General features: G+C 44.2%; 1 protein-coding gene across 1 annotated transcript; it reads right to left on the reverse strand.

Moving 5' to 3' along the window:
• Positions 1–21,424: 21,424 nt before the first annotated feature.
• LOC138665350 (gastrula zinc finger protein XlCGF53.1-like) lies at positions 21,425–60,468 on the reverse strand. Its single transcript, XM_069752748.1, has 5 exons — positions 60,415–60,468; positions 39,339–39,519; positions 29,053–29,199; positions 28,841–28,964; positions 21,425–23,030 (listed from the first exon to the last, which is right to left on the reverse strand). The coding sequence occupies exons 2-5, from the start codon at positions 39,423–39,425 to the stop codon at positions 21,568–21,570; spliced, it is 1,821 nt and encodes a 606-aa protein (XP_069608849.1). The 5' UTR covers positions 39,426–39,519; positions 60,415–60,468; the 3' UTR covers positions 21,425–21,567.
• Positions 60,469–66,397: the final 5,929 nt, after the last annotated feature.

The following is a 66,397-nucleotide window of genomic DNA, read 5'->3' on the forward strand; positions in this document are numbered from 1 at the left end:
TTGTGTGGAAATGGCGTTCCAATATATATGGCAAACCTAAGATGTATGTGAGAAAAGAAATTTAGCGCAGTTCTAAATGATAAGAGGAGAAAAAAAGAGAAAAAGGCAGGTGCTTACCAATAGTAACCTGTGTTGTCACGCTAAAATGCGGTATCCGCCGCTAGATATAAGCGTACAGGTAGAAGGGTGTGCCTGCAACATACATAGGTATAAGGAGTGCGGTAAAAAGAAAATAGATGGAGGAGAGAGTGGAGCTTACCTAGAGTGGACCTGTGTGGCTGCATAGAGAACGCGGTATCCGCCGCTGTAAGGGTGGTGTGTAAGCGTCCATTGTGTGTAAATTAAATAGGCTGGGGGCGGGACCAGCGGTAGCGCCGATACCGGAATATGGCAGGCATATGGTGTCACTGGGCATGCTCAGTAGCTATAGGAACGGTAGTAAATAAACACAGCGCGCCATGTGATTGAGGATGGTCACATGATCGCTGTAAGGCTGTGCCTGGCGTACAGGCTATGTCGTGAGTATGTAGTGACACTGGGCATGAGAGATAACACTGGGACGGTGGTAAACAAGATGCGTCATGTAACAAAGGATGGTCACCTGTTTACTATAAGTAAATATGCAGCACATTAAAGTATAAAGGTAGTAGCTTCACAGTGTATAGAAGGAAATGATAAGACATAACAGACAGTAACATAATAATTCTGGATATGGGTAAATTGGGACAATAGTGCCTAGATTTATTTGATGTAATAACAGAACTAAGTAGTACATATAAGGAAAACATGGGACTAAAGAGCAGTTGGGTAGGGAAGTGGAGGAATAGGAGAGTCCAAGGAGAGGGAGGGATCAGGACATGATTTGCAAGTAGTGATCAATACAGGCGACTCTGCAGAAAAAGACAAATATATTAGTACCATAGAAGAGACAATGGGGGGTCATGTACTATATAATTACACGTATACATTCATGTATAAATAACGAGCTTGGTATTAGATTCACTCATAGATGGGATAAAAATCAGATATCATTCTTGGATTTAGAATTGAGTGGGGTTGGTGGGGAAATAATTAATAGTAGAACATTTATCAAACCAATTAGCAGCAACACAGTGCTGCACGCTAAAAGTAGCCATCCTACGTCTATACCAATCAGGGAATTTACAAGACTCAAAAGAAATTGCTTCAAGGAAGAGGATAGGATTAAAGAATTTGATGCCCTTGAAAATAAATTAATGAAATGTAAATACCCCAAGTGGTGCCTTGATAGGGCCTGCAAAATAGTGGATAAAAAAAGAGAGGGCTGATTTGTTAATACAGAAAATTAAAAACAAAGTTAATATAGACAAAAGAAAAGAAAAACCATTTGTGTGCCTTCAATTTAGCCCCCAATTTTCAGACATTAAGTCTATTATTCATAAGCGCCTGCCTGTATTATTGGAAGATGAGGAAACTGCTAAAATTTTAAGCAAGGGAATTAGTATTGTTTCACGTAGAGCCCCCTCAATTGGTAATATAATTTCACCAGGATTGTTTCTATCCAGACCTAGATCCCAAACCTGGCTGGAATGCAAAGGGATTTTATAAGTGCGGCACTACGTCTTGCACCACTTGCGCTCACAGCCTGACTTGCAAAACTTTTACCAATTACATTAATACAAAGGAATTTAGCATAAAATAATTTATCAACTGTCACTCTGAGAATGTAGTGTATAAAATTGGGTGTAAGGAATGTAAGGTTGCATATGTTGTGTGTACAACTAGAAAATTAAAAACAAGGATATCGGAACACCTGAGAGATATTACAAATTTTTAATGCCATTAATAGAAATATATCTATGGTTTCAAAACATTTTGCAACGCACCATGAAGGTAATATTTCTGCTATGTTCATTCAAGGGATTGAGCTATTAAAGAAGTCTGTCCGTGGAGGAGATATTAAGAGACGCCTCCTCACAAGGGAGGCGTACTGGATATATAATTTACAAACTAGATTGCCTTTGGGACTTAACAAAAGGAGCAAAATTATGTACCATTATTGTTAAAATGTTAATTTTAATCTACTTTTGCTCTTTTTTATTGTTATTATACGGTTTTTGCATGTTTGTATTGCTTGCAGGACCTGCGATCAGATCATGTGATCTGAAGTTTTCACTGTGATTTGCTAAAGCATTGTATATATACTTCCTCTGCATTTGCATGTAGATAGCCATGATGAAGATCTTTTAGATCGAAACGCGTTGCTATTAGCAGGTTTTTGTCGCAGTTCACATTCCCTTTTGTGCAGGGATGATTTTTAAGGATATGGATCAATAAAGGACTTTTAATCGGAAAGGAGCTGGAACAATCTTCACATTTCTTACGTCTTCAGCTGTTTCTACGTCTGGGTCAGGACGGGGTCACGTGCTGTTGGTGAGCTGACTGGGCCTTTGGCCCCCCGTATTTTTCTATTGATACACCCTTCTACCTGTACGCTTATATCTACATAGCGGCGGATACCGCATTTTAGCGTGACAACACAGGTTACTATTGGTAAGCACCTGCCTTTTTCTCCTCTTATCATTTAGAACTGCGCTAAATTTATTTTCTCACATACATCTTAGGTCTGCCATATATATTGGAACGCCATTTCCACACAAATATTATCTATCACAAGTGAACTCTACCAACAGGGTGAGCCTTTAGTGGTATATGTTATACTGATACATACGCAATATATTCTTCTTTATATACCAGATGTATATACCTTTTTTAGGTCTGGTCCCCTTAACTTCTTGGCTCTGATTTGACCAAGCTTCCGACATTAGGTGGATCGCTAAATTTTGTTTACCCATAAATACTTCATGGTACACCTGAACAGTGTACCTCCCCTTTCCTTACCCTTACGGTATTTTTTATTTATTATTTATTTTTTATTATTTATTTTACATTTTTTATCAATATACCTACCACCGATACTTATCCCTATCTTTCAGGTAGATCACTCTCCATAGATATTATCCATGATTTAGCCTCCATATACATGGACCTATACTGTTGCCTTCTTTTTATACCATAAGAGCAGTCTGGTATGTAATATATTCCTTCTCTCCCTTCCACTTTTCCCTACCCTCACTTCCACCACCATGCACCTCGTTGATTTGAGATTCACTTTACCATAATTTTTCTTTGAAATTGGAACCTTTTATTTATAAGTTTTTCTGTACTCTTATATTGTTCTGTTCTGTGTAATGTTTACTATGCAGTGTACTGAAGAAGGTCCTTTCTTTTGGACCGAAACGTTTATATTTTGGACTGCAATAAATATACTTCTTCAAGTTACTACCGTCTACAAGTTGAGTGCCAAATTATTTATTATATATGCCTCTACACGATGTCTCCAGGAAAATGGCCACGGATGTGGCACAGGCGCAGATGGAACTCTCGGCCCGGCCTAGATGATGTCACCACTGGTCAATGATGCTGCGCTCGCAGCATTTCATTCACCAGTGGTTTTCAGCCTGGACGGTTGCATCTTTGAACTGTCCAGGTTGAAATCTATCCCCCAGACATGGAATACAGCGTGGGACAGAGCGACAGACAGATATGGTATATATTGTTGTTTTTTTATTTTACTTTTTTATTTTACTTTTATTACAGGAGATCGAGGGCTTTGGTGGAATTAGGCGAGGTCGCAAGTATGGTTTAATTGAGATTATAAAAAGAGTCTGTCATTTTTTCAATTAAAGGAGTTTTTTTCTGGCTGTGTCTTTATTTACAATACAACTATAGGACTATTAATGGATAGGTGTCTTTGACAATACAAAGGTGACATCAATTTCACAAATATAAACCCCACTTCCCACCACTACAGGGCAAGTGGGAAGAGCTGAGCAAAGCGCCAGAATCTAATAGGCTGGAGGGCCAATATCCATGACCCCTTACCAGCCCCCAGCTGTGAGCTTTAGCAAGGCTGGTTATCAAAAATGGGGGGGACACCACGCCGTTTTTTTAAATTATTTAAATTAAAAATAGGGTGTGGGTTCCCCCGTATTTCTATAACTAGCCAGGGAAAACTTACAGCTGGGGGCTGCAATCCTCAGCTGTCAGCTTTGATAACCAACCTTGCTGAAGCTGACAGCTGAGGGTTGCAGCCCCCCAGGCGTAAGTTTTGCCTGGCTGGTTATAGAAAATAAGGGGGAACCGACGCTGGGTTTTTCATTCATCTGCTCCTGCTGTTATTAGAGGCAGCTGGTGTAGTTTGATGGCAGTAATAGTCCAAAAAAAAACACCTGCTGTCATTGTTCTGACTTGATCATAACTCTCATTATTCTCCTCTGCTTACGCCGATCGCTGGCAGAGCAGGGGAGAATGATGAGAGCCATCTTCAGCACCCGGCGCTGGGGAACAGCGCTTACTGTAGCACTTCTTCCCCGGCGTTGATGCGTGTCATGGATGACATCCATGTGTGTTCTCCGTGTGCACAAGTGCGGGACGTTTTGCCGCTCGTGCTGACGCTAAAAAACGGACATGTCTACGTGTGGGGCACACTGACATGTGCACAGACCTAGTGTCTCCGGACTGTGTGAAAACTGTCACCACAGGTACCAGAGACACGGATGTGTGAAAGAGGCCTAAAGCTGAGAAGGGAGAGAAGAGCGATTCTCTTCTTCTGCAGGGATGGGTAGTGATTGGTGGAGGGAACTGTTGCTGAGCTGCCTCCACCAATCGCGTATCTGTCTCTGTACACTATTTAGGCTATGTGCACACGTTCCGGATTTTTCACCCTTCTTGCGTGCTTTTTGGCAGTTTTTATCAGCAAAAAACGCTTAAATGCATACATTAAGCATCCCATCATTTTTAATGCATTCCGCAATTTTTGTGCACATGTTGCTTTTTTTCCGCGATAAAAACACAGCATGTTCATTAATTTTGTGGATTTTTTGCAGATTTCTCGCTAATTATTGCTTTGGGAAGCTCCGGAAAACAACGTGAAAATCCGTGCAAAAAACGTGAAAAAAATGCTAGAAAAGCGCAAAAAAAAGCATGTGGATTTCCTGCGAAAGTAGACTTTCCTGAATGTGGGCACATAGCTTTAGTATTGCAACTACGGTACTCACAAGTCCAAGAAAGGTGAGCAAGCAACCACCATCATCTTTCAGAATATACTGTATCAATGGGTATATTCTGAAGGATGATGGGGGTTCTAGCGATATTTAGTATAAATATACACTGTAATGTTGTGTCCAAAGTGTTTATTGCAAATGAACCGGGTGTTCTTGGCCGTCCAGCCCGACTTGGCTCAGTACTGCCCCCAATCCAAACATAGAAGCGTCTGTGTGAACAAGGAAACGTTTAGTTGGATCGGATGCGGCCAATACAGGGGTATTGGTGAGGGCGTCCTTTAGTTGGCGGAAGGCTTCCTCACACTCTGGGGTCCAGGTTACCTGGTGGGGTTGGTTCTTAAGGGTCAGATCAGTGAGGGGCTTGGCTACGCTGCTGTAATTGGGAACGAATTTCCCGTAATACCCCGCTGTCCCTAGAAACGCCATGACCTGGGGTTTAGTGCGTGGGGTGGGCCATTTGGCTATGGCCTCAATCTTGGCTGGTTCTGGTCGCTGTTTCCCACTTCCCACCCAATGCCCTAAATACTGAACCACTGCTTTGCCCACGTGACACTTGTTTGGGTTCAGGGTGATTCCGGCCTTGTGGATCCTGTCCAATACTGTCTCTAGGTGATTTAGATGCTCTTCCCATGTCGCACTGTAGATGGCGATGTCGTCCAGGTAGGCACAAGCATAGTCCTGGAGACCATCCAGAAGCCTGTCAGCCAGCCTCTGGAAGGTCGCCGGGGCATTCTTCATCCCGAATGGCATAACTCAGAACTGGAATAAGCCGAACGGGGTGACAAATGCCGATTTGGGAATAGCGTTGGGACTAAGGGGAATCTGCAAGTAGCCTTTGCATAGATCGATGGTGGTCAAATACTTTGCCCCCGCCAGCTGGTCTAACAACTCATCCACACATGGCATGGGATATGCATTCGTCACTGTTTTCTCATTGAGCTTACGATAGTCTACACAAAACTGTGTAGCCCCATCCTTCTTGGGCACTAACACTACGGGGGATGCCCAGGGACTATCTGACTCTTCAATGACCCCTAAACGCAACATCTCTGCGGAAGGGGTTTTGTCGCAGGGGGGTCTGATCCTGGGACTCAACCTTGTGTTGCGCCAGGCGAGTGTACCCTGGTCTCCCCAAAAACATCCTCTGTCGCTGCCTCAACAACTCCTCTGCCTGCTGTCTCTCCCGGGGGCCTAGGTCTTCACCCAAGTGTACCTTGTCCCATGTTTTAGACTGAGTCCTTTCCCCTAAGACATCTGGCAAGGGAAGTCCGGCTAAATCCTCTGCTTCAGGAGCACAGATGGCCACTACCTCTTCAGGGCGCTCCCGGTAGCGCTTCAGCATATTCATGTGGAACATGCGGATAACCCTGGGGTCGTCACAATCGGCGACATTATAGGTTGTGTCAGCTATTTTCCCCACTACCTGATAGGGCCCCTGCCATGCAGCTTGGAACTTGTTCTGCCTAGTGGGCTCTAACACCAGGACCTTCTGCCCTATTTCCAAGGTGCTCTCTCTGGCCCTCCGATCATACCATACATGCTGGCACCGCTGGATCACCTGCATGTTCTCATGTACAGCCTGGGTCAGCTTCTGTAGGCGGTCCCGGAATTCCAGCACATAGGGTACAATAGGTACCCCTTCTATGAGGCCCTCCCCTTCCCAGTGTTCTAGCACTAAGTCTAGGGGTTCCCTTACACATCTCCCGTATACCAGTTCGAATGGGGAGAACCCCGTGGATTCTTGGGGCACCTCTCGATAGGCAAACAGGAGGTGAGGCAAGAATTTCTCCCAGTTCCTGTAGGTCCTGGTAAAAGTCCCAATGAGTTGTTTTAACGTCCCCTTAAAGCGTTCACACAACCCATTGGTTTGCGGGTGGTACGGGGCGCTTCTAATGGACTTTACGCCGCACAGCTTCCACAGTTGGTTGGTCACCTCTGCTGTAAACTGGGTACCCTGGTCCGAGATAATCTCCCGGGGAAATCCAACCCGTGAGAAAACCTGGAGCAGGGCGGCCGCCACCGTCTCTGCCAGTATGTTAGGTAACGCAACCGCCTCTGGATACCGTGTGGCATAATCTACCACTGTCAATATATACCTTTTCCCTGACAGACTGGGTTTGGCTAACGGCCCTATCAGATTGACCGCAACTCAGATAAATGGTTCCTCCACAATGGGGAGGGGGAGTAATTTGGCCTTGCATCGATCTTCCCTCTTGCCAATGCGCTGGCAACTGTCACAGGTCTGGCAGTACTGACGAACATCATAGGTTACCCCTGGCCAAGAGAAGTTTTGTGTCAGACCATGCCTGGTGCGACTGATGCCGAAGTGCCCGGCCAAGGGTATGTCATGAGAGATTTGCAGTAACTCCTGCCTATACTTCTTGGGAACTTCCAGCTGTCATTTTATAGTGGGGCTCGTCCCTGTGTGGTGCTGCTCTGTGATCCGGTAGAGGAGTCCCTGCTTCCATACAAACTGTTCCCCTTCCAGTACCCCTCTCCCCTCCTGTGCCTTCCCACAATATCCCTCCAATGAAGGATCCTCAAGTAACTCTCTCTTACGTGTAGGGCTGGGATGTCTTACCTGGGCCTCCTCTGAGTGTGATTCCGCCTCCGCAGCTCGAGCTTGTCTCCGGGTGGTCACAGGATATGTCTCAGCCACAAGGGCAACCGAGAAGGCAGACAACATGGGCCCTAAGTCATTTCCCAGAAAGGTGTCTGCTGGCAAATCCTCCATCAAGCCGACCTCAACAAGGCCAGCCCCGACTCCCCAGTTCAGGTGAATCCTGGCAGTGGGCAGTCGATGTATAGCTCCCCCTGCTACATGGACTGCCACTGTCCGTTCCGTCTCCTCTTGGTCCCGGACGAGATGAGGCTTCACAAGGGTCAAAGTTGCCCCGGAATCTCTTAGTCCCTGCATACGTTTCCCATTAACCCACACGACCTGTCGATGCTGTTGTCGATTATCTGCCCAGGCTGCCTGCACGGGGTCTACTTCATGCAGCACTTCCTCCATCTCTTCCATCCCTTGGTTAGTCATAGACCCCAATGCCGGGTCAGCTTCGCTTTGGTAGCAGTGTACAGCAGCTCGGCTGAAGGTAGCTGTTCCCGCCTTTGGCCACTGGGTATGCTGAGTCCGGTTGGGACATTGTCTTTGCAGGTGGCACAGCTGACGGCAGGTGTGGCAACGCGCTCCAGGGGGACTGTGGTAGGCCAGGTTTCTAGCTGGTCCCCCTACAAACTTCGGTGGTTTGGGGCCCTCCAGGTCCATGGGCGGACCCCTAGTGACCATCTTTGATCCGGACAACTGAGGCCTCCTGGCATCAAGATGTTCATCGGCCAGACGAGCGGCTTCCTCAAGTCGTTGGAAGCCTGTCCCGAAGCCATTCCTGTGTCTTGGGGGTTAGTCCATTAAAAAATCATTCTAACAAGAAGAGCTGGAGGACGTCCTCCTTAGTGGTTGCTTGGCTCTCTTGTACCCACTGTAGAAGTGACCGCCGTAATTTACAGGCCCATTGAGCGTGGGTATCGGTTACGCGTTTTATAAGTCCGTGGAACTTTTGGCGGTATGCCTCTGGTGTCAGCGCATACCGGGCCAAGATCACTTCTTTGATCCGCTCATAGTCCATACATTCCTCATCAGGTACCGTGCAATAGGCGTCCGCTGCCCGGCCTGTCAGCTTGCTGGCCAGAATCTGAACCCGTTCCTCCGGCTTCACTTGATGAAGGGCATACTGCTCAAAGTCCTGCAGAAAGACATCAATGTCTTCCTCTGCCTCCCCCAACTGTCGGAAGGCATTATGCTGGATCTTTTTGTGGCTTACTGTTGAAGGTATCTGGTCGAAGGCCAGAGCTCCCCCTGCTCGCTGACTCTCCTCTCTCCGCTCTGCCATCTCCATCTTGGCCAGCTACACTTTAGTCCGCTCTGCCATCTCCATCTTGGCTAGCTCTATCCTGGTCCGCTTGGCCATCTTTTCCTTCAGATCAGTACGCACATCAGCCATCACCTCACGTATGATCTCTACTGCAGGGTTTTGGGCCATAGAACACCAGTCTGTTCTTTACCTCCCTCTGGAATTCAGTCTCCTCCACGTTCACATTGGGGGGCGCTGCATTGTCGTGTTCCATGATGGCTGCTATCAAATCCGCTTTTGTTTTGTTGCTGGCGATCAACCATCGGACTTCCACCAGATCTTTTAATGTAGTCCTCTTTAATTTCTGGTAGTTGTTTTCCATTCATTCCTTTCCTCCTGTAGAAGGGGTATCATATCCCGCTGTCTGCAACCAGTGTAACGGGGTCTATCCAGCTGGGGTACCTCTTTCAGTACCACCCCGTGTTTCAGGAGGTCCACTCTGCTTTGGCTGGAGTCTGAATGAAGGACGCTGGCTGGAATTGCTTGGTTACATGGGCGCATATAAAAGATCACTGCTTCTCCACGTATTTCCAGTCTGACAACACTTTACTCACAGGACACAGAATATATCACACAGATACAGAGGGCAGGCCAGACATACATTACAATAGCCGCAGGTGGCCGGAGCCTGCCGATATTTACTGTGGGAATTTCAAAGGTGGGGGCGGACAAAAGGGGAATATCGTGTCCCCTCTGCCCAGGGGCGCAGCCTGTGGGCTGATGCATTAGGGACATGCATCTCACATGGAACTTATTATACATACATATAACTGCACAACATTTTCTGGGTGCTGAGTGGTTCCGTAACACACCATTACACAGACAAGTGACCTCAAGCTCACCCAGTAAACACTAGAGCGTTCCGGCAGATCACAACATGCAGAAGACGACAGCTGGTAAGTATATTAGGGACAGGGAAAATGCAATAGTTAAACCACTCGGTGGTGAAATAATATATAATAAAGCCTCTTCTTTTTTTTCTTTTTTAAATCAATTGAAATAAAGCCTGTTTTAAAAATAGACTGCATTACTATAGGATTGCATTTTTCTGAAAAAGCCAAGTGAAGGAGGAGATACAGAAATAGAAAAATGTAAAAAAAAATGGAACAAGAACAGTTCAGTGAGGGGCAGAAATAAAATCTAGTAGCCGACTATAGAATACAGGTTGTAATGTGAGAAGAGCAGCTTTTTGGTCACTAAGTTTGTGACAAAAATGTATAATTTGTGGAGAAAGATTGAACTTGATGGACCTAGGACTTTCTTCAACCTATGAATGTACCCCACAATTGTAATTTTTCTCATTAATGGTGTCAGTCACAACGAGCCCCAATATGGCTACGGTGACAGGAAAATAAAGTATCGCTTTAGGAAGTGGCGAGGAAAAGGAGAAACCACAGGAACAGAAAATGGCTGCATCCACAAGGGGTTAATACATTTTCCCCACAATTCACCTCACGGAACACAAACATTTTGCCCTATATTACCACATGGTATGTACCGATATATAAGCAATGGCGTCAGACCTGATGGCTCTGACAAACTTCGTTATAAATGAGCCATTGTGGTCAGTCATACGGTTCAGTGCTGTGGGCAGAAACTGTTAGGGACCTGGTGGTTAGGAGCACCCGGCACGACCTGACAGTTAAACTCACACAGGACAAGCTCTGGGATGTGGGAGCTCTGCTGACCGCAGGCCCTAATCCTATCACAACAACTAGAAATAGCCGTGGAGCGTTCCTGACACTCCCTAGACGCCTCTTCACAGCCTAAGAGCTAGCTAGCCCTAGAGAAAGAAAATAAAGCCTACCTTGCCTCAGAGAAATTCCCCAAAGGAAAAGTCAGCCCCCCACATATATTGACTGTGAGTAAAGATGAAAGTCACAAACGCAGAAATGAAACAGGTTTCAGCAAAGGGAGGCCAGACTTACTAAACAGACAGAGGATAGGAAAGGTATCTTTGCGGTCAGCACAAAAAACCACAAAAGACCACGCAGTGTGCAAAAAGACCTCCGCACCGACTAACGGTGCGGAGATGCCACTCTGCATCCCAGAGCTTCCAGCTAGCAAGACAAAATCATGATAACCAGCTGGACAAGGAAACAATGAAAAAATAATAACTATCAGGAACTTAGCTTCTGCTGGAGAAGACAGGTCACCAGAAAGATCCAAGAGCGAACTGAACCAATGCAGGAACATTGACAGCTGGCATGGAGTAACGATCTGAGTGGAGTTAAATAGAGCAACCAACCAAAGGATAAACCACGTCGCCTGTGTAAGGAACCTCAGAAGCAGCAGCTTCACTCACAGCCACCAGAGAGAGTCCATGGACAGAACTCGCCGAAGTACCATTCACGACCACAGGAGGGAGTTCGACAACAGAATTCACAACAAGAAACCCTCTAGTCATGACATACAGAGAAGACTCATCAGTGACGTCGCCATCACTGGTCTGTGACTGTCCTTTCTTTTGTCAACTGGGCACGAGCGCTCTGTCAGGATAAACCTACAGCTGTAGTTTAATGCCAACCGCTGGGCACGCCCCCTTTCCATATCTGTTGGACTGCGAACGGTTTCACTCCGCCCACCTTTCAGTTGTCAGAACGCATGCGCACTACGAGGCCTTTTATTAGCCAATGAAGTTGGCACTTTATAGAGGAGGAAGCGGTATGTGGTATAGCGGTCTGTCTGCCTGCCATCTCCAGAACAATGGCGGCTGGATCCTTTTTGATCCAATTTAAGGTGGGATAAGATCTGGAGATGGAATTAGAACCCCCATCCCGGTACAGTATGTGCCTTGTTCTGTATTATTATATGCCGAGTGCCTCATAAATTCTCTATACTGACTAAAAGAAAACCTCTCCCCTCCCCCAAAGCAGCCAATCTGGGCATAGCTTTTATTTTTCTAAAGGCTCTTTTAAAATGAGAGCTGCACTGTAATTGGTGGCTATGTGCGAGAAAGACAAGTTTTTCCTTTTAGAAAGTGTTAAATCTGCGCCATTGTTGTCTTGATGTAGCTGGCGGCCGTGAGCTCCATCCCCTGTGATGTGTATGCCTCGTCCTGCACCGTGGATTATGGTAGTCATGCTCGTATTCTAGGGTGACGAAGCATCTGTGTGATCATGGAGAAGATCCTACGGGTCACCATGGAGATTATCTGCTTGTTGATTGGGCAGGTGAGGAATTCTTGAGAGCCAGATGGAAGAGAAGGGGTACAGCGCTGCTAAACTGCGTTTTCCCTTGCTTGTTTTAGTGATTGCTGGGAGTTTCATGTCTCGTGAGTGATCAAAACTTCCGACATGTCAGCCATATTGACAAATACGTGTTAAAGCTGCCACCTAATCTTCACCCCATGTCGTCTCATCCCCTAGATCTATTCTTTTTACAGCGATTCTCAATAAATGCTATGAAATGGGGTAATTTTGACTCATTATCTAAAAAATCGTGATAAAAAAAGACAAAGAAAATCCATTGTGTGATTACTACGTCCATGGAAATTGTGAACAAGCAGAGTTGCAGATAAGTCATAGGGAATGGAATCTAAAATTTCAGTAAGAAATGCAGCTATGTTGTGTCCTACTTTAGCAGAGCTAGCAAGTAAGGTACAGTGGGCAGGGCCATATTTGCTACTAGGCACTTGAGGGCACGTTCCTATGGCGCCAGGATGTGGGTGAGCGGCACCTGAGCAAGGTTTTTTTTTTTTTTTTTTTTAGTGTCCGGGGTATGCCCACTCACCCAACCTCAGTCTTCCGGGCTGCTGCAGGGATCTCGGATCCCTGAGCGCACAAGTCGATGCTGGGGCCCCGGAGCTTTCTGGGAGCCGAGCACGGACGTCTTACCTTGACAGCTGCGCAGCTCCGACTCCCTCCGCCCTCCCTGGACTTCTGGTCAGGTGTCGGCACGTACACGATGATGTCATTGTGTACACGCCGACATGTACGAGGACCCTGTGACCAGAAGAGGAGCTGTGCCTGCTGGGGATCACTTATGAGGTAAGTATGAAAAATGTTTTTTTCTTTCTAAAATGAATTAAATGGATGAGGAGGGGGTCTGCACATGATGGAAGGGGGGTCTGCACATGATGAAAGGGGGGTCTGCACTTGATGAAAGGGGAGGTCTGCACATGATGAAAGGGGGGTCTGCACATGATGAAAGGGGGGTCTAGACATAATGAAAGGGGGGTTTGCACTTGATGAAAGGGGGGGCTGTACTTGATGAATGGGGGGTTCTGCACATGATGAAAGGGGGATCTGCATATGATGAAAGGGGGAATCTGCACATGATGAAATTGGGAATCTGCAAATGAAAGGGAGGATATGCACATGATGAAAGGGGGTCTGCACATGATGAAAAGGGGGATCTGCACATGATGAAAGAGGTGATCTGCAAATGATGGAAAGGGCTTCAAATGATGATGGAGGGGGGCTGTAATTTGCAAATGTGGGGGCTGCAAATGATGGAGGGGGCTGCAAATGATGATGTGAGGGAGGGGACTGCACCTGATGAAATGAGGGGGGAGGGGGACTGCAAATGATGTGAGGGGGGAAGGGAGACTGCAAATGATGAAGTTAGGAGGGAAGGGGGACTGCAAATGATGAAGTGAAGGGGAGGACAGCAAATGATGAAGTGAGGGGGACTGCAAATGATGACGTGAGGGACAGCAATTGAATTGAAGGTGGGGGACAGGGAAAGCAAATAAGGACTTAAAGGGAACCTGTCACCCCGTTTTTTCAAGAAGAGCTAAAAATAGCGTTAAATAGGGGCAGAGCTGGGCTTTACATTAGTGTATTTTGGAGCCTTTATTCCCCACCTATGCTGCCGAAATACCTTTGCAAAGTCGCCGTTTTGGGCTGTCACTCACGCTGGTCAGGTCATATGGGCGGGGTGACAGTGCTGTTTCTCCCCCAGATCTCTGTTGGTGGCGTAGTGGTGTGCGCATGTCCAAGTGGTGAATCCACTGCGCAGCTTCAAGAAAAATAGCGCGATCTGCGCTATTCAGCCGTTTATCGGTGGGCGCGGCCATCTTTGTGAGGCCGCGCGTGCGCAGATGGTTCTTCTCGGCTTCCCGGGGCGTCAGGAAAATGGCCGCGGGATGCCGCACGTGCGCAGATGGAGATCGCGGCGGCCATTTTCCTGCAGCCGAGATGCAAACTCGGCTTCAGGAAAATGGCCGTCGAGATCGCCATCTGCGCACGCGCGGCATCCCGTGGCCATTTTCCTGAAGCTCCGGGAAGCGGAGAAGAACCATCTGCGCACGCGCGGCCTCACAAAGATGGCCGCGCCCACCGATAAATGGCTGAATAGCGCAGATCGCGCTATTTTCCTTGAAGCTGCGCAGTGGATTCACCACTTGGACATGCGCGCACCACTATGCCACCAATGGAGATCTGGGGGAGAAACAGCGCTGTCACCACGCCCATATGACCTGACCAGCGTGAGTGACAGCCCAAAACGGCAACTTTACAAAGGTATTTTGGCAGCATAGGTGGGGAATAAAGGCTCCAAAATACACTAATGTAAAGCCCAGCTCTGCCCCTATTTAACGCTATTTTTAGCTCTTCTTGAAAAAACGGGGTGACAGGTTCCCTTTAAGGGAGAGCAAATAATGATGAATTTTAAGGGTGGTGGGAGTAAATTTTGTATTGAATGAGGGGGAGGGCAGTTGAGAATGAATAGAGGGTGGGAGAGAGAAGACATGATAATGAATTGTGGCCGTTAGGGGCATGTAAATATAATGAATCGGGGGAGCCGGAGGCACATAGTGGGGGGCGTTGAGGATGCAGTGACTAGTAATGAACTGGGGGAAAGAGTACAGTGGCTAATTAATGTTTATCAACCGGGGAAAATGGCTATTTATTGTTGGTGGGGGCGCAGTGGTGGATTAATAATAATTATATATTACTGGTGGGTGTACGTCTGTATGTGTAGTGTAGAAGAAAGGGAAAAGTGGGGAATATGCTCTGGAAGCCGTGCTCTAGGTAACTGTGTTATTTTATGCAGAGACGAGTCCTGGCTGGAAGAAATGATGGCTGTTTGCGCTGCATGAAAAAGAAAAGCAAAGATGAAGGACTTCAGCTAGAGACATCACTGGTGAGTCAGTGTGTTACTTGTACACTGACACTATAAACTCTATTAGCTGATCACTGTACACTATATACAGAGCTCCTGTATATAATGTCACTGGTGATCTCTGTATTACCTATACACTGACACTATATACAGAGCTTCTGTGTATAATGTCACCAGTGATCACTGTATTACCTGTACACTGACACTATATGCAGATCTACGGTGTATAATGTCACCAGTGATCACTGTATTGCTTGTACTCTGACATTATATACAGAGCTCCTGTGTATAATGGCATTAGTGTTGTGTTTTTTTTAATTAATGATCAGTATTGTAGTATTTGGTCACTATGTGGTGGTAGTATGTGATCTGGTTATGGTGTGGTGGTATTTATCCCTGTATGTTGTATTATCTGGTCACTATGTGATGGTAATATGTGATCTGAAAAACACCAAAAAAGGAAAAATTCAAGAAAACACACCAAAAACAAGCAGAGATGCTTACCTGTCTAAATGGGTCTCAGTACAAATGCACAAGCAGGGCGCAGCGGACCCAAATAAAATAGCAAATGCACAGGTGCAATACCTAATGAAACAGCCAGCCTTCAATAAGGGTTTGGCCGTGTGGTACACCAATGCACTAAGATACATACTCTGTATGTGGCGTGTTCACACAAGGAATGCTAGGCATCTGGCTCCAGCCTATTAATAACGCCCTATGGCGGGCTGCCCAGTGCTAAAATGCATCCCGTGTGAACAGAGGCCACAGTGTACAGAACCATTTGGGCCCAACTGCACCCTGCAAAAAATATATATGCATTTGCTATTTTATTTGGGTCCGCTGCACCTTGCTTGTGCATTTGCATTGAGGCACATTTAGACAGGTAAGCATCTCTGCCTTAATATGTGATCTGGTCACGGTATGGAGGTATTTGTTCCTTGTATGTGATATTATTCCGTCATTATGTGGCGGTAATATGTCATCGTTGCTCTATATTATTGTTAAGTTTGATTATTTTCACGTTTTTGGAGATAAGCAAGGTTAAAAAGAAAGTTTACAATTGCACTAGTTCTTATATATTAATATTATTGTTATTCCCCAGGTTTGCTCCCATTAAAAGGAAAATGCCTATGCTGACACCTTGTGTTGGCTGCCGGATCTGCCACGAATGACAAAAATTGCTGATGTGTAAGTAGCCTAAGTCACTGCCGACAGTGTCTGCATTAGTCATACTCACCAATGGTGGAAGAAGCAATAAAAGTGCCTAGGGCAGCATACATTTTAAATACAGCCCTGACAGTTGGTACATAAAGTATTCAGACCCCTTTAAATTGTTCACCCTGTTTCATTGCAGCCATTTGGGAAAATTCAAAAGTTCATTTTTTTCTCATTAATGTACACTCTGTACCCCATCTTGACTGAAAAAAACTGAAATGTAGTTTTTGCAAACTTATTAAAAAAGAAAAACTGAAATATCACATGATCATAAGTATTCCGACCCTTTGCTCACTATTGGGTAGAAGCACCCATTTGAGCTAGTACAGCCATGAGTCTTCTTGCGAATGATGCAACAAGTTTTTCACACCTGGATTTGGGGATCCTCTGCCATTCTTCCTTGAAGATCCTCTCCAGTCCCGTCATGTTGGATGGTGAACAATGGTGGACAGCCATTTTCAGGTCTCTGCAGAGATGCTCAATTGGGTTTAGGTCAGGGCTCTGGCTGGGCCAGTCAAGAATAGTCACAGAGTTGTTCTGAAGCCACTCCTTTGATATTTTAGCTGTGTGCTTAGGATCATTGTCTTGTTGCAAGGTGAACCTTCGGCCAAGTCTGAGGTCCAGAGCACTCTGGAAGAGGTTTTCATCCAGGATATCTCTGTACTTGGCCGCATTCATGTTTCCTTCAATGGCAACCAGACGTCCTGTCCCTGCAGCTGAAAAACATCCCCATTGCATGATGCTGCCACCATGTTTCACTGTTGGGATTGTATTGGGCAGGTGATGAACAGTGCCTGCTTTCCTACACACATACCGCTTAGAATTATCACCAAAAAGTCTATCTTCGTCTCATCAGACCAGAGAATCTTATTTCTCAGTCTGGGAGTTCTTCATGTGTTTTTTAGCAAACTCTATGCTGGCTTTGATTTGTCTTGCACTAAGGAGAGGCTTCTGTCGGGCCACTCTGCCATAAAGGCCTGACTGGTGGAGGGCTGCAGTGATAGTTGACTTTGTGGAACTCTCTCCCATCTCCCTACTGCATCTCTGGAGCTCAGCCACAGTGATCTTGAGGTTCTTTTTTACCTGTATCACCAAGGCTCTTCTCCCACGATTGCTCAGTTTGGCTGGACGGCCAGGTCTAGGAAGACTTCAGGTGGTCCCAAACTGCTTCCATTTAAGGATTGTGGAGGCCACTGTGCTCTTAGGAACCTCGAGTACTGCAAAAATTATATTGCAACCTTGGCCAGATCTGTGCCTTGCCACAATTGTGTCTCTGAGCTCTTGGCCAGTTCCTTTGACCTCATGATTTTCATTTGGTTTGACATGCACTGTGAGCTGTGAGGTCTTATATAGACAGACGCCTTTCAAAATCCTAAACACAGCTGGACTCCAATGAAGGAGTTTAACCATTTCAAGGAGGATCACAAGGAAATGGACAGCATGTGACTTAAATATGAGTGTCTGAGAAAAGGGTCTGAATACTTATGACCATGTGATATTTCCGTTTTTCTTTTTTAATAAATTTGCAAAAGTTACATTTGGTTTTTTTTTCAGTCAAGATGGGGTGCAGAATGTACATTAATGAGAAAAAATGAACTTTTTTGGAATTTACCAAATGGCTGCAATGAAACAGTGAAAAATTTAAAGGGATCTGAATACTTTCCGTACCCACTGTATATGTGTGTGTCACTGACATCTATATATCTATGCATTCTATGTGTATATGTCAATCTGTGATTTTACTGTAAGTTGCTCATATACAGGGGTTGGACAAAATAATGGAAACACCGGGAAACATCAACAAAAGTTAGTTTAATATGGTATAGGTCCACCATTTGCGGCGATTACTGCCTCAATTCTCCGAGATATGGATTCATACAAGGTGTGAATTGTTTCCAATGTAATTTTAGCCCATTCTGCAGTTAAAACACCCTCCAGTTCTTTGAGTGACGATGGCGGCGGAAATCAACGTCTAACTTGAATCTCTAAAATCGACCATAAATGCTCAATAATGTTGAGGTCTGGGGATTGTGGGGGCCAGATGAGATGCAATTGTTACCATCCACCTCTCGTGTCTCCCCTTTTCCCCATAGTTTGTAAGCTTGTGAGCAGGGCCCTCATTCCTCCTGATATCTGTTTTGAACTGTATTTCTGTTATGCTGTAATGTCTCTTGTCTGTACAAGTCCCCTCTATAATTTGTAAAGCGCTGCGGAATATGTTGGCGCTATATAAATAAAAATTATTATTATTATATCTTCATTAGAATGTTCCTCGTGCCATGCTTTAACGATTCTAGCTGTATGAACTGGTGCATTATCATCCTGATAGATGGCGTTCCCCTCTGGGAACAGTGCTTGAACCATTGGATGCACTTGGTCACCCAAAATGCCTAAATACTCTTGGCAGTTAATTCTTCCATGAAGGGATATCATTGACCCGGCGGATCTCCATGAAATAGCACCCCAGATCATCACAGAACCTCCGCCATGGTTTACGCTTGGGAGAAGGCAGTCTGGATGGAATGCTTCTTTTGGCTGTCTCCAAGCGTACACTCGGCCGGAGGTCGGAAATAGGGTAAATGATGATTCGTCTGAGAATATCACATGTTTCCACTGCTCGACGGACCAATTCTGGAGGTTTCTACACCACTCTAAATGCTTGGAAACATTTGTAATTGAGAGCAACGATTTTCTCATTGCAGCTCTTCCATGGAATCCAGATTTGTGCAGCTCCCGACGAACAGTTTTAATGGATACTGGGTTCTGTAGGTGTTCATTGAGCTCAGCAGTGATTTTCGGAGCCGTGGTCTTTCAATCCTCTCACAATTCGCTTTAGGTAGGGTCCGATGGTCTCTCTCAGTCAACTTTGACTTTTGGCCGGACCAATGCTTTGCTGCGGACGTTTTTCCTTCTCTTTCAAACGCAGTCATTACTTTGGAGACAGTACCTCTTGACACGCCAAGCATTCGGGCACTTTCTGTTACACTAGCACCTGCCATACGAGCACCAACAATTTGGCCTCTTTGAAAATCCGAGAGGTCTGCCATTGGTATCAGATTCTCATCAATGTTCTTACAATTCAGCAAAACAAACTGTTAATTTACATACACATATCACATAACACAAATAATCAACTACAAAATATTACCATATGTCACAGTTTGCATGTTTATCACATGTTCGAAGATTATGATGCCAAAACGTTAGGTGTTTCCATTATTTTGTCCAACCCCTGTATATACATATATATATATATGTACGTACGTGTGTGTGTTTTGAAGAATATTTCCTTTGAAAACTATGTGTAAATGACTTAGAGAATTGCTCTATGTAAAGCTCATGTTAAAATCGCATTGCAATTGCTCTGCATTTGGATGTAAATTGGATGCTAGGTGTGAACAATCAGATTGTACTCGCATGACACTTGTATTACACTCGTGCGACTCTCGGCAGGGAGACTCGGACCGATTTTTCATATGTTTAGGGCGACTCCAGCCTTAAGGTACCGTCACACTAAGTGACGCTGCAGCGATACCGACAACGATGTCGATCGCTGCAGCGTCGCTGTTTGGTCGCTGGAGAGCTGTCACACAGACAGCTCTCCAGCGACCAACGATCCCGAAGTCCCCGGGTAACCAGGGTAAACATCGGGTTACTAAGCGCAGGGCCACGCTTAGTAACCCGATGTTTGCCCTGGTTACCGTTGTAAATGTAAAAAAACAAACACTACATACTTACATTCCCGGTGTCTGGTCATGTCCCTCGCCTTCAGCTTCCCGCACTGACTGAGCGCCGATCGTAAAGTACAGCGGTGACGTCACCGCTGTGCTGTGCTTTACGGCTGGCTGGCGCTCACCAGTCAGTGCAGGAAGCTAACGGCGAGGGACCTGACCAGACACCGGGAATGTAAGTATGTACTGTTTGGTTTTTTTACATTTACAACGGTAACCAGGGTAAACATCGGGTTACTAAGCGCGGCCCTGCGCTTAGTAACCCGATGTTTACCCTGGTTACCAGTGAAGACATCGCTGAATCGGCGTCACACACGCCGATCCAGCGATGTCAGCGGGAGATCCAGCGACAAAATAAAGTTCTGGACTTTCCCCAGCGACCAACGATCTCCCAGCAGGGGCCTGATCGTTGGTCGCTGTCACACATAACGATTTTGTTAACGATATCGTTGCTACGTCACAAAAAGCAATGATATCGTTAACGATATCGTCATGTGTGACGGTACCTTTACTGTGAAACTCTGGCAAATCTCAGGTGGTTCTGATACCCATTTTCTTACCACATAACAATGTTAAAGCGAACCTGTCAGCAGGATTATTGCCAAGTACCTTACAGACACTGATACCCGGGGTGAAGAAATCCATCTCGTCTCGTGGTTCTTGTGTAATCAATGTTAGAAGTTTGCAAGTAATGATATGCTCCTGCTTTGGGGCAGGACTTTAGACAGAGCCCTATCTTTCTGCTCTATGTTGGAGAAACCAAGGAGAGACCTGCCGCTGGCCGCCCCCAAGCGCAAACAGTCTGTCTCTATAGTGAGGAACATGTCTGAGGTTGGGGGCGGCCTGTGGGCAGGTCTCTTCTTGGTTTCTCTGGCTTAGAGCAGGATAGAGCAGGAAGATAAGACTCTGCCAACAATCCTGCCCCGAAGCAGGAGCATATCATTAGCTACAAACTTCTAACACTGATTAGGCAAGAACCACAAGACGGATTTCTTCACTCCAGGTATAATTTTAGTCAGTTTAACACTGCCAACCTGACAGTGTCTGTAGGTTACTTAGCAAAATCCTGCTGACAGATTCACTTTAAAAACGGAGGCTTAAATGAATTGGCTAAGTTCACTAATGCCCACCTTCTCAATATAATGACATTTATTAAATACAGTCCTATTAAAGTTGCCATCTGCTTTATGTTTGGAATTTGGCCCCTTGCTTTGTTAATGTTTATGAATGAGGTTTTCATTTTATTGCCATTTATTTGTTAACATTCTTAAACAAAAAAAACATATAAAGATGCCATAAAAAAACAATGTACGAAAAGTTAATAAGACAAGTCAACTTTCAGCCAGATTAAAAAAAATAATCATCTACGCTATTTTTCGTTTTATACCTTCGTTAGAAATTGATTAAAAATCTTTTTTTTTTTTGTTCAAATAATTTAATATAAACTAGCTAATGTACCAAATGTTAACATTAATACGCCACTCAAAACTCGCCTCACTTGATCTTGACACAAGAAAGCTGGAACTTTTTATGTCAGTCTTAAAAAAGGCTTGTTTCCTTTTTGTGAATTTTAACATGTCTATTAAAATGACTCTTGCTTCCAAAGCTTTTCCCACATCTGGTGCAGGAATAAGGCCTTTCGCCTGTGTGAATGCGGTTGTGAGTTGTTAAGTTCGATTTTTTTGTAAAACATTTGCCACAATGGAAGCAAACGTATGGTCGTTCTCCTGTGTGTATCCGCTGATGAGTGATAAGAGTCGAGTTATGCGCAAAACGCTTCCCGCAGACAGAGCACGCATACGGTCTCTCTCCTGTGTGGATTCTCTGGTGGGTCACAAGATGAGTGTAATACACAAACCTTTTTCCACAGTACGAACATTCAAATGGTACGTCTGAATTACTAATCCGATGATGGGTAAACAGACTTGAAGGTTCTGAAAAACATTTTCCATACTTGTATAGTGGGTATTGTTCTACTGGAATTTTTTCCGACTTAACGCGCTTAGAATTGAAAAATAACTGGTTGCTGTAATCACCATAGTTATGAGTCTGTCCATTGTGTATACTTATGTATTCAATAAATTCTGCATCATTCATATCCTGAGGAGAGGTATAATCAGATTGTGCATTGCTAGAGGGGATTGTAAGACTTTCTTCTTCCCAGAAGACTGGTTCCTCCTTAATATGAATGGCTGAATATTGCTGTGTATGATTTCTGGGTGAGTAAAAGTTGGAATTTGTGAGGTTTCTGCCATCATATGAGACTGGTTCCTCCTTAATACGAGGTCCAGGATATTGTTGTCTAGGATCTGTGAGTGTATAAACAGTAGTACGGTTTCCTCCTTCACATGTGTCTGCTTCTTCCTCAATAAGAATAGAAGGGTAACGATGACCATTATCCGCAGGTACATAACTGTCTGTATCTGTGATTTTTAATTCGCATGAGACTGGTTCCTCCTCAATATGAAAAGAAGCATAAAGTTGTGTACGAGCAGTAGGTGTAATGAACTCAAGGTCTGCGATACTACCTCGAGAGACTATTGCTTCCCTAAAATGAGGAGATAGATACTGCTGTCTATGATCAGTCTGTGCATAAATCTCAGCATCTGCGTTATCTCCTTCATCACAAGAGACTGGCTCCTCTTTAATATGAATCAATGGAAATGGTTGAGTACATTCTGTGGGGTTAAAGGTGTTGTGGTCTGTGACGTTTTCTTTGCCACATGAGTTTGTTTCTTCCGCAACATCAATGGATGGACATTGTGGATAAGACGACTGACTGTTAGATGTACATTTTGTATTTCTATTTAGGTCATATATAATATTTTCTTCACTCCTTGATTCTTCATGTTTAGTTTTCTCCAAGGTGCTTTTCTTGCTTTTTTCAATAAGGGGTAAGTGTCCGGCTTCTGATTCCTTGCAAGTTTTATGACCGATTTTACTATTCGGTGAACTAGCAGCTATGTAAGGTATTCCTGCTGTTTGTTTGTGGACAGATCCATCTGATGGACAAAGAACAATTTCATTAGACATGAGTTTTATCAGTAGACATGGTCATTTCAGGCCATAAAATAATGCAATTGTTAAGGATAACAACATGTGGACACTACACAGCATGCATACCGCTAAGAGACTAATAAAAAAATGTTCAGCAACAAAATGGTAGCTCATAGGTTGGCTCACAATTCTATGCAGGAAAATGATGGCTGTGTTATTCAGTCATCATCTGCCTCTAACAGCTCTGAGTGGAGCGAAGTCGACCTGTTATATGTCGCTATCTGTGACAGTGGCATTTACAGCACATATCCTAAGGGCACCCTGCTCTAAAAGCCCCTGTGACGTGATGCAGGGTGATGGGTTTGTCATGATAGCCTGGTATCTCCTTAAGAAACCTGTACCGGTCATGATGGCACTCCTATAAAAGTTTGTGGCTGGAGTTCACAGAAGGCAGTCAATTTAGCTATACAAAGCAATACTATAGCTAAGCGATCAGACGATCACAGGTGCAAGTCCCCTAAAGGGACTAACAAATACAGTTAACAGTTTGTATGTTTTTAATAATATGAAAAAATAAAAACAAAATTTGAATCACCCTTCTTTTCCCCCATATAAAAAAAAACAAATAAAAAATACACATGTGGTATTGCTATGTCCATTAAAGTCCAACCTATCAAAATACAAAATTAATTAACCCGATAGGTAAATGGCGTAATGAGATCAAGAAGATCAAAATGCCAGAATTGTAGGTTGCAGAAAGGTGCCAATCAGTGGGGTTATACACAGCTCCTCATTCAGAGAGCTGTTAGATCTGCAGCAGATAAAATAGCGATGTTATGAAAATTGCAGCAATCAGCCCAGTAAGTGACAAATGTCTGGATTCAGGGACTCTGCCCTTACATTATCCTGCTCTTAGGCCACGTTACATAGTTACATAGGTTGAAAAAAGACCAAGTTCTACCTTTCTCCACCAATTGTACATCTTGTCACTAAATTAACTATAACCCCTAATGTTATGTATATTGAGGAAATCATCCAGCCCTTTTTTAAAAGTTGGTATAGTGTCTTCCATTACTACCTCTTGCGGTAGGGCATTCCACAGTCCAACAGCATTACAGTAAAGAACCCTTTCCTATTTAGATATCAAAACCACCTTTCTTCCAACTGTAATGAGTCCCCCCTGGTTCTTGGAAGGAATAAATCATGTGCCAGTGTTTTGTACTGGCCACACGTATATTTATACATGAAAAGGAGATCTCCTCTGAGGCATCTTTTTTCTAAGCTAAACAAGCCCAACTTTTCCAACTTCCCCTTATATGAGAGGCCTTCCATCCCTTGCAATAATCTATAATCAATAATCTGCAATAGCTTTTGAACTGATTCTAACTTCTGAATATCCTTTTTTTAAAAATGTGGAGCCCAAAGCTGGATCCCATATTCTAGATGTGGCCTTACTAGTGATTTAGTGGTAATAATCCGTTAGGATCACAGGATTTTATCTCTCTTTTATACACCCTAAAATCTTGTTTGCTTTTGCGGCTGCTGCTTGACATTGAGTACTGCTGCTCAGCTTACTTGTTGCGAGAATAGCCAAGTCCTTCACCTGGTCTGTAGTCCCGAGTATACTCCCATTTAATGTATATGCAGTAATAGGATTACTCCATCCTGGGTGCTTTACTTTACATTTATCTACATTAATCCTCATTTACCAAGCGTTTGTCCATTCAGTCATCTTAGTCAGATCGTTCTGTACTATTGTCAAGGCCAGATTTTAGCATCCTACATAGTTTAGTGTCCTCAGCAAAGACTGACACTTTACTCTCAATCTCATCCACAAGGTCATTAATAAAGAGGTTAAAAAGAAGCATTCAGTATTTGGTGATTTTTTTTTTACCTCAGTATTTGTAAACCAAAACCAGTAGTTGGTGAGAAATACAGAAGCGGTGACGTGTTTCTATTATACTTTTGATCTATTTGTTCCTCTCCTGGTTTTGGCTTACACATACTGAGGTAAAAAACTCACCAAATACAGGTCCTTCTCAAAAAATTAGCATATAGTGTTAAATTTCATTATTTACCATAATGTAATGATTACAATTAAACTTTCATATATTATAGATTCATTATCCACCAACTGAAATTTGTCAGGTCTTTTATTGTTTTAATACTGATGATTTTGGCATACAACTCCTGATAACCCAAAAAACCTGTCTCAATAAATTAGCATATTTCACCCATCCAATCAAATAAAAGTGTTTTTTAATAACAAACAAAAAAACCAACAAATAATAATGTTCAGTTATGCACTCAATACTTGGTCGGGAATCCTTTGGCAGAAATGACTGCTTCAATGCGGCGTGGCATGGAGGCAATCAGCCTGTGACACTGCTGAGATGTTATGGAGGCCCAGGATGCTTCAATAGCGGCCTTAAGCTCATCCAGAGTGTTGGGTCTTGCGTCTCTCAACTTTCTCTTCACAATATCCCACAGATTCTCTATGGGGTTCAGGTCAGGAGAGTTGGCAGGCCAATTGAGCACAGTAATACCATGGTCAGTAAACCATTTACCAGTGGTTTTGGCACTGTGAGCAGGTGCCAGGTCGTGCTGAAAAATGAAATCTTCATCTCCATAAAGCATTTCAGCCGATGGAAGCATGAAGTGCTCCAAAATCTCCTGATAGCTAGCTGCATTGACCCTGCCCTTGATGAAACACAGTGGACCAACACCAGCAGCTGACATGGCACCCCACACCATCACTGACTGTGGGTACTTGACACTGGACTTCAGGCATTTTGGCATTTCCTTCTCCCCAGTCTTCCTCCAGACTCTGGCACCTTGATTTCCGAATGCCATGCAAAATTTGCTTTCATCAGAAAAAAGTACTTGGGACCACTTAGCAACAGTCCAGTGCTGCTTCTCTGTAGCCCAGGTCAGGCGCCTCTGCCGCTGTTTATGGTTCAAAAGTGGCTTTACCTGGGGAATGCGGCACCTGTAGCCCATTTCCTGCACACGCCTGTGCACGGTGGCTCTGGATGTTTCCACACCAGACTCAGTCCACTGCTTCCTCAGGTTCCCCAAGGTCTGGAATCGGTCCTTCTCCACAATCTTCCTCAGGGTCCGGTCTCCTCTTCTCGTTGTACAGCGTTTTCTGCCACATTGTTTCCTTCCAACAGACTTACCATTGAGGTGCCTTGATACAGCACTCTGGGAACAGCCTATTTGTTGAGAAATTTCTTTCTGGGTCTTACCCTCTTGCTTGAGGGTGTCAATGATGGCCTTCTTGACAGCTGTCAGGTCGCTAGTCTTACCCATGATGGGGGCTTTGAGTAATGAACCCGGCAGGGAGTTTATAAAAGCCTCAGGTATCTTTTGCATGTGTTTAGAGTTAATTAGTTGATTCAGAAGATTAGGGTAATAGGTCGTTTAGAGAACCTTTTCTTGATATGCTAATTTATTGAGACAGGTTTTTTGGGTTATCAGGAGTTGTATGCCAAAATCATCAGTATTAAAACAATAAAAGACCTGACAAATTTCAGTTGGTGGATAATGAATCTATAATATATGAAAGTTTAATTGTAATCATTACATTATGGTAAATAATGAAATTTAACACTATATGCTAATTTTTTGAGAAGGACCTGTACTGAACTTGTGACCGTGGCCTGAGATAGGGTAGCAGAAACCTGGTGACAGATTCCCTTCAACAATGTTTTCAAAAAGTTAAAACTTTTTCAGCTTGGGAGTGTAAGGCTAGGTTCACATTGCGTTCATTGACTACGTTAAACGGACTACGTTACACCGCGGCATAACGCGGTGTAACGTAGTCCGTTAACGCCGCCATTGAATGCAATGGCGAACGCATCGCTAGCCCACAATGGGCGTGCGCTAGCGATGTGCCGTCATTTGAGTAACGGACCCGAGACACTGGCTGCAGCGTTTCCGGGTCCGTCACTGCTAGCGCAGATAGAGCTAGCAGATGCTCCATCTGCGCTAGCGTGATGTAGTGCCGGCACTTGCGCTAGCAGCAGCCCGTTAGCGCATGTGCTGAACGGGCTGCTGCTAACGCAATGTGAACCTGGCCTAACCCTCATCCCAAATTTAACTATGTAAGACACAAATATTTTATTAGCAGCTTTCTCTAATAATGAATCTAGTGATATAATGAGAGATGATCTACCAAATAACTGATAACCACAATCACTGAAGATCATCAAAGGGGTTCTCCGAGAATGAGACAAAATGGCATCCGTGATGCATTTCAAATGACAGTCCCATCCTAGTCAATGTCAGGATGGCCTGCAGATCAAAGACATACGGCTCCTGAGACCTGTGCCTCAACTAACGAGAGTTGTATTACATATACTTCATTTTTTTGGAATCAAGGCTGTGCTATGTGAAGTGATATATGTTCTCCTCGCCAAACATAATGCAACAGAGTTAAAGGGAACCTGTCACCCCCCCCAGGTGTTTGTAACTAAGGCTAGTTTCACACTAGCGTTTACCTGATCTGCGGAGGGCTGCGGACTTCCTCCGTGAAGCCCCGCCCTCGGCCACACCTCCGCTGCTAGCTCTGCCTACTTTTGCATGCGGCCGGTGTACCGATCTTTAACATTAGGTACGCAGGTCGTGCGGCTGTATGCGGATGCTTCCGCATGCGTCGTTTTGACGATGCGGCGACCAGCGTAGGACGCAGCTTGTAGCAAATTTCTTTTCTCCGCATCGTCAAAACGACGCATGCGGAAGCATCCGCATGCAGCCGCACGACCTGCGTACCTAATGTTAAAGAAAGGTACACCGGCCGCATGCAGAAGTAGGCGGAGCTAGCGGCGGAGGTGCGGCCGAGGGCGGGGCTTCACGGAGGAAGTCCGCACCCTCCGCAGATCAGGTAAACGCTAGTGCGAAACTAGCCTAAAAGAGCCACCTTGTACAGCACTAATACTGCATTCTGACAAGGTGGCTCTTTTAGTTCTGGTCCCTGGCACTGCTGAATCGTTTTTTAAATTTGTCCCTCATACCATGAAATCGCCATGGAGGCAGGTCTTTCCCCCCTAATCCAGACGCCTCACAGCCGTCAATCATGGCCTCTGCGCGCCACCTCCTCTTCCTTCATTAGCGTCCCCGGCGCCTGCGCTGTAAGTTCGAAGGGCAGCGCAACTGTGCATGCCCGAAAAAAAAATAACAGCGCAGGCGCCGGATACGCTAATGAAAGAAGAGAAGGCGGCGCCGGACACGCAGAGGCCATGATTGACGGCTGTGAGGCGTCTGGATTAGGGGGGAAAGACCTGCCTCCCTGGCGATTTCATGGTATGAGGGACAAATTTCAAAAACGATTCTTTCAGCAGTGCCAGGGACCCAAACTAGAAAAGAGCCACCTTGTCAGAATGCAGCATTAGTGCAGCACATGGTGGCTCTTTTAGTTACAAACACACCTGGGGGGGGGGGGGGGGGGTGACAGGTTCCCTTTAACTTCAGCTTCACCATCCTCTGTCAATCTGACAGCTCTATAGTAGTCCACAGAAATTGACTGCACAGAATGGGAAAACAAACATTAAGAAGGATGAAGCTGAAGATAACCCCCGTTTGCGTTTTACTTGACAAGGAGAAGATACTTTTCTTCATATATCACAGCCCTTCTGCGAGCCGGAAACTTAGGTATGTGAGATACAGCTCTTCTCAGTTGAGACACAGGACTGGCAGCTGTATGATGTTAGTCTGCAGCTCGTCCTGACACATGAACAGGTAGTGCTGCCATTTGAAATATGTATTGGATGGCATTTTATCTGACAGATAGAGAACCCCTTTAAACGTAACTTACCTGGTGATGTGAGCAGCCAGTGATTCTTCATCATAACTTCCTTGTACAGATCCTTGTGTCCTTCTATATACTCCCACTCCTCCATGGAGAAATGGACAGTGACATCCTGACATCTTATAGGAACCTGACGCACATAATACTCATGTCATTATCCAAACACATTATTCTCTAGTATTATGGTACAATGTCCCAGTGTTCCCAGCAGCGCTCACCTCTCCAGTTAGCAGTTCAATGATCTTGTTAGTGAGGTCCAGGATCTTCTGATCATTGTTCTTCTCATGGATCAGTGAATGAGATGACTTTGTGATTGGGCTCTGGGTCCTGCTCCTCCTTTCACACTCACCAGATGGAACATAATCCTACATAACATAGTAAATGTCATTTTTATGACCCAAGTGTGATGGTGTGATATGCTGTGTGGGTATCATTTTTGTGTATATTTCTATTTTACTTATTCTCATGGTGTTCTCTTGTAGAAGGAGTTATTTGCTAATTGATGAATGGCTGTTGCTGCCATCTGATATCAGCCCCCACAGCACTGTATTGTTTGTTAATATGCTAATGACATGTTGACCTAGCTTGTTGAAACAACGAGCCCCTGAGACCTTCCCCCTCCTGACCTGTGAATGAGGAGGGAGACTTAAAATATCAGGGAGGTGAGACACAGATCAGTCCTGTGTGGAACTATGATGTGTGTACACGGCATCTCAGAGAGAAAGAAGAGTATATGGACTATATGATCCTCTGTCTGTTGGATTGTTGGACTTTTATCCTGTTACTGAACTGCATTCGTGTTCTGGACTATTTTATCCTTTGTGTGGTGGATCGTATATGGACCTTTCGTATTTTTGCCTAAATAATGGTCTTGGAATTGTTTACTATACTCTAGCTCTGTTGATTGTGTGATACCGGAGAAGGACTCCGTGACACCAAGAAACAAAATCCCTGCAGTGCGAATACAGTTTATCACTAAAATTTCAATAAATCTTTCACCTCTTCAGTAGTGTCCTTGTTATTAACCCATTAAAGGGAGTTATTATCAGAAAATACAAATGATTAAATCAGGTTTTTGCGTTAAATAATTTTTTTTTTATTTTTAGAAATGTTCTGTTTCTTTTACATATTACAATCTATAATTAAAAAAAATTTAATTTTGCAATTTCCCAGGGAAGATAGGCGAAAAGTGCGTTGGGGTGAGGGACGCAGCTAGTGCCTGAATCACTACACATGTATTCAGGAAACTTAAACCCATGGAATTACATTTAACCATATAAATATTAATTATATGAATAGGATGGTCATATAGCAATATCAGTAATTGAAAACTATGTCTGTGTACACTATGCATTGCATGCTTACTAGATTATGATATTTGCACTTTTCAATTATCAGACTTTGTGTCTGTGCACTAGGCACTTTAAACTTTCTACTTGAGCTTATATGTATGTATACATGCACATTCTTATGCTGTGATTATAGAATTTCGTGTGCTTCAATTTGATATGTGCGTTAATATGCATTAATACATAAAGAGGTGCTTTTCACAAAATTAGAATATCAAGTGAAACTCATATATTATATATACATTACAAACAGTGATCTATTTCAAGTGTTTATTTCTGTTAACCCCTTAATCACATATGACGTACTATCCCGTCGAGGTGGGGTGGGCCTTAATTCCCACTGACGGGATAGTACGTCATAGCGATCGGCCGCGCTCACGTGGGGAGCGCGGCCGATCGCGGCCGGGTGTCAGCTGACTATCGCAGCTGACATCCGGCACTCTGTGCCAGGAGTGGTCACGGACCGCTCCCGGCACATTAACCCCCGGCACACCGCGATCAAACATGATCGCGGTGTGCCGGCGGTACAGGGAAGCATCCCGCAGGGAGGGGGCTCCCTGCGTGCTTCCCTGAGACGATCGGTACAAGGTGATGCACTCACCTTGTACCGAGCGTCTTCTCCCTGCAGTCCCTGGATCCAAAATGGCCGCGGGGCTGCATCCGGGTCCTGCAGGGAGTACTTCCGGGTCGACTGCAGGCGCTGGTAAGCCAGGCTAAGCCTGCAACGATGTGAGTGAGATCGTCGATCTTACAGAGTGCTATGCAAACTGTCAGATCGGCGATCTGTGATGTCCCCCCCGTGACAAAGTAAAAAAAAAAAAATTTCCATGTGTAAAAAAAAAATTCCTAAATAAATAAATAAAAAAAAAATATTCCCATAAATACATTTCTTTATCTAAAAAAAACCAAAACAATAAAAGTACACATATTTAGTATCGCCGCGTCCATAATGACCCAACCTATAAAACTGTCCCACTAGTTAACCCCTTCAGTGAACACCGTAAGAAAAAAAAAAAAAAAAAACGAGCCAAAAAACAACGCTTTACTATCATACCGTCAAACAAAAAGCGGAATAACACACGATCAAAAAGACGGATATAAATATCCATGGTACCGCTGAAAACGTAATCTTGTCCCGCAAAAAACGAGCCGCCACACAGCATCATAAGCAAAAAAATAAAAAAGTTATAGTCCTCAGAATAAAGCGATGCCAAAATAATTATTTTTTCTATAAAATAGCTTTTATCGTATAAAAGCGCCAAAACATAAAAAAATGATATAAATGAGATATCGCTGTAATTGTACTGACACGACAAATAAAACTGCTTTATCAATTTTACCAAACACGGAACGGTATAAACGCGTCCCCCAAAAGAAATTCATGAATAGCTAGTTTTTGGTCATTCTGCCTCACAAAAATCGGAATAAAAAGTGATCAAAAACTGTCACGTGTCCGAAAATGTTACCAATAAAAACGTCAACTCGTCCCACAAAAAACAAGACTTCAGATGACTCTGTGGACCAAAATATGGAAAAATTATAGGTCTCAAAATGTGGAGACACAAAAACTTTTTTGCTATAAAAAAGCGTCTTTTAGTGTGTGACAGCTGCCAATCATAAAAATCCGATATAAATATGCTATAAAAGTAAATCAAACCCACCTTCATCACCCCCTTCGTTAGGGAAAAATAATAAAATTAAAAAAATGTATTTATTTCCATTTTCCCATTAGGGTTAGAGCTAGGGTTGGGGCTAGGGTTAGGGTTGGGGCTAGGGTTAGGGCTAGGGTTGGGGCTAGAGTTAGGGTTGGAGCTAAAGTTAGGGTTAGGGTTGGGGCTAAAGTTAGGGTTGGGGCTAAAGTTAGGGTTAGGATTATTAGGGGTGTTGTTGGATTAGAGTTTCAGGTAGAATTGGGGGGTTTCCACTGTTCAGGCACATCAGGGGCTCTCCAAAGGCGACATGGCGTCCGATCTCAATTCCAGCCAATTCTGCGTTGAAAAAGTAAAACAGTGCTCCTTCCCTTCCGAGCTCTCCGGTGTGCCCAAACAGGGGTTTACCCCAACATATGGGGTATCAGCGTACTCGGGACAAATTGGACAACTTTTGGGGTCCAAGTTCTCTTGTTATCCTTGGGAAAATAAAAATTTGGGGGGCTAAAAATCAATTTTGTGGGAAAAATAAGATTTTTTTATTTTCACGGCTCTGCGTTGTAAACTGCAGTGAAACACTTGGGGGTTCAAAGTTCTCACAACACATCTAGATAAGTTCTTTGGGAGGTCTAGTTTCCAATATGGGGGTCACTTGTTGGGTGTTTCTACTGTTTGGGTACATCAGGGGCTCTGCAAATGCAATGTGACGCCTGCAGACCAATCCATCTAAGTCTGCTTTCCAAATGGCGCTCCTTCCCTTCCGAGCTCTGCCATGCGCCTAAACAGTGGTTCCCCCCCACATATGGGGTATCAGCGTACTCAGGACAAATTGGACAACAACATTTGTGGTCCAATTTATCCTGTTACCCTTGTGAAAATACAAAACTGGGGGCTAAAAAATCATTTTTGTGAAAAAAATGAATTTTTATTTTCACGGCTCTGCGTTATAAACTGTAGTGAAACACTCTCAAAACACATCTAGATAAGTTCCTTAGGGGGTCTACTTTCCAAAATGGTGTCACTTGTGGGGTTTTTTAATGTTTAGGCACATCAGGGGCTCTCCAAACGCAACATTGCGTCCCATCTTAATTCCAGTCAATTTTGCATTGAAAAGTCAAATGGCGCTCCATCCCTTCCGAGCTCTGCCATACGCCCAAACAGTGGTTTACCCCCACATATGGGATATCAGCGTACTCAGGACAAATTGCACAACAACATTTGTGGTCTAATTTCTTCTCTTACCCTTGGGAAAATAAAAAATTGGGGGCGAAAAATCATTTTTGTGAAAAAATATCATTTTTTATTTTTACGGCTCTGCACTATAAACTTCTGTGAAGCACTTGTTGGGTCAAAGTGCTCACCACACATCTAGATAAGTTCCTTAAGGGGTCTACTTTCCAAAATGGTGTCACTTGTGGGTGGTTTCAATGTTTAGGCACATCAGGGGCTCTCCAAATGCAACATGGCGTCCCATCTCAATTCCAGTCAATTTTGCATTGAAAAATCAAATGGCGCTCCTTCGCTTCCGAGCTCTGTCATGCGCCCAAACAGTGGTTTACCCCCACATATGGGGTATCGGTGTACACAGGACAAATTGTACAAAAACTTTTGGGGTCCATTTTCTCCTGTAACCCTTGATAAAATAAAACAAATTGGAGCTGAAGTAATTTTTTTGTGAAAAAAAGTTAAATGTTCATTTTTATTTAAACATTCCAAAAATTCCTGTGAAACACCAGAAGGGTTAATAAACTTCTTGAATGTAGTTGTGAGCACCTTGCGGGGTGCAGTTTTTAGAATGGTGTCACACTTGGGTATTTTCTATCATATAGACCCCTCAAAATGACTTCAAATGAAATGTGGTCCCTAAAAAAATGGTGTTGTAAAAATGAGAAATTGCTGGTCAACTTTTAACCCCAACTCCCTAACAAAAAAAATTTTGGTTCCAAAATTGTGCTGATGTAAAGTAGACATGTGGGAAATGTTACTTATTAAGTATTTTGTGTGACATATCTCTGTGATTTAATTGCATAAAAATTCAAAGTTGGAAAATTGCGAAATTTTCGCCAAATTTCCATTTTTTTCACAAATAAACGCAGGTAATATCAAAGAAATGTTACCACTATCATGACGTACAATATGTCACGAGAAAACAATGTCAGAATCACCGGGATCCGTTGAAGCGTTCCAGAGTTATAACCTCATAAAGGGACAGTGGTCAGAATTGTAAAAATTGGCCTGGTCATTAACGTGCAAACCACCCTTGGGGGTAAACGGGTTTTACACAGTTGCCATGACAACCCATCAGCACCCCACAAATGTATTGTGGTGCTACTGATGGGGGAGACAGCCGCTCTATTTAATCCAATATACCGTATTTTTCGGACTATAAGACGCACCGGACCATAAGGCGCACCCCAAATTTGGGGTGAAAATTGCAGAAAAAAAGATTTTTTATAAGATGGGGGTCTATCTTATTGTCCGAATTTACAGTATCTTACCTGAGGGCTGGCGGTGGCAGAGCAGAGTCACAGGAGGCATGGTGTCGGCAGAGGTGGGGTGATGCGGTGTGGCGTGCACCTGAGCAGGGTCCCTTCCTGCTTAGGTGGGCGACGCCACGGCCTGGTGTCCCTGGGAGGGTTGCAGCAGTGGTTACTGGCAGAGGTGCTGGGATGAGGAGGCGCAGTGAGAGGTATGGCACCTTTCCCCGGTGAGGTGATGCAGCAGCCCGGTAAGCAGCAGAGCCGGGTGAATCCTGTTGTTATCGGTGGGGCGGCCATCTTCCTGAGGCCGCGCGTGCGCAGATTAAGCGCTCTGCTTTCCGGGGCTTCAGAAAAATGGCCGTGGGAGGCCGCGCGTGCGCAGATGGAGATCGCGGCGGCCATTTTCCTGAAGCCGCGATCTCCATCTGCGCACGCGCGTGCTCCCGCAGGCCATTTTCCTGAAGCCCCAGGAAGCAGAGCGCTCCATCTGCGCATGCGCGGCCTCAGGAAAATGGCCGCCACCACCGATAACAACAGGATTCACCCGGCTCTGCTGCTTACCGGGCTGCTGCATCACCTCACCGGTGAGAGGGACCCCGCTCACTGCGCCTCCTCATCCCCGCACCTCTGCCGCCACACCTCTGCCGCCGCACCTCTGCCACCGCACCTCTGCCGCCACGGTAAGCCTGCATTGCGACTATTAGACGCACCCCCCTGTTTTTGGGGGGAAAAAGTGCGTCTTGTAGTCCGAAAAATACGGTACTTATCTCATGTGAAGAAAAAATGCTGCACGGTAATAATACTTTCAGAAATAGAGTTTATGGTTTATTTTTATCAGTTAACAAAATATAAAGTGAATTATCACTGTTCCAAACATATTGGAGAACCACAAATCTTCTGTGGATGAAGGCTTTTGTACAAATCCTTATGTCTCTTTATTTTATGCTAGACTGTAGCAAAGCAAGGTATGCTAGGGTTAAATCCTAGCTCTATAGGCTGATTACTTGTACCTGGCTAGCTCTGCCTTTAACCAGGTAAGTGTTCACTTTTGTCAGTGAGCTGAGGAAGCTGACCAGAGTGGATTATATTGGAGATGCAGAGAGACAAGCCAGAATCTCTCTGAGAAAAGACTACACAGGCCGTGTGCACCAAACCAGAAGTGTCATCGGTTGCTATGGGCAATAGCTGTTATGTTTGACTGAACTGGGACTAGCTCAGCGGTGTGTAAGTAGCCAGGGTCTATTTTGTTTAGTTAGCGCCAGGACAAGGCTAGGGATTTTGTTTATGGTTTTGTTTAGGTGCTGTGCAACCAGTGGAAATAAACATCACATTGTTTTGACCCAAGAATTCAGTGCCCGTGTGAACGCTACCTATTGCCTACCTGAGAGCGTGAATCCCTACAGACAGACAAGATGATGTGAAGATCAGAGGTTTGTGTGAGCCATATCATCACTTTCAGGTTTACTTGTACCTCTTTAAATTGAAAATAGTTCTTAATGACATTGGCTATAGGGTCATTCCACATCAAGTGGACCAGTTTTAAAAATCGTCCCCACTCGACCTTCTCCGATTTTGCTGAAAATTTATAAGGATGTACATGTATGTTTGAAAAGAGGTTCTGTAAATTTTTAGGGCCAGATCTCAAATACATTGGGCACTGTTGACCTTTCACTGGAGGTTCCACCAAGCCTGCGGCTTCAGCTAAGTGGATTTTGCAAACTTTGGCACATAGCCATTAGAGTTCTATACTGGCTATGATACTGAAATTTGGCATCTTAGCTCAACTTTTGGTGCTAAATCCGATAAAATTATTACCGGCTATGACAAAACAATATTTCGGCCGCAATTTTGTGTCAAAGTAGCTTGAAAAACGCGTCGCATAAAATTTATGCCGAACTTTGCCCATATATAACTCAAGACCAAAAACCAATAGTAACTGGTGCTTTGCCCTGTACACCAAACATATACATGACTTTGCATTGCTGCAATATCACGGTCAAAGCATATGTATTTGTGGAAATATTCACACCCACATATGATGAAAAACGTAAAAAACCCGAATTTTACCTATTTTAAGGTCAAATTCCTCAAAAAGTGTACCCCTAAAATATATTAATTCTGATATCATTAGAAAGAGCACATTTTTCTCTACAAGGATCATTGTTTTTTTTTTTGGAGTCTCTCAGTTTAAGAAATGAAAACTGCCACTGAACATGGTGTTATTTATTAATACGCAATGAATGGTAGCTGCACTATTCAAACCCTTGCATTGGTCCATGGTGGTTATACCACAACCAATTCCCTAAGAATTGGTATTATAATCCTATTAAGAATTGTAATAATGCCGTCTTTTGAGAATTAGCAGCCCCATCGCCTAGGAGCCATGGCCGATAGCCGTGCAAGGCGAGCCTTGGGCGGTCTCTTTATCGCAGGTTCCGAAGCCTGAGGGTGGGTGTCTTTGCCTAGGATCCCAAGCCTAATATTGGGTATCTTTTGTTGGTTCCCAAGCCATAATGTTCAGTCTAACTGGTCTGGAATTGTTGCTGAATTTGCAACATAATCGGTTCACTGAAGCTGTATTGTTGGCCCATTGCTGTTGCAGCTGGTGCTGGAATTATTGCAATGATTGACTGCTCGGGAATCCAGCATGTATCATTTCTCACAGGCCAGTGAAAAAAGCTAGCTGGTCCATGAGGATGCATAAAATTTATTAATGCATCATGCTCTTCGACTGAAATTTCAGAAATATTTCCAATCCACTAGTTCCTATCGTAAATGCAGGCAATGTATTGCCCTGGCTGGAGGTTTGCAATTGGCACAAAAGGCATTTCTGATCTGACAGATCTATCTACATGGGCAATGAAAGATGATGGGTCATTTGACACCCTTGAAATGCGAATCTTTTTGTTATCAATTGGCACAAACTGGTGATTTTCTCTTGTTCCAGCAATTGTATGTCCATCTTTGAACCTTTCCTCTTGAACTACCCGTATTTCGTCAATTTTTTCTTTTGGAACAAAAAAAAAAACTTGATTCCTTGTATTTGCTCATTGCAAAAGTTGAATAAATCCACTGGGGTCAGTATTTGGTTTTCAGTTGGGCGTTGAAGACTGGCACGAGCTGCCAACCTCTTTGCTGTCCCTCCAATCCCATCACAGGGCGACTTTCCATGACTGGTACAAAAAAAATTCCATTCAGCGCTGATATTGAAATCAGCATTGTGGTGGCACAAGTTGAGAGAATTTTTGAAATTTTTGTACTGGGCTGCAGATCCATCGCTGAAGTAGTGGATATGACGAATCCCATAGAGGAGTGTCTTGAGATACAGTTTGCAAAATCCACTTAGCTGAAGCCGCAGGCTTGGTGGAACCTCCAGTGAAAGGTCAACAGTGCCCAATGTATTTGAGATCTGGCCCTAAAAATTTACAGAACCTCTTTTCAAACATACATGTACATCCTTATAAATTTTCAGCAAAATCGGAGAAGGTCGAGTGGGGACCACTGGTCCACTTGACATGGAATTACCCTATATGTTTGGGGTCGTTGTCCTGTTTCAGAATAAATATGGAGCAAATCAGGCACCCTGTCATGGCATGACGGATACATTTCTTCCTGTATTTATTTTATTTATGTATTCAGCCTGTCTAGCAGCCGTAAATCATGCAGCTGCGGCAACGAAAACTAAATCTCCGAACACTAACAAATACTCGGAGATCACCTGAGCGTGCTTGGGAAAACCTGAGCAACGAGTAAACTCGCTCATCACTAATCCTGACCTAATCCCTAACTCCATTTGGTGGATTTCAGCCTCAAACTTTCAAGGGCCCTCCACCATGATTCAATGTTACCTGCAGACAATCATTGTTCTTTTGCTCACCAGCCAACTTGAGAATAAACGGTCTTCTGTTTAAGCTAAATATATCAAATTTTGACCCATCAGTCCGGAGCACCTGCTGCCATGTTTCTGCACCCCAGATCTTATATTTTCATGCATTAAACGTATGTTTTTGTCCATGAAAATCACTTCTGGATAGACTCTTTGAACAAAAGATAGGTGCAACGCTAGTTGTTCTCAGTTATGAGCTGATGGCACTGCTGGACATATTCCGATTTTTGAAGGGAAGTAAGAATGATGTGTCTTTCATCTACTGCATTAAGTTTCCTTGGCCGACTACTGTGCGTCCTCAATGCAGCAGATTTATTGGAGTCCTCAATGCTGAGAAATACAGGCAGATATTTATCCAACATGCAATACCATCAGTGATGCTTTTGATTGGCTCAAAATGTATCTGCAGCAGGACAACCCCAAACATACAGTCAATGTCATAAAGAACAATCTTCAGAGTAAAGAAGAACGAGGAATCCTGGAATTGATGTTATAAGCCCCACAGAGCACTTCTCTGCTGCACTTGCTGGCTTTATTTTGCATCCTAGTTCCTCTGTTTTCCTGCATAGTTAAGTAGCATGCTTTTGTTTTCATGTTGCAGGTATAGTTTTGGATACAATTCTTCTATGAAGATCACTTCTGGCCAGACTTCATCTCTCAATAGATGGGTATACCTGGATCCCAAGGCCGGCTGACTGTTCTGAGCTGATGGCACTGCTGGACATCTACTAGACCGAATGATTTGCACATGCCTACATCCATAGAAGAACCTTTGGTTAGTTCTCCAAAATGATTTGAACAACCTTCCTCCTGTGATACTTCAAAAACCATGCACAAGTGTATCTAGAAGAATTGGTGCTTTCATGCAGTTCAGAAGGCAAAGGGAGATCAGACCAAATAGGTTTTTATAAAGATTTCTCTTTCATTTGCTCACTTTGCTAACTGATAAAAAATAAACTATTATTATTTCTGTTTTTGAGAGCATTGTTACCGTGCAGCATTTTTCCCACAGCAGCTTAAAACTTAAGCACAGTAGTTGTGTGTGTGTATTCAGTATTATATACAAAGACTTGTTAAAAAAGATAACCTGCAGAGATAAAAAAAAAAAGTAAATCAAAACTATTTCCCAGAATCCCTCACCTCTCCGGTCAGCAGGTAGATGATCTCCAGGGTAAGGTTTAATATTCTGTCATTATCCATCTTCAGTCCGGTTCCTGGTGTTGACATTAATGATTTTACAGTAGTTGATTACATCTAGTTTAAAATGTTTTTCTGACATTATCAGTTTCTACACCGGGCCCCATCTTTAGTTCATTACTACCTGAAAAACAGAAAGAAGAGAGAGACTGTCCATGCTGTAATTACTGTGATGAGAATTATATCTAGCTTTTGGAACTACAATTTAAAAAAGTTATAGTGATGGCCTATTCTTAGGCTAGGTCATGAAAATCTGTTTGACACTTTAAGACTTCCGCCGAACAGGTGCCAACGGCGGCTGAGTGTGCTCAGTTGTGGAGCTGCACAGCACAGCTCCATCAACAATATACAGTGCCTTGCGAAAGTATTCGGCTCCCTGGAAATTTTCCACCTTTTCCCACATATAATGCATGAAACATAAAGATACAAAATGTAAATTCTTGCTGGAGAATCAACAACAAGTGGAACATAATTGTGAAGTTGAACGAAATGTATTGGTTATTTTAAATTTTTGTGGAAATTCAAAAACTGAAAAGTGGGGCGTACAATATTATTCGGCCCCTTTAACTTAATACTTTGTTGCGCCACCTTTTGCTGCGATTACAGCTGCAAGTCGCTTGGGGTATGTCTCTATCAGTTTTGTACATCGAGAGACTGAAATTCTTGCCCATTCTTCCTTGGCAAACAGCTCAAGCTCAGTGAGGTTTGATGGAGATTGTTTGTGAACACCAGTTTTCAGCTCTTTCCACAGATTCTCTATTGGATTGAGGTCTGAACTTTGACTTGGCGATTCTAACACCTGGATATGTTTATTTGTGGACCATTCCATTGTAGATTTTGCTTTATGTTTGGGATCATTGTCTTGTTGGAAGACAAATCTCCGTCCCAGTCTCAGGTCTTTTGCAGACTCTAGCAGGTTTTCTTCAAGAATGGTCCTGTATTTGGCTCCATCCATCTTCCCATCAATTTTAACCATCTTCCCTGTCCCTGCTGAAGAAAAGCAGACCCAAACCATGAAGCTTCCACCACCATGTTTGACAGTGGGGATGGTGTGTTCAGAGTGATGAGCTGTGTTGCATTTACACCGAACATATCGATTGGCATTGTTGCCAAAAAGATTGATTTTCGTTTCATCTGACCAGAGAACCTTCTTCCACATGTTTGGTGTGTCTCCCAGGTGGCTTGTTGCAAACTTTAAATTACACTTTTTATGGATATCTTTGAGAAATGGCTTTCTTCTTGCCACTATTCCATAAAAGCCAGATTTGTGCAGTGTACGACTGATTGTTGTCCTATGGACTGTCCCACCTCAGCTGTAGATCTTTGCAGTTCATCCAGAGTTATCATGGGCCTCTTGGCTGATCCTCTGATCAGTCTTCTCCTTGTTTGAGATGAAAGTTTAGAGGGACGGCTTGGTCTTGGTAGATTTGCAGTGGTATGATACTCCTTCCATTTCAATATGATCGCTTGCACAGTGCTCCTTGGGATGTTTAAAGTTTTGGAAATCATTTTGCATCCAAATCCGGCTTTAAACTTCTCCACAACAGTATCACGGACCTGCCTGTTGTGTTCCTTGGTCTTCATGATGCTCTCTGTGATTCAAACAGAACCCTGAGACTATCACAGAGCAGGTGCATTATACGGAGACTTAATTACACAGGTGGATTATATTTATCATCATTAGGCATTTAGGACAACATTGGATCATTCAGAGATCCCCAATAAACTTCTGGAGTGAGTATGTTGCACTGAAAGTAAAGAGGCCGAATAATATTGCACGCCCCACTTTTTAGTTTTTGAATTTCCACAAAAATTTAAAATAACCAATGCTTTTCGTTCAACTTCACAACTGTGTTCCACTTGTTGTTGATTCTTCACCAAAAATTTACATTTGGTATCTTTATGTTTGAAGCATGATATGTGGGAAAAGGTTGAAAAGTTCCAGGGAGCCAAATACTTTCGCAAGGCACTGTAGCGGCTGTGGCCCGGGTACTGAACATCTGTCCCCTATCCAAATCAATAGGGGGCAGACATGCAGCACCCGAACAAGGTCATTATACCATTGAGGAAGTTGTGCAGCTCCGCAACTGAGCACATCTGGCCAGCACCGAGTAGAGTGGATCGGTGGAGGTCCCTGGAGTTGCACCACCACCAATCAGATATTGATTACCAATCCTAAAAATAGTAAAGGAAGTAAAGGTCCCAGAAATCCTTTTAGAAAACCCCTTAAAAATCACACCTATTCCACTGATTGCACATTAAGACATCTCTCCCCAAGGAGTTCCCAATACCCAACATCTCAGAGAGGGAAGTAAATGGCAACACTTAAGACGTGGGAATCATATGCTTATATATAGTCATTATTAGACCATCATATGAGCTTGTTGGGTATTAACATCCAATAAGGACAGTATAATAGTAGGATTATACACCTTATACTAGGAAAGTGCAGATAACATTAGGATCATGCCTGTACAGTATAAGGATAGTACACGTGATACTGAGATCATACATGGTATATAGATATAAGTAATATAAACATCAAACACTGTATATAATGATGGTATAAGGCTGGTTTCCGATTTGCGTCTGTGCGCCAATCCGCATGCGTCATGCATACCTATTTTTAACATGATGTACGCATGGACATGCATTTGCATGCGTTCGCTGTTATGAACTGATGGTTCAGAAACACAATGGACCTGGTGGTTAAGAGCACACCAAGTGACCTGATAGTTACTAATAACATAGGACGAGCTCTGAGACGTGGGAACTCTGCTGACCGCAATCCCTAATCCTATCACACCACACTAGAGGTAGCCGTGGAGCGCTCCTGACCAGACCTAGGCGCCTCGGGCACAGCCTGAGAAACTAGCTAGCCCTGAAGATAGAAAGATAAGCCTACCTTGCCTCAGAGAAATTCCCCAAAGGAAAAGGCAGCCCCCCACATATAATGACTGTGAGTAAAGATGAAAATACAAACACAGAGATTAAATAGATTTTAGCAAAGTGAGGCTCGACTTACTAAATAGACCGAGGATAGGAAAGATAACTTTGCGGTCAGCACAAAAACCTACAAACAACCACGCAAAGGGCGCAAAAAGACCCTCCGCACCGACTAACGGTACGGAGGTGCTCCCTCTGCGTCTCAGAGCTTCCAGCAAGCAAGAAAAACCAATATAGCAAGCTGGACAGAAAAAATAGCAAACAAAAGTAACACCAGCAAAATTTAGCTTATGCAGGGTAGACAGGCCACAAGAACGATCCAGGAGAGAGCAAGACCAATACTGGAACATTGACTGGAGGCTAGGAACAAAGAACTAGGTGGAGTTAAACAGAGCAGCACCTAACGACTTAACCTCGTCACCTGAGGAAGGAAACTCAGAAGCCGCAGCCCCACTCACATCCACCAAAGGAAGCTCATAGACAGAACCAGCCGAAGTACCACTCATGACCACAGGAGGGAGCTTGACCACAGAATTCACAACAGTTCGTTTGCGGATGCTTACGCATGCGTCGTTTCAAGGCGTGTGGCGGGGCCCGGCGAACGCAACATGTTGCATTTTTTGAGACGTCAAATCTTCGCAGCCATACGCATGCGGATGATTGTGGATGTAGTGCGTCAAAACAACACATTACTGTTAATCAAAGAGGGTATGGGCACTGGAAATCCAGTACTCTCTTGTCGCTGGAACTGATAGGAGCTGCTCTGGAGACTGCTTTGTTGAAGACTCTGGATTTCACTCAGGATGCGAGTATATACAAGCTCTGAAAATGTCTGTCTGTCTCTCATTGCAGTCTGTACTCACTTCTGTCTCTCTTGCAGACTTCTTCAAAGATGTCCTCAAGCAAACAGCAGAATTCCTCCCACAGTGGACAGAAGACTGATGAAGTGAGTACATTTGCTACTGATTAGTAAGTATTGACTGTCAATATGACACATGTGGTAAAATCATGTATTATCTTTACAGGACAGTTCTAGTGCGGCAGAGCAAGAGCAGACTCAGGCCCAGGTTCAGGTGACAAAACGGCTTGTAAGTATTCTTGAGTGTTATTGTGGAATATTAATGTTTTTCTTTGATTTCTAGGTTCCAAATCATGAAGCAACCATCGATAACGACCTCCTCATCACCCTGGTGCAGGAGCGAGTTCCGTTGTGGGACACCTGGGATCAGCAGCATTCGGACACTGTGGTCATTCGGCGGCTATGGGATTAAGTGGGCAGATCGCTGTTGGATGACTGGGACAGAGCCACGCCAGTCAGAAAGGCTTTTTGTAAGTATTGCAATGTGGTGTGACGCGGCACTGAACCTGTGTTGCATTATTTTACAATTTTGTTTTCCACAGTGAACAAAATAAGAATCCGTTGGCGTTCGATAAAGGATCGCTTCAATAAGGACCTGAGAGATGAGATCCAAGTTCGAAGTGGTGCTGCTTCAATGATCAGCAAATACAATTACCATCATCTGCTGTCCTTCCTGAGGCCTGCGGTTTGTCATCGAACGTAAGTATTTTTGTGTTGTATTCCATCTGAATTTTTCTATTCCATGTATGTTGATATGATTACTTCTATTCCACAGAATAAGATATGTTGGCGCTTTTAAGATGTTTATTTTCGGTACTAATGTTTTTCATTTCTTTTCCACACAGACCCAGGAGCAGCACCACCAAAGCGTTATCGTCCTCGGTTGGAGCGGACCTTGATCGACCAGACACCGAACAGTCCCAGTCATCCAGCAGCACTGCAGCAAGTAGGCCAGCTTTACAATCTGGAGAACAGGCAGTTGGTCCTTCAGGTCTTCCCCTGTCACAGTCCTCTGCCACTGTTTTTTGGGGTCTTACTGCCAGTGGAAGAAGGCCTGTGACAGGCCACTCATGCCTGAGTTTATTCACTTAGGCTCGGTCTTCCAGAATGGCCTCAAGGCAGTTGGAGATAGAGTGGAAAGTGGGTTCGCACATATGGCCACACTTTTCCAGGATGTCCACTGACGTCTTGACCACATGGAAGCCAACCTTCAGAGACTGGCATATTTTTTTTACTACTATAGAGCGGGGCATGTTGGAACACCTTACGCCTGATCTCCAGCTAACTATGATGCAGGCTTGAAATGCTGCTTACGTCCAGGCTATGCAGCAGACACAGTTCTTACCACAGCCACCCATGGCATTTCCGGCTGTTCCACCACTAAGCAGATTCACCACGATTCTGAGTCCATCTGCACACCTGTCTGCTGCTGCCACCATGCCGAGTCCATCTGCACACCTGTCTGCTGCTGCCACCATGCCGAGTACAGCTGTACATTTGTCTGCTGCCGCCACCATGCCGAGTACAGCTGCACACCCGGTTACTGCCGCCACCTTGATGAGTACAGCTGCACACCTGGTTACTGCCATCACCATGACGAGTACAGCTACACACCGGGTTACCACCACCACCATGACGAGGTCAGCTGCACACCAGGTTATCGCCACCACCACGACGAGTACAGCTGCACAACTTTCTTCCTCCACCACCACGCCTAGTCCTGCTGGATGCCATGCTCTTGCCACCACTCCCACCCTCCCACAGAAAAAAAAGAGCAAACAGCTGCACGGTACCAGGAAGACTAGGGGCAGCCAACGAACCCCAAAAACTGTTGTACATCCATCCTCACCTTTCAATCTGTCTCTTTTTTCTAGTTTGTCTCTCCCTAGTGTGTCTACTCCCATCCCTGACCTCCCAGACCCCACGCATTTTGTAGTATCTTCCCCAGGAACCCCTTCATCATCCACACGTGGTAGACAGTCATCCAATCTCCACACACACCCCCCAGGTCCATATTTCACCCTCTTACAATCCCCCAAATTAATTTTTCTTTTTTTGTTAAATAAAATTGTACTTTTGTTTTCACAATCGCTCTTTCTTCTTTGTGTATTTAGGCGCCGTCGCAGCAAACACACACTTAATAATAATAATAATAATAATAATTATTATTTTTATTTATATAGCGCCAACAAATTCCGCAGCACTTTACAATAAGCGGGGACATGTACAGACAATAAATTCAGTACAAGTTAAGACAATTTAAATAGTGACATTAGGGGTGAGGTCCCTGCTCGCAAGCTTACAATCTACAAGGAAATGGGGGGACACATATAGGTGAAAAGTGCTTGTTATTTCAGGTCTGGCAATTATAATAAATAGGGATTTTCATATAAAGCTGCATGATCCGGTCATCAGCCCGTGTGTTTAAGTGCAATAGTCAAGTATCAAGTGCAGTTATCATGTGCACTTATGCGTCGTCACCGAAAACACACACTTGTGTGTATTGTATTGTTGAGGGAACAGGGGTTTAGCTAGAGGTGTTTTATTATTTACAGGAAACATTAAAGGTACATAACATTACAGGTACATTTTAGCAGATTACACCATATGGTCTTGCCATGCCATGAAACACGTGAAATGTCAGAAACAAAGTAGGCAGCAAATGTATCCCTCATTTGGGCAACTTCCACTGTAGTCCTCAGAGGGTGACCTTGATGATCTGGAAATGTGATAGCAACAGGTTCATCAAGTTCGAAGCAGGGTTTTTCTTTATCCATGATGTAGTTGTGCAAAACAACCCAAGCTTTTACAACCTCATCAATGGTCTCAGTTTTTAGATTGGTCGTTGTCCCCAAAATGCGCCATTTAGATGCCAGCAAACCAAAGGCACACTCCACAGTTCTTTGTGCCCTTGTCAGTCGGTAGTTAAAAATCCGTTTGGTGTGATTCAAGTCCCGACTTGAATACGGTTTCATTACATTCAATATGGTTGGCACACATTTGAAAGTCCTCATCCCCAACAACAACAAATGGCATTGGCGGTCCTTCAGTGTTGGGAAGAGGTCGTGGCTGTGGAAAATTAAATTCATTACGATACAAATGTCGGCCCATGGAAAAGTTTTTATAAGTCTGTGAGTCATTTCCTCATCCAAATGAGCCAATGTCCATAGCAACAAATCTACAGTCAGCATCTGCAATAGACATTAGCACAATAGAAAAATATCTCTTGTAATTGAAGTACTTGGATCGAGTTCCAGCAGGTTTCCTAATCCGAATTTGTTTGCCGTCCACAGCCCCCAAACAGTTAGAAAAATTACAATTTTCTATGAATTTAGATGCATTTTGCAGCCACAGTTCAGTTGTGGGTTGGTGGAGGAATTCCTCACACAGAACTTCACATATAGCACAACATTTTTCTCCAACAATCCCAGGGAGCGTGGACACTCCAATCCTGAATTGGAAATGTTGTGATGACAAGGTCTCTCGAGTAGCCAGGAATCTGGGCAACAGAAAATGACAAACAAAAATCAGTAGACTGCTTAGGGTGTTAGGGTTAGGGATAGGGTTATTAATGACAGGAGTTTCTTTTTCAACATTACGTATCTCAGGGTGACCAACAGACGCTCCTCAGCAGGAATAGATCAACATAGCTGTGTGTCCTGTCTGATGATGGATCCTCGGACACGTTGCAGCAACTCATCGAAGCTTTGTGACATCCTCGTGTAGTTGAAAAACTTCTGAGGGTTTGCACGCAGCTCTGTGTACAAGGAGTGGTAGGCTCCACGGCTCTCTCTGACTTCAACAACAGGGTGCTGCCAGTAGTGAGGACGACGTCTTCTCCTTCTTTCTCTTTTTCTTTCTTCATAACAAGCAACAGCAAAGGTATAAGCCAAGTTCAAATCCAAATCAAGATTACGATATAAGCTCTCCATGCGAAGAATCATCTTGCAGCTGGATACAACAACAAAAGATGAAGATTTCATCTGTACAAGGGTATACATACAGAATTTCCATGACACACACCCATTGGACGTGGCTTGTGTCAAGGAAATTCTGGAACAGCATCCGAACACATGCGCATAAAAAATGCAAACGCATGTCAAAACGCATGCAAAAGCTGCGTGTTTTTAAGTGGATGATGAGGATAAAAAATGCAGCGTTCGCATGCTTTTCCATGCGTTTTGACATATCTTTGCGCATGCAGATGATACGCAAAGCGCATATACGTAAATGTGAACTTAGCCTAAAGGTACCGTCACACATAACGATATCGTTAACAATATCGTTGCTTTTTGTGACGTAGCAACGATATCGTTAAGGAAATCGTTATGTGTGACAGCGACCAACGATCAGGCCCCTGCTGGGAGATCGTTGGTCGCTGAACAAAGTCCAGAACTTTATTTCGTCGCTGGATCTCCCGTGGACATCGCTGGATCGGCGTGTGTGACACCGATCCAGCGATGTCTTCACTGGTAACCAGGGTAAACATCGGGTAACTAAGCGCAGGGCCGCTCTTAGTAACCCGATGTTTACCCTGGTTACCAGCGTAAAAGTAAAAAAAAAAAAAACACTACATACTTACCTACCGCTGTCTGTCCCCGGCGCTGTGCTCTGCACTCCTCCTGTACTGGCTGTGAGCGTCGGTCAGCCGGAGACGTCACCGCTCTGCTTTCCGGCCGCTGTGCTCACAGCCAGTACAGGAGGAGTGCAGAGAAGCACAGCGCCGGGGACAGACAGCGGTAGGTAAGTATGTACTGTTTGTTTTTTTTTACTTTTACGCTGGTAACCAGGGTAAACATCGGGTTACTAAGTGCGGCCCTGCGCTTAGTTACCCGATGTTTACCCTGGTTACCCAGGGACTTCGGGATCGTTGGTCGCTGGAGAGCTGTCTGTGTGACAGCTCTCCAGCGACCAAACAGCGACGCTGCAGCGATACGGATCGTTGTCGGTATCGCTGCAGCGTCGCTTAATGTGAAGGGGCCTTAAGTAATACTGACATTACACATGGTATACAGAATAGTATACACTGCGTGCAGAATTATTAGGCAAGTTGTATTTTAGAGGATTATTTTTATTACTAGATGGTGGCCCGATTCTAACGCATCGGGTATTCTAGAATATAATAATAATAATCTTTATTTTTATATAGCGCTAACATATTCCGCAGCGCTTTACACACATTATCTGCCTATCCACGTAGTATATTGCACAGCCCATAGTATATTGGCCAGCCACGTAGTATATTGCCCAGCGACGTAGTATATTGCCCAGTCACATAGTATATTGCCCAGCTACGTAGTATATTGCCCAGCTACGTAGTATATTGCCCAGCTACGTAGTATATTGCCCAGCCACGTAGTATATTGCCCAGTCATGTAGTATATTGCCCAGTCACGTAGTATATTGCCCAGCTATGTAGTATATTGCCCAGCTATGTAGTATATTGCCCAGCCACGTATGTAACAGGTTACAAAATAAAAAATAAACATATACTCACCTTCCGAGACCCCCTTGTAGTCCTGTCGCCTGTGTGCAGTGCATGCGGCAGCTTCCGGTCCCAGGGTTGGTATGAGCGCAGGACCTGTGATGACGTCGCGGTCACATGACCGTGACGTCATGGCAGGTCCTTCTCGCATAGCATCCTTAGCACCGGAACCTGCCGCTTGCACTGCCGAGGATAGGACGCAACGTCGGAGGGTGAGAATAACCTTTTTTTTTTATTATTCTTATTTGCAACATTAGATCTTTGTACTATTGATGCAGCATACGCAGCATCAATAGTAAAAAGTTGGTCACGCAGGGTTATTAGCTGCGTAACTGGCGTGCGTTACACCGCGCTCCGGTAACGCTGGCATTAACCCTGTGTGAGGGCTGACTGGATGACTGGAGGGGAGTATGGAGCAGGCACTGACTGCGGGGAGCCGCCAGACTGTGGCCGTCGCTGCTTGGTCGTGGCAATGGTCGCGGGCGTTTTGCCACGACCAATCAGCGACTTGGATTCCATGACAGACAGAGGCCGCGACCAATGAATATGACAGAGAGGCAGAAAGACGGAAGTGAACCTTAGACAATTATATAGTAGATTGATCAACAACTATGTTCTCAATCAACCCAAAAGACTCGTAAATATCAAAGCTTAATATTTTTGGAAGTTGGAGTGGGTTATTTTTAGATTTGGCTATCTTAGGAGGATATCTGTTTGTGCAGGTAACTATTACTGTGCAGAATTATTAGGCAACTTGATAAACCAAATATATTCCCATCTCACTTGTTTATTTTCACCAGGTAAACCAATATAACTGCACAAAATTTAGAAATAAACATTTCTGACATGCAAAAACAAACCCCCTCAAAATGAGTGACCAATATAGCCACCTTTCTTTATGATGACACTAACAGCCTTCCATCCATAGATTCTGTCAGTTGCTTGATCTGTTTACGATCAACATTGCGTGCAGCAGCCACCACAGTGTTATGACCTGGTGGTCAGGACAATAATGGACCTGGTGGTTAAGAGCACACGGAATGACCTGATAGTTACTGATAATAAAGGACGAGCTCTGGGACGTGGGAACTCTGCTGACCGCAATCCCTAATCCTATCAAACACACTAGAAATAGAAGTGGATTGCGCCTAAAGCCCCCGTCACACACAGCGAGATCGCTAGCGAGATCGCTGAGTTTTGTGACGCAACAGCGATCTCAGTAGCGATCTCGCTATGTGTGACACGTACCAGCGATCAGGCCCCTGCTGTGAGATCGCTGGTCGTGTCGGAATGGCCTGGGCCATTTTTTGATCGTTGAGGTCCCGCTGACATCGCTGAATCGGCGTGTGTGACGCCGATTCAGTGATGTCTTCGCTGGTAACCAGGGTAAACATCGGGTAACTAAGCGCAGGGCCGCGCTTAGTAACCCGATGTTTACCCTGGTTACCATCCTAAAAGTAAAAAAAAACAAACACTACATACTTATCTATCGCTGTCTGTCCTCGGCGCTCAGCTTCTCTGGTCTGGCTGTGAGCGCCGGTCAGCCGGAAAGCAGAGCAGTGACGTCACCGCTCTGCTTTCTGGCCACTGTGCTCACAGCCAGACCAGAGAAGCAGAGCGCCGAGGACAGACAGCGATAGGTAAGTATGTAGCGGTTGTTTTTTTTTTACTTTAACGATGGTAACCAGGGTAAACATCGGGTTACTAAGCGCGACCCTGCGCTTAGTTACCCGATGTTTACCCTGGTTACCGGGGACCTCGGGATCGTTGGTCGCTGGAGAGCTGTCTGTGTGACAGCTCTCCAGCGACCAAACAGCGACGCTGCAGCGATCCGGATCGTTGTCGGTATCGCTGCAGCGTCGCTATGTGTGACGGGGCCTTAACGCTCCCTATGCAACTCGGCACAGCCTAAGGAACTAGCTAGCCCTGAAGATAAAAAAATAAAGCCTACCTTGCCTCAGAGAAATTCCCCAAAGGAAAAGGCAGCCCCCCACATATAATGACTGTGAGTAAAGATGAAAATACAAACACAGAGATGAAATAGATTTAGCAAAGTGAGGCCCGACTTACTGAACAGACCGAGGATAGGAAAGGTTACTTTGCGGTCAGCACAAAAACCTACAAAAAGACCACGCAGAGGGCGCAAAAAGACCCTCCGCACCGACTCACGGTGCGGAGGCGCTCCCTCTGCGTCCCAGAGCTTCCAGCAAGCAAGACAACAATAAAAATAGCAAGCTGGACAGAAAAATAGCAAACCAAAGAAATACAAGCTGGAACTTAGCTTCTGCTGGGAAGACAGGTCACAAGAACGATCCAGGAGTGAACTAGACCAATACTGGAACATTGACAGGTGGCATGGAGCAAAGATCTAAGTGGAGTTAAATAGAGCAGCCAGCTAACGAATTAACCTCGTCACCTGTGGAAGGAAACTCAGAAACACCCACCAGAGGAAGTCCATGGACAGAACCAGCCGAAGTACCATTCATGACCACAGGAGGGAGCCCGACAACAGAATTCACAACACCACAGCCTCCCAGACACTGTTCCGAGAGGTGGACTGTTTTCCCTCCCTGTAGATCTCACATTTTATGAGGGACCACAGGTTCTCTATGGGGTTCAGATCAGATGAACAAGGGGGCCATGTCATTATTTTTACTTCTTTGAGACCTTTACTGGCCAGCCACGCTGTGGAGTAGTTGGAGGCATCTGATGGAGCATTGTCCTGCATGAAAATCATGTTTTTATTGAACGATACCGCCTTCTTCCTGTACCACTACTTGAAGAAGTTGTCTTCCAGAAACTGGGGTCTGGCAGTTTTAGGTTCACTCCATCCTCAACCCAAAAAGGTCCCATAAGTTCATTTTTGATGATACCAGCCCATACCAGTACCCCACCTCCACCTTGCTGGCGCCTGAGTCGGAGTTGAGCTCTCTGCCCTTTACTGATCCAGCCTCTGGCCCATCCATCTGGCCCTTCAAGAGTCGCTCTCATTTCATCAGTCCATAACACCTTTGAAAAGTCAGTCTTAAGATATTTCTTGGCCCAGTCTTGACATTTTATCTTATGTTTCTTGTTCAAAGGTGGTCGTTTTTCAGCCTTCCTTACCTTGGCCATGTCCCTGAGTATTGCACACCTTGTGCTTTTTGTTACTCCAGTAATGTTGCAGCTCTGAAATATAGCACAACTGGTGGCAAACGGCATCTTGGAAGCTTCACACTTGATTTTCCTCAATTCATGGACAGTTATTTTGCGCCTTTTTTGCCAAACACGCTTCTTGCGACCCTGTTGGCTATTTGCCATAAAACGCTTGATTGTTCGGTGATCACGCTTCAAAAGTTTGGCAATTTCATGACTGCTGCATCCCTCTGCAAGACATCTCTCAATTTTGGACTTTTCAGAGCCCGTCAAATCTCTCTTCTGACCCATTTTGCCAAAGGAAAGGAAGTTGCCTAATAATTCAGCACACCTTATATAGGGTTTTGATGTCATTAGACAACACCCCTCCTCATTACAGAGATGCACATCCCCTTACTTAATTTGTAGTTGGCTCCCAAGCCTGAAAAGCTTGGAGTAGGAAAACATGTATAAAAAGTATCATGTGATCCAAAAAACAACTTGCCTAATAATTCTGCACGCAGTGTATGTAGTATTAGGTGTGGCGCCTCTGCATGGTGTCCCCTTCTCCCTCCAAGCAGGGGCGCCGGGTTACTCACCGCCCTGGCCCTTGACGTGGTCCCCAGTGTTCTTCTGCTTCCTGTGTACGCGCTGCAGTCCCGATGGCACGCTTTCACGTTCTTAAAGGAGCAGTGCACGCATTTTGCTAAATGCCCTCAGCTTGTTGCTGAGAGGCATTTAGCATAAGTAATACACCTGCAAGATGTCTCCCGGCCAATAGCTGGAAGGCATCTTCTATAAACGACTCCCTCTCCCTAGGAAATTGCCAAGCAACAAGTAGAATCACTAGTCAGTAAAGTGTAATACTAGTGAGTTGTGAGGTCCCCTGGTCCCGGTGCGGCCAGTGTCCTGAACCTGTATCCCTTGGCCCCGGAGTGGCCTGTATTCGTAGTCACCTGGTCCCAGAGTGGACAGTGCTGTGTCCATAGTCAAGTGGTCCTGGAGTGGCCAGGGTCTGAACCTCATCCCCTGGTCCCAAAGCACCCAGTGCCTGAACCTCGTCCCGGAGCAGCCAGTGTCTGAACCTCATCCCCTGGTCCCTGAGTGGCCCTGCCTAAACCTTGTCCCCTGGTCTTGGAGAGACTAGTACCTAAACCTTATCCCCTGGTGTCGGAGAGGCCAGTGCCTAAACCTTGTCCCCTGGTGCTGGAGCAGCCAGTGCATAAACCTTGTCCTCTGGTGCTGGAGTGGCCAGTACCTGACCCACGTCCCCTTGTCCCGAAGTGGCCAGAGTCCGAATATTGTCTCCTGTGTCACCAGTCCTGTACCCAGAATCCCCTGGTCCCTTTACGGCCAGTAATTGAACCTGATACCCCGGTTCATGAGTGGCCAAACCCTGATCCAGTATCATAGATCGGCATGTCTTAACTAAGTCCTGAATCAGTGTCAGCGTACCTGACATGTGGGATCAGCAGCTGCAGTATCGGGTTCTGCTACGAGTCGTATCTGGAGGCTACCTGCCGCACAAGCCTGACCTCACCACTACAAACTCCAGTGAACACCAAGACAGCTGCTTAGTTACGCCCCTTCCTGGGTATGCCCGGACCTGTGGCATAGTGGGTTCTTAAATCCACATGCGCCATGGTTGGGCGTAACATTAGGATCATACACTGTATATAAGGATATTATGGATAATATCAGGATCATACACTGTATATAAGGACAGTATAGACAGATCCCTCAATGTCTGTCCATTATTTCATCCTTCTTCTCCGCTAGATTTCTGAAACTTAACATGGACAAAACAGAATTCATCATCTTTCCCCCATCTCTCGAGACCCCCCCCAACGAATCTATCCATTATAGTAAATGGCTGCCCACTCTCCCCAGTCCCACAAGCTCGCTGCCTCGGTGTAATCCTTGATGCTGATCTCTCCTTCAAACCACATATCCAAGCCCTTTCCACTTCCTGCCGACTTCAACTCAAAAATATTTCACGAATCCGTTCATTCCTCAACCAAGAATCTGAAAAAACCCTAGTCCATGCCCTCATCATCTCTCACCTTGACTACTGCAACCTCCTGCTCTGTGGCCTCCACTCGAACACTCTTGCACCCCTCCAATCTATTCTAAGCTCTGCTGCCCGACTAATCCACCTGTCCCCCCACTATTCCCCAGCTTCTCCCCTCTGTCAATCCCTTCACTGGCTCCCCATTGCCCAGAGACTCCAGTGCAAAACCCTGACCATGACATACAAAGCCATCCACAACCTGTCTCCTCTATACATCTGTGACCTCGTCTCCCGGTACTTACCTACACGCAACCTCCGATCCTCACAAGATCTCCTTCTCTACTCCCCTCTTATCTCCTCTTCCCACAATCGTATACAAGATTTCTCTCGCGTATCACCCCTACTCTGGAACCCTCTACCCCAACATATCAGACTCTCACCCACCATCGAAACCTTCAAAAAGAGCCTGAAGACCCACCTCTTCTGGCAAGCCTATAACCTGCAGTAACCACCGATTGACCAAACTGCTGCATGACCAGCTCTATCCTCACCTACTGTATCCTCACCCATCCCTTGTAGATTGTGAGCCTTCCCGGGCAGGGTCCTCTCTCCTCCTGTACAGAGTTGTGACTTGTATTGTTCAAGATTATTGTACTTGTTTTTATTATGTATACCCCTCCTTACATGTAAAGCGCCGTGGAATAAATGGCGCTATAACAATAAATAATAATAATATAGATAATATCAGGACCATACACTGTATACAAGGACAGTATAGATAATATCAGGATTATACACTGTATATAAAGATAGTATAGATAATATCAGGACCATACACTGTATATAAGGACAGTATAGATAATACCAGGATTATACATTGTATATAAAGATAGTATAGATAATATCAAAACCATACACTGTATATAAGGGCAGTATAGATAACATCAGGATCATTCACTGCATATCAGGATAGTATAGATAATATCAGGACCATACACTGTATATAAGGACAGTACAGATAACATCAGGACCATACACTCTATATAAGGATAGTACAGATAACATAAGGACCATAAACTGCATATGAGGACAGTATAGATAATATCAGGACCATACACTGCATATAAGGACAGTATAGATAATATCAGGACAATACACTGCATATGAGGACAGTATAGATAATATAAGGACCATACACTGTATATAAGGATAGTATAGATAATATCACAACCATACACTGCATATGAGGACAGTATAGATAATATCAGGACCATACACTGCATATGAGGACAGTGTAGATAATATCAGGACCATACACTGCATATGAGGACAGTGTAGATAATATCAGGACATACACTGTATATAAGGACAGTATAGATAATATCAGGACCATACACTGTATATGAGTATAGTATAGATAATATCAGGACCATACACTGCATATGAGGACAGTGTAGATAATACCAGGATCATACACTGTATGTAAGGACAGTATAGAAAATATCAGGATCATACACTGTATATAAGGATAGTATAGATAATATCAGGACGATATACTGCATATCAGCACAGTATAGATAATATCAGGACCATACACTCAAAATAAGGATAGTATATAGATAATATCAGGACCATACATTGCATATGAGGACAGTATAATATCAGGATCATACACTGTATATAAGGATAGTATAGATAATATCAGGACCATACACTCTATATAAGGACAGTATAGATAATATCACGACCATACACTGTATATAAAGATAATATAGATAATATCACGACCATACACTGTATATAAGGATAGTATAGATAATATCAGGTCCATACACTGTATATAAGGATAGTATAGATAATATGAGCACCATACACTGTATATAAGGTCAGTATAGATAATTTCACAACCGTCCACTGTATATAAGGATAGTATAGACAATATCAGGACCATACACTGCATATGAGGACAGTATAGATAATATCAGGACCATACACTCTATATAAGGACAGTATAGATAATATCACGACCATACACTGTATATAAAGATAATATAGATAATATCACGACCATACACTGTATATAAGGATAGTATAGATAATATCAGGTCCATACACTGTATATAAGGATAGTATAGATAATATGAGCACCATACACTGTATATAAGGTCAGTATAGATAATTTCACAACCGTCCACTGTATATAAGGATAGTATAGACAATATCAGGACCATACACTGCATATGAGGACAGTATAGATAATATCAGGACCATACACTGTATATAAGGATAGTATAGATAATATCAGGACCATACACTGCATATTATTATTATTATTATTATTATTTATTATTATAGCGCCATTTATTCCATGGCGCTTTACATGTGAGGAGGGGTATACATAATAAAACAAGTACAATAATCTTGAAAAATACAAGTCACAACTGGTACAGGAGGAGAGAGGACCCTGCCCGCGAGGGCTCACAATCTACAAGGGATGGGTGAGGATACATTAGGTGAGGGTAGAGCTGGCCGTGCAGCGGTTTGGTCAATCGGTGGTTACTGCAGGTTGTAGGCTTGTCGGAAGAGGTGGGTCTTCAGGTTCTTTTTGAAGGTTTCGATGGTAGGCGAGAGTCTGATATGTTGTGGTAGAGCATTCCAGAGTAGGGGGGATGCACGAGAGAAATCTTGTATGCGATTGTGGGAAGAGGAGATAATAGGGGAGTAGAGAAGGAGATCTTGTGAGGATCGGAGGTTGCGTGCAGGAAAGTACCGGGAGACGAGGTCACAGATGTATGGAGGAGACAGGTTGTGGATGGCTTTATATGTCATGGTTAGGCTTTTGTACTGGAGTCTCTGGGTGATGGGGAGCCAGTGCAGGGATTGACAGAGGGGAGAGGCAGGGGAATAGCGGGGGGACAGGTGGATTAGTCGGGCAGCAGAGTTTAGAATAGATTGGAGGGGTGCAAGAGTGTTAGAGGGGAGGCCACAGAGCAGGAGGTTACAGTAGTCAAGGCGGGAGATGATGAGGGCATGGACTAGGGTTTTTGCAGATTCTTGGTTTAGGAATGTGCGGATCCGTGAAATATTTTTGAGTTGGAGGCGGCAGGAAGTGGAAAGGGTTTGGATATGTGGTTTAAAGGAGAGATCAGTGTCAAGGATTACCCCAAGACAGCGGGCTTGTGGGACTGGGGAGAGTGGGCAGCCGTTTACTGTAATGGATAGGTTCGTTGGGGAGATCGCGTGAGATGGGGGAAAGATGATGAATTCTGTTTTGTCCATGTTAAGTTTTAGAAATCTAGTGGAGAAGAAGGATGAAATAGCAGACAGACATTGAGGGATTCTGGTTAGTAGGGAGGTGATATCTGGTCCAGAGATGTAGATCTGTGTGTCGTCAGCATAGAGATGATACTGAAAGCCGTGAGATTCTATGAGCTGTCCCAGGCCAAAGGTGTAGATGGAGAAGAGCAGGGGTCCTAGAACTGAACCTTGTGGGACTCCGACAGATAGGGGGCGAGGTGAGGAGGTGGTGTGTGAGTGGGAGACGCTGAATGTACGGTCAGTTAGGTATGATGAGATCCAGGATAGGGCCAATTCTGTGATGCCAAGGGATGAGAGGGTCTGCAGCAGCAGGGAATGGTCCACTGTGTCAAAGGCAGAGGACAGGTCCAGGAGGAGGAGGACAGAGTAGTGTTGCTTGCTCTTGGCGGTTAATAGGTCATTGGTGACCTTAGTTAGGGCAGTTTCAGTGGAGTGGTGTGACCGGAAGCCTGATTGAAAGCGGTCGAAGAAGGAGCAGGAAGATAGATGGGAGGACAGTTCAGTATGGACATGTTGTTCCAGTAGTTTTGAGGCAAAGGGGAGAAGTGATATAGGGCGATAGCTAGATACAGAGGATGGGTCAAGAGAGGGCTTTTTGAGGATAGGTGTGATTGTGGCATGTTTAAAGCTTGAGGGGAAAATGCCAGTTGTTAGTGATAGGTTAAAGAGATGGGTTAGGGTTGGGATGAAGACTGTGGTGAGGTTTGGGATGAAGTGGGATGGGAGTGGGTCAAGTGCACAGGTGGTGAGATGCGATCTTGAGAGTAGAGTGGAGAGTCCGTCTTCTGTAATGGTGGAGAAGTTGGTTTTGGAGGTGGAGGGCTGGGTAGTTGGGAGGAAGGGTTCTGGGGGTTGTTTACTAAAATTGTCTCTGATGTTCTCAATTTTCTGCTTGAAAAATGAGGCGAAGTCTTCAGCTGAGATGAGTGGGGAGGGAGGAGGTGCTGGGGGACGGAGGAGAGAGTTGAAGGTGTTGCATATGAAATATATGCATATATACTGCATATGCATATACTGCATATATACTTTTCATATGCATATATACTGCATATATACTGCATATGAAAACAGTGCACATAATATCAGGACCATACACTGTATATAAGGATAGTATAGATAATATCAGGACCACACACTGTATATAAGGATAGTATAGATAATATCACAACCATACACTGTATATAAGGATAGTATTGATAATATCAGGACCATACACTGTATACAAGGATAGTATAGATAATATCAGGACAATACACTTTATGTAAGGACAGTATAGATAATATCAGGACCATACACTGTATATTAGGATAGTATAGATAATATGAGGACCATACACAAGGTCAGTATAGATAATATCACGACTGTACACTGTATATAAGGATAGTATAGATAATATCCCGACCATACACTATATATATAAAAATAGTATAGAAAATATCAGGACCATACACTGTATATAAGGATAGTATAGATAATATCCCGACCATACACTATATATAAAAATAGTATAGATAATATCAGGACCATACACTGCATATAAGGATATCAGGACCATACACTGTATATAAGGATAGTATAGATAATATCAGAGCCATACACTGTATACAAGGGCAATATAGATAATATCAGGGTCATACACTGTATATAAGGATAATATCAGGATCATACACTGTATATAAGGATAGTATAGATAATATCAGGACCATACACTGTATATAAGGACAGTATAGATAATATCAGGGTCATACACTGTATATAAGGATAATATTAGGATCATACACTGTATATAAAGGACAGTATAGATAATATCAAGACCATACACTGAATATAAGGACAATATAGATAATATCAGGTCCATACACTGTATATAAGGACAGAATAGATAATATCAGGACCATACACTGTATCTAAGGACAGTATAGATAATATCAGGGTCATACACTGTATATAAGGATAGTATAGATAATATCAGGACCACACACTGTATATAAGGACAATATAGATAATATCAAGACCATACACTGTATATAAGGACAGAATAGATAATATCACGACCATACACTGTATATAAGGTCAGTATAGATAATATCAGGACCATACAATGTATATAAGGATAAGATCAGGATCATACATTGTATATAAGGATAGTATAGATAATATCAAGACCATAGACTGACAGTATAGATAATATCAGGATTATACACTGTATATAAAGATAGTATAGATAATATCAGGACCATACACTGTATATAAGAATAATATCAGGGTCATACATTGTGTATAAGGATAATATCAGGACCATACACTGTATATAAGGATAATATCAGGGTCATACATTGTTTATAAGGATAATATCAGGACCATACACTGTATATAAGGATAATATCAGGGTCATACATTGTGTATAAGGATAATATCAGGGTCATACATTGTGTATAAGGATAATATCAGGATCATACACTGTATATAAGGACAGTATAGATAATATCAGGACCACACACTGTATATAAGGACAATATAGATAATATCAAGACCATACACTGTATATAAGGACAGAATAGATAATATCACGACCATACACTGTATATAAGGTCAGTATAGATAATATCAGGACCATACAATGTATATAAAGATAAGATCAGGATCATACATTGTATATAAGGATAGTATAGATAATATCAAGACCATAGACTGACAGTATAGATAATATCAGGATTATACACTGTATATAAAGATAGTATAGATAATATCAGGACCATACACTGTATATAAGGATAATATCAGGGTCATACATTGTGTATAAGGATAATATCAGGGTCATACATTGTGTATAAGGATAATATCAGGATCATACACTGTATATAAGGACAGTATAGATAATATCAGGACCATACACTGTATATAAGGATAATATCAGGGTCATACATTGTGTATAAGGATAATATCAGGGTCATACATTGTGTATAAGGATAATATCAGGACCATACACTGTATATAAGGACAGTATAGATAATACCAGGGTCATACACTGTATATCAAGATTGTGCAGCTCATACTGAGATCATATATAGTAAATAGAGTAGTATATATAATATTAGGATCATACAGCGTATATAATAGCAGCACAGGTAATTGGGGGTGTCATGACGTGTATATAAGGACAGTAAAATTTTGGGGGGGTTACACCATGTACATAAGGCCAGTACAGATAATATAGGGGATGTACAACGACTAAAAGGCCAGTGTGGCAGCTGCAAAACCAGCGGGTCTGAGCAACGAAACTCACCACAGACTCCTCTGCCCTCTGCTTCTTAAAACCCTGAACCGGAAGCTGTTTGCCGGAAACACCCTGCTTGCGTTCCACGGCACTTCCTGGATGGGCGCCCGCAGAGTTTGGGCACCTAGATGTTACGTCATGCGGTCACGTGACCGCTGTAGTGCCACTGCCACCTGATGAGGTGCACAGTACAGTAGTGGGATGTCGGGGCGGGAAGAAATCGAAAGACAAATATCTGCACGTCATCTGGGGCTCTGAGTTAACCCTTCAGTGACCAGAGAATTTTTCGTTTTGTTCTTCGTGTATTTTCCAAAAATCATTTTTTTTATCCCCGTCAACATAGTTATGCGAGGGATTTATTTCTGCGGGATTGAGTTTCCCCTGACTGTGTCTACGTGGGCGAAACACGCTGACGTCTTTTTTGCCGGCAACACAGGATGCAATATGGCTCCCACAGAACATAAAACAACTGACATCAACCCCCAAACTATTGCCCCACTTTCCAATGCACCGGGGCAAGTGCCGAGGCTAAGCGCCACATTTGGGGCATCTAATGGATGCGCCATTTATGGGGTGGCTGAGGGCTGATGTCCATGGCTCATTCCAGCCTATTAATATCAACCTGTAGTTGTCTGTTTAGCCTTTGCTACATAGTAAAATTACAGGTGACCACTTTTTACTAACCAGCAAAGGCTAAGTAGACAGCTGTGAGTTGTCATTAATAATTATTAATAATAGTCTGGGGACCTTTCAGGCTATTGGCCCCTTCCCAGAATAAAAACAACATCATCCAGCTGGCCGCTTTCCCTCAGCTGCTTAGGAAAATTATTTAATATGCGCGATACACAGATGGGAGGTGCTAACTACAAGTCTAATCAGCATTGCGCTGATCGCAGGAAGACCAGGCGATGATGATGAGACTTGTAGTTGGCACTATTCCCAGGCGGCATGTGCTGGCTACAAAGGTCATCAGCATTTCCTGGTCATGCCGGTCGCAGGGAGACAAGGCCACAATGATTAGCATTTGAATCAAGTCCCTATTGTTCCCTCACTATGCTATTTAACTGCTTTATTTTTTTTTTACTACTACCTGTTTAATGGCGCTTCATTTGAGAATCCCAGTGCACGCTGGGATACTCAAATGAGTCACCTTCAAGGGGCAGAAACTGCGGTCACTGCCGCAGCGTCTGCACCCTCCCTTAGGTGTCATCAATAAAATCTGTTTCAGGGACTGGGCTAGTCCCTGTTCTTCTGAGCATGAGTCCGTTGTCATTTCCGAATTATGCTCAGTAGGGTCTTGTCACTGTGCAATATTTTTCTTCGTGCACAGTGATAGTGCGCTCCCTTGCTGGAACTGATGAGCTGGCAAGAGAGCGCACTGTCATTGTAAGCAGAAAACCCAGCAAGTACAGACCAGCCCGCCCCTGCCATTGACATCACTTGTGAGGACTAGGCTGGTTTTTGCTTTTCTGTTTACCATGGGTACTGACAGTCCGCTTTCTTGCCGACTCATCATGCAGTGACATCAGGGAGGTGTTTGATTCTCTCCAAATTTATTCTGCAGCATGACAACCCCAAATATACAGCTAATGTTATTGAAGAGAACCTGTCAGTCAATTCATGCCTGATGTTTGGACGGTTTGCATAATTGTAGCCAGGTATGTTTTTTTTCCCCAAACCACTCCAGCATTTCAGAGAAACCATAATTTAAAGATCCGGATGGGGACCATAGGCAGATGTGAGACTGGTCTGGCTCCAGCCCTGTCCATCTTCTCTTCCTACCACTGTAGTTGATAATTCTCTCTCATGTGTGTACACAGAAACCTGCCTGTCATCTAGAATAATGTGGGGAGAAAAGCCGTCCAGGGACTTGTCTCATACCCGCCTAGTTCGCATCTCGGCTGCAGGAAAATGGCCGCCGCAATCTCCATCTGCGCACGTGCGGCATCCCGTGGCCATTTTCCTGAAGCCCCGGGAAGCCGAGAAGAACCATCTGTGCACACGCGGCCTCACAAAGGTGGCCGCGCCCACCGATAGACAGCTGAATAGCGCAGATCACGCTATTTTCCTTGAAGCTGCGCAGTGGATTCGCCACTTGGACATGCGCACACCACTACGCCACCAACGGAGATCTGGGGGAGAAACAGCGCTGTCACCACGCTGTTGTGAATTCTGTGGCAGAGTTCACTCCTGTGGTCACAAGTGGTACTTCGGCTGATTCTCTCTGGGATCTTCCGTTTGTGGAGGAAAGTGGTACTGCAGCTTCTGAGTTTCCTCCCTCAGGTGATCTGGTGAGCTCGTTAGCTTCTTCTCTACTTAACTCCACCTGATGCTTTGATCTATGCTTCCTGTCAATGTTTCAGTGTGGGACTTGTTTTTTCCCTGGATCATTCCTGTGGCCTGCTGCTCTGCAAAGCTAAGTTTTGCTTATGTTATTTTGTTGCTATTTTTCTGTCCAGCTTGCTTTATTGGTTTTTCTCGCCTGCTGGAAGCTCTGAGACGCAGAGGGACCACCTCCGTACCGTTAGTCGGTGCGGAGGGTCTTTTTGGTCCCCTCTGCGTGGTTTTTTATAGGTTTTTGTGCTGACCGCAAAGTTATCTTCCCTATCCTCGTTCTGTTCAGCTAGTCGGGCCTCACTTTGCTAAATCTGTTTCATCTCTATGTTTGTGTTTTCATCTTACTCACAGTCATTATATGTGGGGGGCTGCCTTTTCCTTTGGGGAATTTCTCTGAGGCAAGGTAGGCTTATTTTTCTATCTTCAGGATTAGCTAGTTTCTCAGGCTGTGACGAGGCGCCTAGGTTCTGGTCAGGAGCGCTCCACGGCTACCTTTAGTGTGGTTTGATAGGCTTAGGGATTGCGGTCTGCAGAGTTCCCACGTCTCAGAGCTCGTTCTATTATTTTGGGTTATTGTCAGTTCACTGTATGTGCTCTGACCTCCATGTCCATTGTGATTCTGAATTGCCTTTCATAACAGTATAGGAAGCCAAAAGTGCTAATGATTCTCAATAGAGGGAAAAAAGAAGTTCTGAGACCATTTTTTTTTCTTTGCACTGTGTTTTGTCTTTTTTTTCCCCTAGACATTTGGGTGGTTCAGGATACAGGTGTAGCAATGGACATTAAAGGTCTGTCTTCATGTGTGGATCAGCTCACGGCAAGAGTTCAAAATATTCAAGATTTTGTGGTCCAGAATTCTTTGCTTGAACCGAGAATTCCTATTCCAGATTTGTTTTTTGGAGATAGAACTAAATTTCTGAGTTTCAAAAATAATTGTAAACTATTTCTGGCTTTGAAACCTCGCTCTTCTGGTGACCCAATTCAACAGGTTAGGATCGTCATTTCTTTTTTGCGCGGCGACCCTCAGGACTGGGCGTTTTCTCTTGCGTCAGGAGATCCTGCATTGAGTAATATCGATGCGTTTTTCCTGGCGCTTGGGTTGCTGTACGATGAGCCTAATTCAGTGGATCAGGCAGAAAAAAATTTGCTGGCTCTTTGTCAGGCTCAGGATGAGATAGAGGTATATTGTCAGAAATTTAGAAAGTGGTCAGTGCTCACTCAATGGAATGAATCTGCGCTGGCAGCAATATTCAGAAAGGGTCTCTCTGAAGCCCTTAAGGATGTCATGGTGGGATTTCCTATGCCTGCTGGTTTGAATGAGTCTGTCTTTGGCCATTCAGATCGGTCGACGCTTGCGTGAGCGTAAACCTGTGCACCATTTGGCGGTATTACCTGAGCTTAAACCTGAGCCTATGCAGTGTGATAGGACCTTGACCAGAGTTGAACGGCAAGAACATAGACGTCTGAATGGTCTGTGTTTCTACTGTGGTGATTCCACTCATGCTATCTCTGATTGTCCTAAGCGCACTAAGCGGTTCGCTAGGTCTGCCACCATTGGTACTGTACAGTCAAAATTTCTTCTGTCCGTTACCTTGATCTGCTCTTTGTCATCATATTCTGTCATGGCATTTGTGGATTCAGGCGCTGCCCTGAATTTGATGGACTTGGAATATGCTAAGCGTTGTGGGTTTTTCTTGGAGCCCTTGCAGTGTCCTATTCCATTGAGAGGAATTGATGCTACGCCTTTGGCCAAGAATAAGCCTCAATACTGGACCCAGCTGACCATGTCCATGGCTCCTGCACATCAGGAGGTTATTCGCTTTCTGGTGTTGCATAATCTGCATGATGTGGTCGTGTTGGGGTTGCCATGGCTACAAGCCCATAATCCAGTATTAGATTGGAAATCCATGTCGGTGTCCAGCTGGGGTTGTCAGGGGGTACATGGTGATGTTCCATTTCTGTCAATTTCGTCATCCACTCCTTCTGAGGTCCCAGAGTTCTTGTCTGATTACCGGGATGTATTTGATGAGCCCAAGTCCAATACCCTACCTCCGCATAGGGATTGTGATTGTGCTATCAATTTGATTCCTGGTAGTAAATTCCCAAAAGGTCGATTGTTTAATTTGTCCGTGCCTGAGCACACCGCTATGCGCAGTTATGTGAAGGAATCCCTGGAGAAGGGGCATATTCGCCCGTCATCGTCGCCATTAGGAGCAGGGTTCTTTTTTGTAGCCAAGAAGGATGGTTCGCTGAGACCTTGTATAGATTACCGCCTTCTTAATAAGATCACGGTTAAATTTCAGTACCCCTTGCCATTGTTATCTGATCTGTTTGCTCGGATTAAGGGGGCTAGTTGGTTCACAAAGATAGATCTTCGTGGTGCGTATAATCTGGTGCGAATTAAGCAAGGTGATGAATGGAAAACTGCATTTAATACGCCCGAGGGTCATTTTGAGTATCTCGTGATGCCGTTCGGACTTGCCAATGCTCCATCAGTGTTTCAGTCCTTTATGCATGACATCTTCCGAGAGTACCTGGATAAATTCCTGATTGTGTACTTGGATGACATTTTGATCTTCCCGGATGAATGGGAGTCTCATGTGAAGCAGGTCAGAACGGTTTTTCAGGTCCTGCGTGCTAATTCTTTGTTTGTGAAGGGATCAAAGTGTCTCTTTGGTGTGCAGAAGGTTTCATTTTTGGGGTTCATCTTTTCCCCTTCTACTATCGAGATGGATCCTGTTAAGGTCCAAGCCACTTACGATTGGACTCAGCCGACATCTCTGAAAAGTCTGCAAAAGTTCCTGGGCTTTGCTAATTTTTATCGTCGCTTCATCTGCAATTTTTCTAGTATTGCTAAACCATTGACCGATTTGACCAAGAAGGGTGCTGATGTGGTCAATTGGTCTTCTGCTGCTGTGGAAGCTTTTCAAGAGTTGAAGCGTCGTTTTTCTTCTGCCCCTGTGTTGTGTCAACCAGATGTTTCTCTTCCGTTCCAGGTCGAGGTTGATGCTTCTGAGATTGGAGCAGGGGCTGTTTTGTCGCAGAGAGGTTCTGGTTGCTCAGTGATGAAACCATGCGCTTTCTTTTCCAGGAAGTTTTCGCCTGCTGAGCGTAATTATGATGTGGGCAACCGAGAGTTGCTGGCCATGAAGTGGGCATTCGAGGAGTGGCGTCATTGGCTTGAAGGAGCTAAGCATCGCGTGGTGGTATTGACTGATCATAAGAACTTGACTTATCTCGAGTCTGCCAAGCGCTTGAATCCTAGACAAGCTCGTTGGTCGTTGTTTTTTGCCCGTTTTGACTTTGTGATTTCGTACCTTCCGGGCTCTAAAAATGTGAAGGCGGATGCTCTGTCTAGGAGTTTTGTACCCGACTCTCCGGGTTTATCTGAGCCGGCGGGTATCCTCAAGGAAGGAGTAATTGTGTCTGCCATCTCCCCTGATTTGCGGCGGGTGCTGCAAAAATTTCAGGCTAATAAACCTGATCGTTGCCCAGCGGAGAAACTGTTTGTCCCTGATAGGTGGACGAATAGAGTTATCTCTGAACTTCATTGTTCGGTGTTGGCTGGTCATCCTGGAATCTTTGGTACCAGAGAGTTAGTGGCTAGATCCTTTTGGTGGCCCTCTCTGTCGCGGGATGTGCGTACTTTTGTGCA

The sequence above is a fragment of the Ranitomeya imitator genome, chromosome 2 (genome assembly GCF_032444005.1).
Source record: "Ranitomeya imitator isolate aRanImi1 chromosome 2, aRanImi1.pri, whole genome shotgun sequence".
Classification (NCBI taxonomy): domain Eukaryota; kingdom Metazoa; phylum Chordata; class Amphibia; order Anura; family Dendrobatidae; genus Ranitomeya; species Ranitomeya imitator.

What these genes read in the sequence shown, in the direction of transcription:
- LOC138665350 (XM_069752748.1), bottom strand. Translation starts at nt 39,425, where the DNA reads ATGTCAACACCAGGAACCGGACTGAAGATGGATAATGACAGAATATTA. An exon ending in TCTACCTGCTGACCGGAGAG is followed by an intron (nt 29,200 to 39,338) that starts GTGAGGGATTCT and finishes TATGTTATGTAG; the next exon opens with GATTATGTTCCATCTGGTGA. An exon ending in TTGAACTGCTAACTGGAGAG is followed by an intron (nt 28,965 to 29,052) that starts GTGAGCGCTGCT and finishes TATGTGCGTCAG; the next exon opens with GTTCCTATAAGATGTCAGGA.